The sequence below is a fragment of the Quercus lobata genome, chromosome 8, assembly GCF_001633185.2.
Source record: "Quercus lobata isolate SW786 chromosome 8, ValleyOak3.0 Primary Assembly, whole genome shotgun sequence".
Classification (NCBI taxonomy): domain Eukaryota; kingdom Viridiplantae; phylum Streptophyta; class Magnoliopsida; order Fagales; family Fagaceae; genus Quercus; species Quercus lobata.
The window spans coordinates 26,632,458-26,704,546 of NC_044911.1; the positions used below are offsets into that span (position 1 = coordinate 26,632,458).

The window sequence follows — 72,089 nt, forward strand, 5'->3', positions numbered from 1 at the left end:
CTTTAAAGACATTGTTGAACCTTTAGCAGACACTCGATGAAGTGATGTGTAGATCCTTCCCAACAACTCTCAAAAGAGTTGCTCGAGTTTGGTTCAGCAAGTTAGCAATATCTTTGATCACAAATTTCGAACAATTAGGTGATTCCTTTGTACGACATTTTATTGGTGGCCAAAGACACAAAAGGCTAACTTCGCATCTACTAACAATAAAACAACAAGAAGGGGAAACTTTGAGGGCTTACGTGAAGTGTTTCACCCAAGCAATCTTGGAGATAGACGAAGCTGACGACCAAGTTCAACTAACGGCCTTCCAGGCTAGCTTGATGACCAAGAATTTCATCTTTTTGTTAGCCAAGACCCCAGCAACTTCAATGATTAGCCTTTTGTTCAAAGCCCAGAAGTACATGAACGAAGAGGATGCGTTAACGGCGAAGGGGATAGATGGAAAGCAAAAAATGGAAGAAATTGATGAGCCCTAACACAAAAAGAAGGAGAAGAAGGATCATTCCCCCAATCGAAAGAATGACAGTGAAAGTAAACAAGCCCATACAATATCGTCAAGTATTCCAGAAGAGGAACTTATTACCTTAAATCACTTGACGGCAAACAGTCACCTCATCCATGGAATGTAGAGCACCTTAAGAGGTATTATTTTTAGTTAGATGATATTTTTAATTTTCTTTCATCAAACTGTTTTGTAAGCAAGAATGAATAAGAGGACAATTTCCCCCACATGAATAAATGTTGTTCTCTTGGAAAATCTGAAAGTCTTATTCACTATACAAAAGACAAATTATTTTCAAGAAGAAAGCCCATCATTGAAGTCCAACGAGTGAAACCAAGTAGATGATGAAAATCTCGATAAGAGTAAAATCGTCACATAAGGTTAAATTCAAATGAGTAAAATCATATTGACAACCAAATTATTAAAACGAGAGTAAGTCATATGATTCAATTCACAAGGTTAAAACCAACGAGTACAATCATAATGACGATTAAATTCTCAAAGCGAGAGTAAGTCATATGATTAAATTCATAAGGTTAAAAACTGATGAGTACAATCATAATGATGAATTAAATTCTCAAAGCGAGAGTAAGTCATATGATTAAATTCATAAGGTTAAAAACCGACAAGTACAATCATAATGACGATTAGATTCTCAAAGCAAGAGTAAGTCATATGATTAAATCCATAAGGTTAAAAACTAACGAGTACAATCATAATGACGATTAAATTCTCAAAGCAAGAGTAAGTCATATGATTAAATTCATAAGGTTAAAAACCGACGAGTACAATCATAATGACGAATGAAATTCTCAAAGCGAGAGTAAGTCACATGATTAAATATGCATGGTTAAAAATTGACAAGTACGATCACAATGACGATCAAATTCTCAAAGCAAGAGTAAGTCATATGATTAAACTCACAAGGTTAAAAACCAATAGGTAAAATCATGTTGATGATAAAATTCTCATCACGAAAGTAAAAGCCACGTGAGTAAACCCACAAGGTTAAAATCAATGAGAAAAATCACATCGACAACAAAAAATTCTCAACACGAGAGTAAGTCATGTGATCAAACTCATAAGATTAAAACCTTTGAACAAAATCATATAAACGGCCCAATTCTCAAAATAAGAATAAAGTTGTATGATTAAAGTCACAAGTATAAAAACCGAAGGCATAACCGTTTCAACAAAATTCTTAAAGAAGCAGGCAAGATCAACAATATCAACAAATCAAAAGTTCTACCTAATTATCAAGATTAGCAAGAAATATGTGATATAAATGGCATTCAAAAATAGGAGTCTTCATCAAAATAGGTGTAAACTATCAATATTCCTATAGTCGTCCAAAAGGTCAATGCAAGAATAAGGGGTAACTGGTGAGTACTAAAATTACAAGCTCGTCTATGCAATAGACGAGTATTAAATCTTTATCATCATCATCATTATCTATATATATATATAGTCGAAAGCTCTGATTTTTGGTTGACATTTTCACAATTTTACACATTACCATTTTTTTAAAAAAATTAAATCTGATTTATTTCTTTCTATTAAAATTAATAAACTAATTAAAAAACCTCTCTTTCTTCCCCAAAAGCAAACCCGAGATTTAATCCAAAAAAAAAAAAAAAAGCAAACCCAATCATAAAAATCTAAATCAAACCTCTCTCAAACGCAGACCCAAGCACTACCATGGAGAAATTATAGAGTCCTCTGGTGGACAAGTGACGTGGTCCACCATTCCACTAAAAGACTCCCACTTGTTTAAAATTGCTGAGTCAGTAATCAGTTTCTATTTTAAAAAAATTTCTAACTCAGCAATTTTAAACAGGTGAGAGTCTTTTAGTGAAATAGTGGACCACGTCACTTGTCCACCATGAGGACCTTATAATTTCTCCACTACCATAGGTGCCTCTCTCTCAAACGTAGACCCAAGCTCGACCATGGGTGCCAACGTTTTAAATCTTCAACCCAGCCCCCATATCAGATCATTCTCTCTAGGTATTTCTCAATTAATCTATGACTAATTTCTTTTCCTATTGTCTTCAATTAGGTTTTCTATCAATTTAGGAATTTCAATTCCTAACCCTTTTTTCATCGTTGGAACTACCATCAGTAAAGTTTTTTTTTTCTTCTTTCTTAGATCTAGGTATGAGAAATTTGGTTGGAATGAGTTTTATTTAGGTATTTGGATTACATTAGGTTCTGATTTTGTCTTTCTCAATTTAATTTACAATAAGCCTATTAAATTATATTTGCTTTTGTTATGTTTTATATATTGCTATAATTGAAATTTTTTTTTTTTTTTTTTTTGGGTTTTCATTAAAACACTGATTACAAGTTTCTCAATATAAAAAACTAACCGATTCGGAATTCTAATATGTGACTATTTTTATTCAATATTTTTAGTAATGGGTTTGTTTTGAATTTGTCTTTTGGATTTAAATCTTTCAATTTCTTTCTCTGCAATCTATAGCCTCTAATATCGTTAAAGCAGAGGTAGAGGTATTAATTTCTTTTCCTAATATTCTCTTCATTTATGGTTTGTTGTCAATTTAGGAATTTCGACTCATAACCCTTTTCCTCTCTTATCTATTGAAATCAGGGGAAACACCCACCAAATGAAATCCTACATGTGTTTTAATGTTTAGTAATCCTTTAAACTTAATCATTTCACTTTAATTGTCGAGTTTTGTTTTCCCTCTTACCTGCTATGTTATTTATAAGGGGTATTGAAATTGTTGGATTTTGAAATCTAAAAGTATAATGTTCTTTATACAAAATAAAATGTTCAATGTTAAATATTGTATTTGAAAGTAAAATGCTCTCTAACTCATAGAACCTAACCTCCATCAAAGCTCCGCTGACTGCAATGCTAAATAGAAAACGTTTTTGGATGAAGTACAGTTTGTCTTCTTTTCTTGGTTTGTTTGGAATTAAATTTTTTGTAGTCTTAAGTCTAAGATAACCTAGATTTGTGTGTGTGTGTGTGGGAATTACAAACTTTTTTAGTCAAAGATACATATATTTATTGAAGTTAGTACAATCTCTAGTTACAGCTATAACTCCTATGTTGTTGGTAGTAAACTTTGGACTGTTTTCAATTAACTAATAGAACATTAACAAATACGTTATTTGTGCTGGATGAGATGTATACATATTGATTATGATTTTCATGTTGTAGAATGATTAATAGATTTGAAAAAGACCAAAAAAAAAAAAAAGATGCGTAGGAGCCACTGAATGGAGGGAAAATCCTTAAATTTTCTTCAAATATTGCTGTATTTGGATGATTTAAAAGTTATATAGGCATGGCTTTATGCATAAATTTGTGGTGTTTCTTTTGTTGCTTTTATGTGTTTGACCTTTGAGTTTTTTGAGTAAATGATCTATTGGTTTTTTCTCCTGTGTATGTGTGTTTTTTGATGTGCTATATGTGTGCCGATCTTTGGTATTATTCAATTCTAAGATACAGACGTTGCATTGTGTTAATCCTATAGAAGTCTAACACTAATTATCTTGAATGCCATTTGATTTTCTGGCACATGTTTGTCTATTGGTTTAATATTTTCATATTTAAGCTTCATTGAGAGATGATGTCTTTAGGAATGTCTTAGAAATTCCTATCCAAATGTATCTTTTTTGAGTGAGTTATTTTCTTAAAACGATGCTTGGTCCTAAATCAGTTATATATATATATATATTCATGATTATTGATATGCAGATTATTTACAAATAGAATATGCTTTTAATGGATTTCTTCCTGTTATCTGTTATTATTTTTTCAATATGCCTAGATAGCAAAGAGTAGATGAGAGAATCAAAAGTGTGTCCAACAAAGGTTACTAGAAGATCTAGGAAGTAAAACTCATTCCAAGTTCACTGTATTGGACAAGGGAACTAAAATCTGTTCTAATTTGAAAGAGATTAGTGACTCAAATATATTGGCACCACACCAAATCCAAGATAAGGTTCTAAAGGATGGCTAGAAGAAGAACGAGAAGACTATATCTAGGTAATACTAACCATTATGCTTGCATCTGAATTGGTTATGAATAAATCGAAAATCATATTCTACAAGTTTTGTAAGAAAATATTGTGGATATGAATGAGTTTCGTAGTGGAGATAGTATTGAAGAGCCTCCTAACTCTCAAAATCTGACAACAATCCTACAGGTTTTGCTTTATCTTCAAGTTCTGCTTTATTTTGCTATTTAGATTTTTTTTAGCATATCCAATTTAGCTTAGCTTAGTCATTTGTTTGGCTGAATAATTATTTGGCTACCTAAAATGCCAACCTTCTTTGTCTCCACTCAGGCCCCTTCTTTTTTTTTTTCCAAACCTTCTGCCTCTTCTGTACAAGTTCATGTCTTTTTCATAAATTTTATTCAGTTTTAGTTTCTGTTTCAGTTTTAATTTAATAATTGTTGTCAATTGGGTTTTAGTTTAAGTAATACTGATATCTGAAGTCAATTTGGATTTTAAGAGTGCCATATGCACCCACAAATTTGTAAACTTGATTGCTTTTGTCTTTCTTTTCTCTAATTTAGATATGTCTCTCAACACTGCTAAAGCACTTCTCAAGATCCCTAAAAATCAATTTTTTTTGCCAATTCCTGTGAATTACATTTGGGTCTTAAAAAAAAAGTTTTTATCTTTTTAAGCCTTGGTATTGAATTTGGGTTGTGAGTTTTGTATCATAGTTGTTTTTATGGGTTAGCATGCAAAGCCAAGATTAGCACCATTAAATAGGGATAATGTACCATTGTCGAGGCTTTGCTACTGGATCCTATTCTGCTTTGCAGAGGGTCAGGCATTTGAAGTTGAATTTAATTTAGCGCAAGGGCATAGTGTTTACCCACCAAAAACGTAAACATACTTTCAAACCATTAAATATTGAACCATCACTAGCTTTTATTCTGTTGTTCTGTTGGGAAATTTTAATACATAGAACATTTATAAATATACTAAAAGTTGAACATTTATATGTCTGCAAATTACATTTACAAATATGCAGAGACAGTAAAGTGTGCAACTGAACCAGTTATCCACAGCCTTCACTTGCAATGTTGAGGCTGTATTACTTGAAATAGAGATCAAGTCTATTGATTAAATAAAGAAGTAGAAGCAAAGCAGAAGAAGGCATAGCCATCGGTTTCCATTTTCAAACTTTAAAAAGCTACTTTATTTTTTACTAAAAGAACCCTTACTTTATCTTATTTCTAACATCTTTTTACTAATTCTGCTATATGATTTTTCATGAATAGAAGGCAATAGAACAACTTAATTTGCACTCTTCTCAAAAAAAAAAAAAAATTATATACACAATCTGTTTGATAAAATTCCTGAATGATATTTTGTTTGATTCTAGAATTCTTATATATGGAGAGTTGTCAGTTGGAAGGGAAATAAGGAGGGTGGTCTTGGTAGGAGTAAAGTAATGCTCCCCGATGAAATGCTGATGGAGGTTGAGACATTTCTTACAACTCAGGTACTACCATTTATTTATTTTTTGGATTTTTAATTATGGCCCTTGATTGATGACTGAAGTATTTTGTTTCTTTTAGAAGCACACAAACTCTTCAAGTAATTTTTTAAAACAAAAAATTACGATTTGTTTTTGTATTAATGTTATTATTTTGTGGGAGTGCTTCAGATCTTCTATGTTTGGATTGGTTTTCAAAATTTGAAAATATAGGTTGTCTCAAGAAAAACTTTGACCAATCTCACCATATTTTGATTGATTTTTAGAAAATTGGAAGGCCATAAAAACTTTAACCAATCTCAACTGAATGCATGAGAATGCTTCAGATCTTCCTTATTCTCCTGAAAAGATGATACACATGGACATATATTGACTTTGAAATTGTTGGCCAAGATTCAAGGCCAGATTGTTGGATGAACTAATCACCAATTTTCATGTACATGGTATCAGATAGAGCAATTTGCTCTAACAAATTCAATTATCTCTGTACTCTTAAGAGTGCTAAAGTTAAAGCTTGATGAACAATAAGAGGACAATGGAGTTCTAAGTTGTTTGTAATTATTGTAATGTTAATGAGAAATTCATCTTTTGTGATTGTATGTTTGTTGTTGAGGACTTGAAGCAATCAGATGGGATTATATATTTATGGTTAGGATAGTCCTTATTCATAAGACACTACAATCCTTTGGTTAATATACTCCAAATTAAGTTCCAAACTATGACTAACGTACTTTTGCAGAAATTGGTATAATGTACAAATGTGTTCCTATTTATTATTAATTTATTCACATATATGCCTCAAAGTTGGACATTGATATTAATTTTGCTGCTTCATACAGGTACTCAAAACAGTGTCTACTATGTTGATAACTTTGAAGTTGAGGACAGGATATCAAATGCTCTGATTTAATGTTCAAAGGTCTTTTGAATTTTCACAAGATAATAAATCTTTTTAGTACTTAGAATGCCCTTTAGAGAAGGTAATTCTTTCATTCCTTTGACATAGAGCTTCTATAAAGATGTGGATGATCTTAACACTTTCAATACTATCAAGTTTGCAACACAGTAGTTTACCAAGTAATATTTCTACAATAATTTGATGTTTTTTTAGCTCTTAAGATTTAAATTTTAAGAGTAGACTGGCAAAATCTTTTGAAAACATCATAACTCTTTCACATGTTTCTCTTTTTTATTTTAGTGACTACAGCAGCCAAAATTGGATCAATATTTTAACTTGCTGTCTCCTTTAAGACCTTGGCAAACATAGATCATATGTTAGTGATTTATAATCAATATTTTGGTCTCTTTTGTAGCAAAACCATGATGTCTTCTAGGAATCAATTTCGTTAAATTATTGGTAGGTTATTCTACTAGAGTTCAAATTACCACTCAAAAGGCCTAATTTTTTTTTTTTTAATATACTTTCAGGTTGTTAATGCTGACCTTCACAATAAGGTCTGCTCATGATTTGTATGTTCTAAATTGCAGAGGATGATGAAGCCTTTAATGTACTATACTATATTGCTTTATTTTAGTAAACTGTCAAAACAAAATAACACTTAACTTATATTTCTCTCTCTCTCTTAGCTTTCAAGCCATTGTTGATAAGCAACTTCTATTCCTAACAATGTCACTCTCTCTTTTATGATTCTTGATATTTAAGTTGTCCAAAGCCATGCCTCCCAATTTATGAGATTGCTAATTAAGAGGAAAACAACTCTTTGCATGAGGGTAATATTGGTCAAGTTGTTGGCTATTGAAATTCTTAATAAAAGAAGGCGGCTTGGGATTTGAAAAAGTTTTTCAAATTGGTTTACAGTGAGTGAATAGTTTTGTATTATTGAAATAATTTGATTGTCTATTTAATTGTAGATTTTTTTTCCTGTATGTTTGTTTAATGATCTATATTTTTCCCTTATGTATCATATAATATTATATATTGTGGTACATGTTATATACTCAATAGTTTTCTCGTGCATTGCACGGGTTAGTGATTAGTTAGAATAAGGCTCTTTCATGTTCAATTTTTATGCTACCAAAAATAACTCTATAAAATATTTGAAAGTGACTTAATAAAATGCAAAGTAACGAGTATATAAAAGTAAATTTCATACTTGAAAACCCACGACACAATAATATGGGAAGCACATGCAAAGATTTATTTCAATTTCCTTTTATTTCTTTTAAGCCATTAGTTGTATTTTTATTTTTGAGCAAGACTTAGGTACAGTACTTAGGTGTTGTTCCTTAGGTTCCCCTTTTAAGATTCTGCTATACGGATTTTTTCTCATGGGATAGAAGTGTATTTTTTAGTTAAGTAGCCACATGGCTGAATCTTAAGAGAAGAACTTAAGGAATAACACCTAAGGTACTATACCTAAGTTTTGTCCTTTTATTTTAGCCCTAGTATTTAATAATAGGGTATTTTGTAATAAGTCATTAGAATTTCCTATGAAAGAAAAACTTTACGATGAATATTTGTCAATACTTTAGGACAAAAATCCCTACCCAAATCACATTATAGTAATTTTCAAGATCAAAACATAAGGCGATGGAGCAACACATTAATTGCACCATTTAAAGAAAATAGAATGAATGTTCTAAGCCCACTCCAAAGTAGTCTACCATGGAGCCAACCTCAAAAGATATAATGAAAGTTGTTCAACACTAAAGGTATATTTGGTAACTGTTTTTTCTCCTTATTTTTTGTTTTCAAAAACAATTTTCTATTTTTGAGACTAAAAAACTTGTTTGGTAATCCAAAATGGACAGAAAACAAAAACTATTCTCAAAACTCAATTTGTGAATGAAACTGAAAACATGCAAAAGGCAGTTTTCAGTTTCTAGTTTTTAGTTTCCGTTACATGCTTCCTCTCCCTCATGTGAGGGAGAGGAAGCATGCAACGGAACCAGGGTAGATTTTCTCCTATCATAAAGCCTACAGAACAATCCTTTATACTAATCGAGTAATACTAGGAACACATAAAGTCTCATAACTTTTGCCACAACTCACCAAGTGGTGAGTTGTGAGTGGTGGAGGTGTGGACCCACCATTTTACATCCACCATTCAGAACTTATCACGTGACGAATTTTGGCAAAAGTTATGGGACTTTATGTGTCCATAGCATTTTCCCTCTATACTCAATGTAGGGCAGACTTGACAAGAGAGTAAAACATTATAGGGTGCAAATGACATGAAAATAGCATTTAATGAGTGTACTTCTGATCAGCCCTTTATGGAGCATGAGGTTAGACCATTTAAAGAAGTGGACTAGACTAATACAATGGTGCTTTTTGTAGCTCAAGAAAAGATTGTCTCATTTGCAACCCTAATTCCACACTTTGATTTTGTAATTCTAAATGGATTTAATGATGTGATGGAATACAAGGCTTTTTTTGTTCTAGTGTTCACCAAAGTGATTGAAGAATTGGTGCTAGTATCTTGTATCAGAATTCTAATCTTTACCCACTTCAAAACTCAAGGTCACAATGTCAAGCATTCTCCAACTAAGGGAGAATGATGTAGGAAGGGCAAACAAAGATTTATTTTACCTTTGTCTTATTTCCTTTTAGCCATCAATTGTATTTTTATTCTAGGCCATAGTTTTGAATTTGGCTAATTAGTATTTTCTTTTAAAGTCTAGGGTTTTTTTTTTGGTAATAAGTCATTAGGGTTTCCTTTGACAATTAGAATTAGGGTTTAGTACTGTTGACACCCTATTTTGCAACCCGCATTTAACCTCACATGGAGGGTAAAATAGTAATTTCACCTTAGAAATAGGCATCTTAATTCTATCCATTAGATTCTTAATCTCATTTCATCAAAATGATTTTCATGTTGTAACTATCAAATTGACTGGTCATAAGTCCTAATCGAACCATCAGATTGAAAGTTATCATCAAATCAAGTTTTAATAGCCGAGATGCACTATCACAAATTGAATCTGACTATATGTGATTATGAATAATTGATTCCAATTGGTTATAATTATAATCAATTTGAGATTAATGACGTGTCATAATTTGATTGGCACTACATCTTATGGTAAGGTTGCACACATTTAATTAATTAGATAGTCAAACATTAATTATTTAATGAGAAATCTTACTCATTGAATAGAGTCTAAGTTAATTGGAAACTAATTTGGGATCTATTAATGTTAATTGTGCTAAAATTATTTTCTAGCAAATGACCTCTGCTCACCATTCCAGGGCTTTAATTTGAGCATAAGAACGAGACAATTCCTATCCGAATTGAATAAGATATGATTTTTTGAATTTGTTTCTGCGGGCTGTTACAATAGTTACGAGAAAACCGAATTTTGCTTGCTCTTCACTCCCATCAATCTCTACATTTAATGCACCAATTTTCCCCAAAGTCTAAAATAGGGTCTAGGTTCATGATTCTTTTTGATCATTTGTCAACCCTTATTAAATGATCTTCCATTCATATTTCCTCTCCTCCATTCCAAACACACAAAAAACTCCATCTCTTCTCCTCTCTTGAGTTCTAGTGAAGTAGAGTAATCTTATCATATCTTAGTCTTCCTGAGACTCAAGGTATTGGTGAGACTCACTCTCCCTCTCCTAGTTCTTCTTTTCTACTCCACCCATAGGAGCTCCATCAAGAGTCTCCTCCTCCACCGTGTGAATCTTACATGCAAGTATAATCTCTTTCCCTAACTTTTTTTTTTATATTATTATGATGAGATTAAGATTAAAGCATGCTAGTGTTTATTTAAATTCCTTAAATATGTTTTTCAATCCAAATGCAATGCTTAATAAATTGAATTAGTATGTATCACATGCACACACATCAAATTCAACATGCAAATTGATTGATAACATATTGGATGATATGATATGAATGTCGGCCACCATAGTCTAGAAGACCGGTTTCACCGGGTAAGATGAGTGCCTAACACCTTCCCATCTTCTAACATAGCCTCAGAGTTTAGATCAAGGGTTGATAGATCAATACTTATCCATGTAATTTTCAATTTCTAGATTGTAACGATGAAACAAAGTCATATACTTTATCTTAGATTGAATCTAGGACCAAAGTCATGTAATTTCTTATGATCAATGTAAATTCATTTGTAAATCAATAAAATGAGGAATTTTTCAATTTTGGTTTTCTTATTTATTCCAATAATTAAATAAGTGGCGACTCCATTGTATAACCCTTAATCTAAAGGGAAAATATAGTTGATCAAACTTCTATTTTGAGAGGCAATAACACAACTCACCCCATTCACGTGGGTTTGGCCCAACACCAAAAAATAGGGCCGCGGGCGCAATCTCTCAGAAGTACTCCTATATAAGGCAAATATTGTACTCCTAGTTGGCTCTAAGCATGCCTACTTGCTAATTCCTATATTCTATCTATTTTTTTCCATTAACACTAAAACCCTTCAGGAATCCTGTAAAACTCTATTATAATTTTACCAAACCCTTTAAAGCTCATTTATAGCTTTACCAAACGAACTCTTTAAATGAGACCCAGGCCCACATTAGACCTTATATCTCAAGATATCAAAGAAGGTCCATAATTGTTTATAAACAGAAGAAAGAGTACACTTCTAACGAATGTGGGACTCACAACAAAGACAAGTAAAAATTCTAAATTCCACGAATAGTAGAATTTCATGTGTTTGATTCTTTCCATAAAAATTAAACTTTAATTATTTTATAAGGAAAGAAAAAAACAACATGTGCCATTGCTATGTTGCCATTAGTGGAGCATAGGAAGCAAAAATGTGACAAAATTTTTATTCCTAGACAACTTATTTTTTGGAACACACCAACCAACATTTACTTCATTCTCCACCAAGTAAATAAAGTTTCAATGATGCCCAAAAGGTGGAGTTGAGGTAAACTTTGTTGTAAACTTGTTGTAAAATTGTTATCCCCATAGCACTACTCATTTATTCTCATTTTTTGGTGTCCAATATAATGGTGAGGATAGTCGTTGGCAAGCCACATGTTGGAGAGTAGGTTGTAAAAAGGACCAAAATGACTATAAACTCAAATTAAGAGGTACCAAAAGGTATTTTTGCATTGTTTTTACTTCTTTTCTCTATTTTCCTGGATGAATACTAGTCAGTTTTTCATGTATTAGAGCATTAGCATTGGCTGTGTTAAAACACCCAAAATCATATTTTAGCACCCCAAAGAGCAAAAACACACCTATATCAAGTGTACTAAAACTTTAAAAAAAAAAAAAAAAAAAAATTGTGCTACAGTGACCTGCTCCCTCTCTCTCTCTCTCTCTCTCTCTCTCTCTCTCTCTCTCTCTCTCTCTCTCAGACCTTGCCACCAATGCCTTTGAGGTGGAGATTGGGGTGGATCGTGATGGAGATTGGCGTGCAGTGGTTGTTCAAATTGGCATGCATTTATGGTGGTTATTCATATTGGCATTGAGCTCGGTTGGTGGCAATTTGTTACAATTGGCGTGCAATGGTTGTTAAAATAAGCGTGCGTTTGTGGCATTTGTTGAGATTGGTTGCTAGCGATTTGTTCTAATTTGGGCCACAGTGAATGTTTTTGTCATGGTTGGTTGTTGGGTTTGGGTCGTAGTGGTTTTGGTTGGTGTTGGTTGATCTCACCGTGGGTGGCGGTCGGCTAGCTATTGTTGCTTGTGTTTGGTGTGGGTTTGTTTTGGATTGTGGTTGTGGCGGTGGTTGTTGGGGGTAACTTACTGCTGGTTTTCTTTTTCTTTTTTTTGGTGAAAACTGTTGAAATGATTTACATTATTTTATGGGACCTGTGTTAAAATAGGAAATAGGATGTAGGGTAAATTGTGAATTGTATGCTAAAATAGATAAAATATATTTTTAGGGTGCTAGATTAAATTTTATTTTTAGCACCTCACGTGCAAATGCTCTTAGGGAGGCTAGCTATTTGAGACAGCACTAGGCTAGCAAATGTTCTTAGGGAGGCTAGCCTTTTTTTTTTTTTTTTTTGAGTAAAGAGTAATACTTATTAGAACACACACAAAAATAGTAACATTAGTGTTTTAAACCGGATTTATAATATATTACATTATAATATAGGGAGGCTAGCTATTTGAGAAAGCATTAGGCCACTAGTTGTCTGTGTTGGGAACTTGGGCTAGCTACTACAACACCAATAGGATAAAGAAAAATATGACCTTCAGGCTTCTCCAAAACGTCTTCGGTCCTATTTATTTCTCGCAATTAAGTCTAAAGTCGCAATTATTTTTCATAAAAATTTTGAGGTGGTGATATATCTCACAACTAAATCTAGAGTCACAATTATTTTTCATAAAATTTTTAAGGTGGTGAGGTGTTAATGGTAATTAATAAAATAATGTCAATGATGAATCCAGATAAAAGTTAATAACAACTTGACAACTCGACAGTTGTAAAATTTGTTAGTAAAAAATATTAGGCTAAAATCCAAAACTGGCCCTTTAAGTTTCAAAAATTTTATTTATTTATTTCAGTCCTCTACGTTTTAGTTTTGTCATTTCAGTCCTCTAAATTTCAAATATTGTCAATCTAGTCCTCCGTTAGGCTTCCGTTAATTTTTGCTATTTACTTTGACCAAAACGACGCCATTTGGGGCTCTCTTTTTTCATAATTAAAAAAAATAATAATAAAATAAAAAATAAAACTCTTACTACCAAAAAAAAAAAAAAAAAAAAAAAAAAAAAAAAAAAAAAAACAAAAACAAACAAACAAATAGAAACTAAGGGTACGTTGTTTGTTTTGGCTTCAAACCACTTCCGGAAATGCTTTTCCGTAAACGTGTGTGTTGGTAGTTACTGAAAATTGGATCAAACTGAAATTATTTTCTGCGTTCACCGTAAAATAAGAGCTCCCAGGCGTAAAAGCATTTTCGTTTTTATTTTACCTTTAAATCACTTCCGAAACTCACAGACGTGCAAAGAGAGAAAGAGAGAGAGAAAGGACTCATAGACTCGCAAAACGGCAGAGAGAGAGAGAAAGAAGAGAGAGTAGGGAGAGTGAGCAGCAGCCCAACCCCAGATGCAGTGGCAAGATCGCACCCCAACCCTAGACGCAGCAGCGAGATTGCGCCGTCGAGTTCGTGTCGACGAGTTCGTAGTTCGCGCCGCGATCTCTCTCTTTCTTGATCTCCCTCTCCCTTTTGAACCGGGTCTGATCGTCGCCGATCTGCTTGATCGTCGATCACTCTCTCACCAATCTACTTTCTCGCCAATCACTCTCTCGCTGATCTGCTTGATCTCTTTGATCTATGATTTTTTTTTTTTTTTTTTTTTTTGGTGGTATGGGTGGTGGCGTTTTGGTGGTTTCTGTGTTGTGTGGTGGTGGATTTTATGTGGATAGTGGTGGATTTTCTGTGGGTGGTTGTGGATTTTTTGATATAAAATTTGTTTAGTAGTTGAGAAAATGGCTGAGAAAGTGTGAAAATTTTGTAGGAAAATAGCATTTTCAGAATATTACCAAACACTGAAAATTGTTTTCTAATATAATTTTTAAAATGCAACCAAACATTAGAAAACATATTCCTTTCCCGAAAATATTTTCACCTGAAAATGTTTTACACCCGAAAAATATTTTACACTAAAACAAACACAGCCTTATATTTGGAAATTTTTTGTTATAAAATTTGGTTGGGAGCTGAGAAAATGGCTAGGAAAATGTGAAAACTTTGTAGGAAAATAGCATTATCAGAATGTTACCAAACATCAGAAATTGTTTTCTGGACTATTTTTCATTGTAGAACCAAACACCCGGATTTCATTTTCCTTACAGGATTTCATTTTCCCCTACATTCATTTTACACTCAAAATTTGATTTACATCAAACCAAACGCAACCTAAGGGGAACGACGTCGTTCCCTTGCAACTGAAAACAAAATAAAAAACCCTACCCCCATCGACACCCTAGCCTCACCGATTTCTGAGAAAAAAATTAAGGGGTTGAGGAATTGACTGAGGGAGAAAGAAAGAGGGGGAAAGAGAAAGAAAGTGAGGCTCACTTCACTGCCATCAAGTATGAGGTGAGTCCTCATGAGCGCACCTGTCTCCACCATGCTCAGATCCAAATACAATGTTCGATCCATGCCCATGCAAAAAGACGATGAGGTCCAAGTTGTTTGTGGCACCTTCAAGGGTTGCGAGGGCAAGGTTGTCTAGGTCTACCATCGTAAGTGGTCATCCACATCGAGCGTCGATTAAAATCGGTCCTGGATTCTTCTTTATCGTTTGTACTTCTTGCTTTCCATTTTTGAGTTTAACACTTTACATTCGGATCATATATTATTGGCTTTTTTGACTATCTATCTTTTTGGAGTGACAAAGCAGAAATGATAAATGACCTGTGGTTTAGTTGCAGTGACCGAATATAGTGGCATTGTTTTTGTTTTTGTTACTATGTCTAATAGTTTGCTTAAATTCATAATTTTCACCCACAAAATGAAAATTTTATCATATTTTTTGTTTGGAATGTTCTAGTGAATATTGCTTGATTTATCATTAGTGGCATTATACCCAAATTGTTTTTGGATGCTCAATATTAAGCAAAGGACTTATATGACTCAATTTTCTCCTTCACTCTTTCTCTTTTCCCCTCTTTCTTTTTCCCTTAGTCAATCCCTCAACCCTTTAATTTTTTTTTCTCAAAAATCGATGAGGCTAGGGTATTAATGGGGGTGGGGTTTTTTGTTTTGTTTTTAGTTGCAGGGGAACAACATCGTTCCCCTTAGTTTCTGTGGTGTTTTTTTATTTTTATTTTTTGTTGTAATAACAATTTTTCATTTTTTTTTAATTACGAAAAAAGAGCCCAAAATGGCATCATTTTGGTCAGAGTAAACGATAACAATTAACAGAAGCCTAACGGAGGACTAGATTGACAAAATCTGAAACTTAGAAGACTGAAATGACAAATTTAAAACTTAGAGGACTGAAATGATAAAAGTTGAAACTTAAGAGGGTCAGTTTTGGATTTTAGCCAAAATATTACGTATGCTATGAGTATAAAGCTAGGGGCAAAAGAGTAATCTCAGTGTATACCTATATATATCAATAATATGTTATATGTTAGTGTATACCTATATATATCATCCAGAGTAGTTTCTATTCCTGAGGAAGAGTATCACCGCCTCTTGTCTATGCATTCTAACTCTGCTGGGTTTGGTTCTACAGCTACCTTGGCTCACCAAGGTACTTCCATTGCTTGTCTTGCAACTCAGGAACCTTGGGTCATTGACCCAGGTACTATTGATCATATGACAGTTACCTCAAGTTTACTCTCTAATCTTGAGCACTCTAGTAGTCTTCCCAATGTTACTATGGCAGATGGCTCATCCACTACAGTTTCTGGTTTGGGCATTGCCAATCTCAGTCTTAATCTTTCTCTCTCTTCTTCTTATATATTCCCGATTTTCCTTTTAATCTATTGTTGATTAGTAAGCTTACTAAACTTTTGAATTGCGTTGCCATTTTTTTATCCACTCATTGTATCTTTCAGATCTTAAGACAAGGAAGATTCTTAGTGGAGGGCATGAAGCCGATGGACTTTATTCCTAGATCGGCGTGGTTTTCCAATTTAGTGGCTTCTTACTGTCTATCACCTCTTTAGCATCATTGTCGCATTGGCCATCCATCTCTCAAGAATTTGAAGTTGTTAATCCCGTGGTGTCATTAAATTGAGTCATTACAATGTGAAGCATGTCGTTTGGTTAAACACCATAAGGTGCCATTTGTGTCTAGGTGTGAGAGTCATGTTAGTAGTCCATTTCATTTAGTTCATTATGATATTTGAGGTCCAATAAACACTACCTCATTATTGGAATTTAGATATTTTGTCACTTTTGTTGATTATTCTAGGGTCACCTATCTTTATCTTATGAAAGAAAGGTCTGAATTGTACTCAATTTTCAAATCATTTTTTATGGAAATAAAGACTCAATTTAATGCTTCACTTCATATTTTTCGATCTGATAATGCTCGTGAATAGTTTCATACATCTTGTCTCAATTCTTTGATGACCATGGTATAATTCACTAATCTTCATGCCCCCATACTCCACAACAAAATGGGGTTGCTGAATGCAAAATGCGCCATTTGTTAGAGGTCACTCGTGCCTTATTGTTTCATAAGCATGTTCCCAAATCACATTGGAGTGATGTTGTTCTAATTGCATGCCAACTAATCAATCACATGCCATCCACTATTCTAGGTGGTCAGATCCCTTATATTGTGCTTTCTCCTAATTCACATTTATTTCATCTACCTCCTAAGATCTTTGGTTGTGTGTGCTCTATTCATATCTTAAGTCCAGGGATTGATAAACTTGATCCTAGATCAATTAAATGTGTTTTTCTTAGGTATTCTCGTACTCAGAAGGGATACTAATGTTATTCACCTACTCTTCTTCGTTGTCGTTTCACTAGTGCTGATGTCACATTTGATGAGTCTTAATAGTGGTAGTTCTTTTCTTTGTCTTCCTCGCTTACTGCCTGTATCTCTTGCTGAATCTCCTTCTCAGAAACCACTCCAGGTGTATCATTGTCGACAAAAACCTCCAACAAAGACTTTTCCCTGCCTAGTGACCTGCCTCATGATCCCAACTCTCTTCCAATTGCTTTGCACAAAAATTGTACCTCTCATCTTGTCTCTCAATTTTTCTTTTATGGTCATTTGTCTTCATCTCTCCATGCTTTTACCACGTCCTTGAATTCTATTGTTGTTCCTAAGTCTGTCTAGGAGGCTATGTCCATCCCTAGTAGGAAGTCTGCCATAGAGGCAGAAATGTCTACTCTGTCTGAAAATGTTACTTGGTCTTTAGTTACTCATCCTCCAAGGAAAAACTATTGTTGGCTGTCATTGGGTGTATACTGTGAGTACTTGCCTGATGGTTCTATTGCGTGTTTGAAGGCTCGCTTGGTTGCCAAAAGGTATACCCAGACATATGGTATTGACTATGCAGAGACATTCTCACCTGTTGCTAAAATATCTTTTGTTAGGATTTTGATCTCCTTGACTACTAATTTTGGCTGGCCAATATTTCAGTTAGACGTTAAAAATGTCTTCTTGAATGGTGATTTGAAGGAAGAGGTGTATATTGAGCAACCACTTGGTTTTGTTGCTTAGGGGGAGTCTGGAAAAGTGTGTAGGTTGAATAAGGTCATCTATGGTCTTAAACAGTCTACCAAAGCTTGGTTTGGTAAATTCAATAAAGCAATGTTAAAGTTTGGATTGCAGTGTTGCCATTCTGATCACTCTGTGTTTTCTCATACCTTTAAAAGAAAAATGATTTTATTGATATTATATATTGATGATATTAAAATCAATGGTTGACAAGAAAGGTATTGATGATTTGAAGAGATACCTACTAAACTCCTTTCGAACTAAAGATCTGGAAAACTTCATTATTTCATGGATATTGAGGTAGAACGATCTAAAGAAGGTATTAGTCTATCACAAAGAAAGTATGTGTTGTATATTTTGGATGAAACTGGTTTGTTAGGATCTAAACCAGTGGAGACTCCTATGGATCTAATGTCGAATTGTATGAAGATTAGGGAAAGCTGTAATCTAATCCTGAGAGATATAGTCATTTGGTTGGTAAACTAAACTATCTCACCATTACTTGTCTAGATATATCATTTGCAATCAGTTTTTTAAGCCATTATATGAAAGATCCTCGCTTTCCACATTGGGATGCAGTTATTCAAATTGTGAGGTATCTTAAAGCACATCTAGATCGTGGTCTTTTGTATAAAATTAATGGTCATCTACAGGTAGAAGCCTATATTGATGCTGATTAAGCAGGATCACCATCAAATAGAAAATACACTGCTAGGTATTGCACTTTTCTGGGAGGAAACCTAATTACTTGAAAAAGCAAGAAACAAACTGTTGTTGCCAGATCTAGTGCAGAGGCTGAGTATAAAGCCATGACACACACATCATGTGAGCTTATGTGGATTAAGCATTTACTTGAGGAATTAAAATTTGTTGTGAAGGTGCCTATGACTATGCATTGTGATAGTCAAGCAGCAATTCACATTGCCTCCAATCTTGTGTTTCATGAGAGAACCAAGCATAAAAAAGTAAATTGTCATATTACTAAGGAGAAAGTAGAAGATGGTGTAATTGCTACTCCATATGTTTCAACAAAAGTCCAAATTGATGATATGTTTAAAGCGTTATGTAAAACTCGTTTGGATTTATTATGTAACAAGCTAGGATTGCATGAAAATACTCTCCAGCTTTAGGGGGAGTGTTATGAGTATAAAGCTAGGGGCAAAAAAATAATCTTAGTGTATACTTATATATATCAATAATATGTTATATGTTAGGGTAATTTGAACAAACCCGACATATACGTTTTCTCCAAAACAATGTATATATATATATGAAGCATTACTCTATTTCTCAAGATTGTCTGTCTTTTCCTGTTTCTATATTTGCATTGCTCACCATCTCCAAAAGACAATTCCATTCTCATTTTGCAACTATTTTTTTCACTTGTTGAGATGCTATATCGTGATTGATGTACAACAATAATGTCAATGATATCCATGTGAAATTGATGTTCCACCAATCAGAATTTGCCATCCCAAAAAGTTGTAAAATTTTCCATGTCTCTAGCATTACTTCAGTCCTCATTTTGTTCTCTCCCTCTACTATATTCTTTTTTAAATTTTGGAGGGGGTGAGGGGGAGTTTAAACCTTTCATTTTTGTTATTTTTTCAGATTTATATAATATAAGCCATGCCAACTAGCTAAAATAATTTGTTCCCTGACCATAACATAATTTTTTCTGAATATATAATTTATTTCCACTTATCATTCAACTCACGGGCTGTCTGTAGCTGTTCATCCAACGAGATTTGTGTTTCATCATACATACCTGAAGATTCAATACTAGAAACCATTTCAGGCTGGCTATCCCCTAATGTTGGAACCAACTCTTCACAGGACAGCTTCGAAAATTGGTCCTGCAAACTACTTCCTTGGTTTTCACCTACTTGCCCATTCTTGACTTCTGTTATCCTGTTGTCCAATTCAGCACCATCTTCATTAGTGCCACAGTTTGCATTAGACTTCTTTGCAGACAGAATGATTCCCATCTTAGCACCATCTTTACATTCCTCCAAATTCCCACCCACAAGTCTGATTTCCATTTCAGCACCAACTTCAACTGTGAAGCAGATTTCATCAGATTGTTGTAAAGACACGATCCCCATTTCAGCACCAACTTCTAATTCCTGTAAATTGTTGCCTTCAACAAGTCTGTACTCTGTTTCAGTACCAACTTCGACAGTGCAGCAGGTTGCATTAGATTGTTGTAAAGACTCGATCCCCATTTCGGCACCAACTTTTAATTCCTGCAAATTGTTGCCTTCAACAATTCTATACTCCGTTTCGGCACCAACTTCAATGGTGCAGCAGGTTGCATCAGATTGCTGTACAGACTCAATCTCTGTTTCAGCACCAACTTTTAACTCCTGCAAACTGTCGCCTTCCACAAGTCTGTTCTCTGTTTCAGCACCAACTTCAACAGTGCAGCAGGTTGCATCAGATTGCTGTACAGACACGATTGCTGTTTCAGCACCAACTTTTAATTCCTCCAAATTGTTGCCTTCCACAAATCTGTTCCAGGTTGCATCAGATTGCTGTATAGACTCAATCTCTGTTTCAGCACCAACTTTGAATTCCTGCAAACTGTTGCCTTCGACAAATCTATTCTCCGTTTCAACACCAACTTTGACAGTGCAGCAGGTTGCATCAGATTGCTGTACAGACTCAATCTCTGTTTCAGCACCAACTTTTAAATCCTGCAAATTGTTGCCTTCCACAAGTCTGATTTCAGTTTCAGCACCAACTAGGTTAGCACAAGAGTTTCCCTCAGACTGCTGTACAGACTCCATCATAGGCTCACCTCCAGAATGAATACCAAGTTTAGCTGATTCTTTCATTCCTATTGACGATATATCTACTTGTCCTGTATCACCATCATCGATTGCCATTTTACCATCAGCTTCAAATTCGTGCAAATTCTTTCCATTGGTTATTTCGATTATCAATTTAGCACCAACTTGGTTAGTGCCAGAACTTCCATCAGATTGCTGTAGGAACTCTGCCATGGGCTTTCCTTTGGAACAAGTATCTACTTTTGTTGATTCCTCTGTTCGTAAAGGCGATTTATCACCTGGTCCTTCATCACCCAAGAATTAAATTAAACTCTCAAAAAATTTAAATGCCAACATGAATGAAGTAATACAAAGAGAAGAGGAAACACTCACCAGAATGTCCATCTGCCTTTTGATTTTCGCACAAGGGTTTTTTGAGCAAAACTGTTCCAGGAAAAACCATCAAGTTGATCTTATTCAGACTTTTCTTTTCATTGTCTTCCAATGGTATGAAGCCAAAACCCTCTGTCCATGTGTCCACTAAATTCGGAATGGCAGATATCACAAGCTTTTCCACCTTGAAAGATGCTAGCATCTAGAGAACCATGCCGCCACGGACAAACAATATCACAAAGAAGCAAATAGGAAAACTCGATATGAAGAAAATGTGTGGGAATACTGAACTTTAAATTGATCTCTGATCTACATTCTATACAATGACTGGAGTTTTAGTTCTGAAAGTTTATACCTTGTGCAGAAAACTAAAGATGGTATGTTCTACTCATAGGTTGTAGCAGAATATAGTGGAATCTGGAAATATAAAACTACAAAAGTTCACTCCCATAAGCTATGGAGATCTCTTACCAAGAAAAATAAAAGGGGAAGAAGAAAGAAAGGGGATGAGGGGGTTGGGGAAGAGAGAGAGAGAGAGAGAGAGAGAGAAGGGAGGGGGGAGCAACACAGATGGCCTCAACTTTTTAAATATATTAGGAAACTATGTCTTATTTTTTTTGTCCTTATCTTATTAGGAAACTTTGTAAGGTACTTATAAGACAGTCGAGAAACAAAATGCTGTTTAAAACTTAAAAGGAAGTATTAAAATATCTTCTTCATGGAAAAGAAGAAAAAAGATTCATAACTTAATACCATCAAGAACCATAAAGTTCAAGATCACTTACCAAAAAAAAAAAAAGAGCCACAGTTCAAATAAATATTTGGGATGTGCAAACCTCATCCCAAGTAATATTTGGGCAATCGATAAAAGCCAGTTACTACAAAAACTGTCCAATATATTCACAGTAAAGAACAAATTTTTACCTCTTCAATAGCAGTCACAAGGCGTCGACACATTCCCTGGCGGCGGTATTGACTGCAAGTTGCAATAAGAGGCATCTCTGCAACTGTAGTTCCATGGACCCTGTAAATAGATAAAGGTCAGGAAAAACCAACAGTAAACTGGAAGCAAACAGGCACCCTCCAAAAAACTAAAATTTCAAAAGTTGAAAATTCATAATATAATGGACTTTCACTTAAGGAAGAATTGAAAACAGAAAAGAACATGGGAAGAATTCTAGAATTTCATCTATCTATACATCATGGGAAACTGCAATAGCATATCCTCAAATATCATGTTATCAGGAAGAAAGATAATTCAAAACATTCTTTCAGTAGACAGTCTAGCAGTGAATAATATATTTTTAAAATAAACAGATAGCAAAAGAAATATGTCAGAAGCATTAAACATTAATAACTACTAATCATATCAAAGGGTGTGAATGATAATACATTAAGGGTGTGATTGATGATCGAAGCATATGGAAAGATTCCATTACATCTTTTTTCAAGAATTTTAAAAAAATAAATAAGGACTACTATCAGCTAAACTAAACCAATGTTAATAGTAATAGATGCCATTTACATATAAAATGATTGCTTTCTTTGTAATCTAATAAGTCAATAGCATATTGTTCAGCAAAATAAAATAATAATAAAAGCCAATAGCATATTGTTACTCAGGATCTTCATAGGACATTGTTTACATATAGCAAAATGTCTCAGTTATATGATCTAGAAAATCCACTTACAAGGGCATATATATTCATACTACCTGATGGATGCTACAGAAATTAGCACATCATCTTTCTCTAGGACCACTGAGTAAAATCCATGAAAATTTAGACGTGCAAAATCTGACCTGAAGATCACAGAGAAAAAACAACTATTAAAATACGTTGTTTAAGTCAAAATTATATTCTCTAACACCCGAATTCAATAAATCATGAAACACCTCTTCTGCCCAGCATTCTTGTAGGAGCCTCCTCCGCCCAAAAGCCAGCCAGAGAAGAAAGAAAAATATGATAACAAGTCTGATGAATGATGAAGGAAGATGGCACATGGATGAACCAAAAATAGCAGAGATGGCAGTAACCTATGTTCAGGAGAATTACACTAGTTCGGATTCCAACAAAATAGACAAGTCGGTTGGAGTAGTTAGCGAAGTGGTTACAACAGTCATGAGCACTAGAACTACAATGATTTGAGTATATGAGGTATTTAACTGAGATGGACAGAATCAGAGGGAGGGACCAAATTGACAATGATATCAAACATTAAGATTGACTGTACAAAAATTAAAACGTTAAGGACCGAATTGACAACAACCTCAAACTAAAGGCGATCAAAGTGTAATTTGCCCTAAAATTATTGTATTACCATGCAGAAACCATAACAAGGGCAGAAAGGAGCAGCAGAGAAATGGAAAGAAAAATAAAATAAAATAATAATAATAATAATAATATGAAGAGACAAAAAAACTGAAAATTAGACTATTCAAGTCACTCACCCCCAATTGTACAAAACATGGGGTATCATGTCTATCCCTGTTCTTGGATCCACCATGGAAAGAAAGCATTCCTCCATGATAGAAAGAGCAACAGCTAATCTTGAATTGCATTCTGCCTTAAGTGCAAAACGCTGGGCAGAATGCACCTTCTGATCGTCATGTATGCATCTAAGAAGCATCCATGAAAAACCATCAGCAACATGATTGATGAGCCCAACACGAGACTGAAGACCTGAATAAACCTGCACATACCAGTGAATTCTTAAAAATTTAATATTATTTAGACTAATAAAATGACTAAATTATATGAAATTACTGTTACTGGATGGAAGAAAAGAGATCCATAGGCACAAAGCAATCTCCTAAGTAGATTTACCACAGTAGCCACATAAAATTAAGCAGTCATGCACAGCATTAGTGCATTAACTTATCTCCTTCTAGTGGAAGAAACAACTCATTTCCAAAAGATAGTTATATCTCTTTTGGGTTTGAACACAGCAGGAAACTGAAGTCAAAGATAAGGGCATCTTTCACTAATGCAGGAAAACTCATAGGAAAATTGTCAAACTTCCTCCCTTTCTAAGTCAATAGAGAAGTTCTTTTCTTTCGATGAAAAAAAAAATTGATAGAGAATAAAAGGCACATGGGGCAAGGGCACAAGGAAATATGTAAGAAGAAGGAATTATACTGCTTTCAGGATACTATTAAAGTTTATACACAGTTACCTTTGGGTAAATGTAATAAATATGGTAAAAACGTCACAACTACAACAAGAATTATAAAACACACAAATTGCAAGCAGAAACAAACTAATAAGAATTATCTTTCTGACAATCATAGTCACTCAAATTTTTGCAACTGCTCATTAAAAGTAAACAAAGACACAATAAATCTCCCTAATAAAAGAAGACAACGTCATGCTTCTAGATACTATCTTTGCAACATAGTTCTGTGCTTCTTGGTTCTTTACATGTTTCAATTTCTTTTTCTTTTCTTTTTTTAAATTTTTTATGATAGAACTATTCATTATGGTTTTCTTAGATATAAAGCTTCTTCACTGAGTGCTAATTAGTTCCCAACTGTAGATTCAGAGGTCTCTGATATAAATGGTCATGATGCAGTTCGTGTTGAAGGTATCATGGCTCAAGCCTCTGATAAAGGTTCTGAGTAAGTGGTTCTTGCATCTGTGCTTCTCCATGCCTCTTTTATTCTTACATATGGATTTTTCCTAAACGCCAACTGAAATCATATACTTAATCACTGCATGTTCAGGGTAGAAACATGTGAGAGGCCCGGCTACCTCAAATTAGTCAGAAATATTGTTCTCGGTTTTTTTACTTCTGTTTTTGGATCGGTATGGGTGGATTTCGCAGTTTTTTTATTGAATCAAAGTTGTTTCAGTTGATGGTTGAGGAAGGGGGGAACTTTTTCTCCCTTAAGATTTTCGAAAGGGGGAAGTATTTCATGCAATCAGTTTTTATGGGTAAGAATGCAGCACGTTGGTTATTGCATAGCTTGGAACACACGGTGATTGGGGTTAACCCCAAACACTTCTTCACGTTCAGGGAAGGAGACACTGCCTACACAGTGCAACGGGGTTCTAATTCATTTGGCCAATATTTGTTAGTAACAGAGCTCAAAGTAGGCGGGATGAGAAGATCTATCATTATTCCTGCAAGCAAGGTACTACAAGGTTGGAGGGCCTTTGGGATTGAATTAAGGAGAATGTTGGAACCTTCCCATTATGCGTTAGGTGGTCCAAAAGCTTTACTGTACAAGCCGAAGGTGAGTTCTGAGATTCACCCTTCTCGGTCCTTTGTTGAAACGGTAAAAGATTCTTTGCAAGTAAGGAAGCATACGCAGCAGCCCTCCATTAGAGAGAAGGACAAGTTTCAAGCAGTAGAGAACACAGTGCTGCCTCAGAGAGAAGAACCTTGTAATCAGGTGGTGGCTATTGAAGTTCCGGCTGAAAACACTATTCCGATTGACATGGGTGGTGTGGAGAGGAGAGACTTTGGTATTAATGGGGAGACTAAGATTAAGGAGAAATTTCAGGAACAAAATAAATTCAGATATCCTTGGTATAATTTGAATTTGAAAGACGTTGAGTCTGGAAGGGAGAGTAAAGTTAGGAGGTCTAGCTGGTTGGGGAAAGGTTTGACTGTGGAAGTAAATGAGTTTGGAAAGAGGCGGGTATCTTGGCTACGTTATAGGGGTGATAAGCAAAGTACAAAGTGGGTAGCACGTGGGGCCAATTCTGCCCAGGATGATATTAAAGGAGTGGACCTTTGGCCTTCAGAAGCCCATGTACCTAGGCTGGGTAGTACTAAGAGTTGCTCAGGCCCACTGTTGACAAGCCCGTTTACTTTTGAGGCAGGGGATTGTTCCAAGCAACCCCAAAAGAATCCCAGCCCAGTTATTACGGGCCCAAAGGTCGCGGAAGGCAATATTGTGTCACAGTCCTCTGGCCCGAGCTCAAATTTGAGTGGCACGAACTCTACGGTGCACCCTGTGAGTTCTGCGACTGCTTTCCTACCACCAAGGAGGATGGCGAGTCCTCCGATGGTCACTTTGGGCTCAAGGTCTGCCGTACCGGTACCGGAAGTCTCAAGAGGGAGTGGGTTTAGCGATCCGGTGAGTCCGAGCTGGCTTACCCAGCCTCACACCTTGCCGATATTGACAGAGGAACTGGCCCAGGCTGCATGCGAGCTGGGTTCGTCATCCTCAGCACCGATATGTGCTTCTTTGGAGCCGGCGGAGGCGGTGGTGCTGTCGTTTGGGGACACGACAGAAAATCTGGTGGTGAATCAGTCATCTCTGGCTGAGACGAAGGATGAGGATAAGGAATCTTTGGGTCCGGAGGAAAGGGTGACAGTACAAGAGTCTGATGATGTTAAGGGGGTATTTCATTCTTGTCCCACTATTAGGGAATTGGTAGGTGATTTGGATAAATCATGGGGTAACTCAAAAGAGTGGATGCTTAGATTGCGTGATGGTCGGCAAATAGTGCTTCCTCTGTCTCTATATCGATCTCCAGAGAGTATGTCGGACTGCTCAGCCACAGATATAGAGACTGTAACAGGTAATGATTCTTTTATCAATGAAGGTCAGATAGTTAGCTGGGCAGAGGAGTGTGATGGGTTAGTAGATTCTTTGTCTATTGTTACTGGGTCAGAGGATGAGAGGTGGGAACTTGATGAGAGGTCGATGACTTGGGAGTGTAGTGGCAAGCCTTTAGTTGTGGTACCTCTGGCCACAGAAGTTCCCTTGGAGTTGGAGTATTGTTCTGAGCTGGGGGTTGGGTGTAAGGAGTCGAAGATGGTAGATAGTAGTCATTTATTATAATGGGTATCCAATCGGATTAAGGCTTTTAGGAAATCAGTGGGCACTTCTTTGGAAGGTTTTGAGGAGCAAATTACGGGATTGTTGTTAGCTATAGAGGCCAGGAAAAAGAATAGAAAGCTTCATGCAATAGATGATCAAATGAAGCAGGGCAAGTCGGGGCAGAAAGGTCAGCGAGAGTTGAAAAATTTATTGACCTCTTTGAATGTTGAGGCTGGTTCAACGAAGTCTAGGACTGTAAGTAAGGAGAGGGCTGTGGTGGTTCATCAATGAATTTGAAGATTATTTCTTGGAATGTTAGAGGGCTGAATGATAGGGATAAAAGGTTACGGGTTCGAAATTTGGTTAGGAAATGGGGGCCAGATGTTATTTGCCTTCAAGAAACTAAAATGGAGTTAATAACTAGAGCCGTGATTTGCAGTTTGTGGGGTGGTCAACATGTGGATTGGTCTTATCTAGGCTCTTGTGGAGCTTCTGGAGGGGTGCTTCTGATGTGGGATACAAGGGTGGTGAATAAAGTGGAGGAAGCAGTGGGGCGATTTTCGGTTTCTTGTAAATTTACAAGTGTGTGTGACCAGTTTGTATGGGCGTTTACCGGCGTATATGGTCCTAATTCTTCAAGAGACAGAAGGTTTTTATGGGAGGAATTATTTGGTTTGAGCAGTTGGTGGAATGTTCCATGGTGTGTGGGTGGTGACTTTAATGTGGTAAGATTCCCTTCTGAGCGCTCTGGTTCTACCTCTTTTACTGCTGCTATGCAGGACTTCTCCCATTTTATTTCTGAGAAAGGCCTCATTGATATTCCGCTTCAAGGGGGAGACTTCACTTGGGCTAATTCTCGTGAAGTTGCTTCGAAGGCTAGGCTGGACAGATTTTTATTTTCTGCAGATTGGGAGGATAAGTTTCCATCTGTCTCTCAACGACGCATGCCTAGGCTGTTATCTGATCACTTCCCGATTGCTCTTGAAGGTGGTTCTTTTCAAAGAGGTAGGAGGCCATTTAGATTTGAGAATATGTGGCTTAAAGATGAGGGTTTTGTGGAGAAGGTGCGATCTTGGTGGGATTCTTATAATGTCCTAGGAGTTCCGAGTTTTGTTTTGGCCAATAAACTGAAAATCTTGAAAAATGATTTGAAAAAATGGAATGTGGAGGTTTTTGGACATGTTGAGGATCGGGTGAGAAAATTGTGGAAAGATCTTAGTGATTTAGAGATGATTGAGGAAAGTCGTATTTTATTGGAGGAGGAAAGGCTGCAATTGGAGAGAGTTCGAGGTGATTTAGAAAAAGTGATTTTGATGGAGGAAATCTGTTGGAGGCAGAAGTCTAGAGTCCTGTGTATTAGAGAAGGAGACAGGAATACCAAGTTCTTTCATCGTATAGCTAATTCTCATAGGAGGGTTAATTCTATTGATAGGCTTATGGTGGATGGGGAGTTATCTTCGGACCCGGTAGCTATAGCAAACTGTATCTCTCAGTTCTATAGGCAGCTTTATATTGAGGATGTGGCTCATAGACCTGTCCTAGATGAAGTGGACTTTTCTAGTATCTCAGTGGAAGATGCAAGTTGGCTAGATCGGCCTTTTGAGGAGGAAGAGGTGTTTGGGGTGATTAATGATTTTAATGGTGATAAGGCACCTGGCCCAGATGGCTTTTCTATGGCATTCTTTCAATCTTGTTGGTATGTTTTGAAAACAGAAATTATGGCTGTATTCCACAACTTTCATACTCAGGCAGTGTTTGAGAAGAGTCTTAATGCATCGTTTCTTGCCCTTATTCCCAAGAAAGTGGATGCTGTGGAGGTTAAGGACTTTCGGCCTATTAGCTTAGTTGGGGGGGTTTATAAGATTATTTCTAAGGTGTTGGCTAATCGGCTTCGTAGGGTGGCGCATGGGGTTATTTCAAATTCACAAAATGCTTTTGTGAAGGGCAGACAGATTTTGGACTCCATATTGATTGCTTCTGAATGTATTGATAGCAGATTGAAGTCAGGAGTTCCAGGTGTGTTGTGCAAATTGGATGTGGAGAAGGCGTATGATCATGTGAGTTGGGATTTTTTAATGTATATGCTTCAGCGTTGTGGTTTCTCAGAAAGATGGAGAAAATGGATTAGGTATTGCATTTCAACTGTAAAGTTTTCCATTCTGATCAATGGTAGTCCATCTGATTTCTTTGGAAGTTCTAGGGGGCTTCGACAAGGGGATCCATTATCTCCATTGTTGTTTGATATTGTGATGGAGGCATTAAGTCGTATGTTGGATGTGGCTGCCTCCGCTGGGCAATTCTCAGGCTTCTCTGTGGGTAGTACGGCTGGTCCATCAGTGTTGGTGTCTCATCTTTTATTTGCAGATGACACGTTGATTTTTTGTGATGCTGATCTTTCCCAGATTGCTAATTTGAGGGCGATTCTTGCTAGATTTGAGGAAGTATCAGGGCTTCGCATTAATTTGGGAAAATCTGAGTTAGCACCTGTTGGTGGGGTGCTTAATTTGGAGGCTTTGGTTGGTCTGTTGGGGTGTGGGCAGTCTTCTCTGCCCTTGAAATATTTGGGCCTTCCATTAGGTGCAAAGTTTAAGGATTTATCTGTTTGGAATCCTATCCTAGAGAGAATGGAGAGGAGATTAGCGGGTTGGAAGAGAATGTATTTATCTAAAGGGGGTAAGGTGACACTCATTAAAAGCTCACTCTCGTCTTTACCTACTTACTTTCTTTCCCTTCTTCCTCTACCGGGTAAGGTGGCAAAGCGTATGGAGAAATTACAAAGAGATTTTCTGTGGAATGGGATTGATGGTGAACCTAAAATACACTTAGTTAATTGGGCAAAGGTCTGTAAGCCTTTGCAGGTTGGAGGGTTGGGTATTAGAAGGTTGGGAAGCTTTAATTCTGCCTTGCTAGGAAAATGGTTGTGGAGATATGGCATGGAGACTGATGCTTTATGGAGGAGGGTTATAGAGGCAAAATATGGGAATATTTGGGGTGGTTGGTGTACGAAAAAGGTGACAAGTCCTTATGGGGTCAGCCTATGGAAATACATTAGAAGTGGCTGGTTGAATTTCTCTAAACTCCTTGTATATGATGTGGGGGATGGTACTAGAGTGAAATTTTGGAAGCATGTGTGGTGTGGGAATTGTACTCTCCAAGAGGCCTTTCCGGAACTTTATAGTATTAGTAGGTCAAAGGATTCCTCGGTGGCTGAAGTTATGGGTTGGTCTGCTGGGAGGTTTCACTGGAATGTGCAATTTCGTCGTCCACCACAAGATTGGGAAGAAGAAGCCTTTGATCGGTTTATGGGGTTGGTCTATTCTTCGACAGTGCGGGGGTTTGGCCCGGATAAGGTTTGTTGGAAGCTTGCAAGGAATAGAGGTTTTGAGGTTAGAGGATATTATAACTCCTTCTACCCTACTAATCTTGTTGCCTTTCCATGGAGAATGATATGGCACTCGAAGGTTCCTCCAAGGGTGGCATTCTTTTCTTGGTCTGCTTCCTTAGGTAAGATCTTAACAACAGACAATCTTCGTAAAAGACGTGTGATAGTGCTTGACTGGTGCTATATGTGTAAGAGTTGTGGGGAGTCGGTGGATCATCTTCTACTTCATTGCGCCATTGCTTAGGAGTTATGGTCCTTGGTTTTCTGCCTGTTTGGTATTCAATGGGTTATGCCTCATACAGTTCTTGAGTTGTTTGAGGCTTGGCAAGGAAAGTTCAAGAGACATCGTCACAGTGATGTTTGGAAATTAGCGCCTCATTGCTTATTTTGGTGTATTTGGCGTGAAAGGAATGCTAGAAGCTTTGAGGGTTGTGAGCGTTCCTTGTTAGAGATTAAGTCTTCGTTCTTGCACACTCTCTTTGAATGGAGTGTGGTCTTTTCTCATTTTTCTTGTTCTTCATTTCCTATTTTTCTTGACCGTTGTACTTTTGTTTCCTGATTTGTGCCCCCATAGTACATCCCCAATGTACTCGGTTTGGCACATTTCCTATTATTAATAATATTCTTACGTTACTTATCAAAAAAAAAAGATACTATTAAATAAGAGAATCAATATTTTCAAATGTTTGCCTACCTAGCATTAAAAAAAATTAATAATAATTTCAGGATGATGATTCAACCAGTCACAATAGGAGGATTGGACATAAAAGTATGAACAAGTATGAACATACGTTTTATGAGGAAAAGAATAACTGTAACTCATAGCCAATCCTTACCTCACCAGCAACACTAACATACCAGTGAAGATAATTAATTCTTTCATTTGTTAAATTCGACAGATCATTTAGAAGGAAAAATTTAGAGTCTAGAAAACATAGTAAGGTACCTCTTGACAGCTTCCACCACAAAACCAAATATCCGATACTGCTCCTTCATATATACCTTTTCTTTTCATGCATGCCTCATGATCTGTTCACCAAATTATGCTGATCAGTAAACTAGACATCAAAATCACTGCAAAGCATCATGAACAAAACATATTCTATGTGTAAAAGTAGCAACTGATTATCTATATATAAAAAGTATAATTATTAGGTATCTTAGAAACCATATTCCCAAGAAGCACCATGGATAAAACATTGTCTGAATGTAAAAGTGCAACTCATTGTCTATCTATGAAAACTATGTTTATCACATATATTACGCAAACATATATCCAGGAAAAGCAATATGGATAAAGCATGACTGAAAGGCTAAAACTGCAACCACTCTACAGGATCCTTAATATAAAACTGAGATAGCAGAGGCAAGTTCCTAGTGGTTTTAATTATATCACAAACACTTGCTTACTTCAAGGACAATGCACAAACTTATCTACCTTCACCCCATGGAAGCAAATTGAACTTCATTACATGCAGATGACACTAGAAAAAATGTGTATTTGTTAGTTCACTAGCAATGAATATATTAAAACCATATTAAAATATTCTAGTAGTATATTGTCTAGAACAATGCATATATTAAAACCAAATTAAAAACATCATAGTACCTATATTGTCCAGAACAATGCATGTATTAAAACCAAATTAAAAATTTAAAAAAAAAAAAAAATCTAGTACCTAAATTGTCTAGAATGGAAATTATATTAGCATCTGAATTTGCTGCTTCACAGACAAGCAAAGGTTGATATGTTGATAGTTGTCAGTTGTTTTTATTTCCCCCTATTTTAAAGACATAATATTTATTAAAAAAAACTACCCAATATGCCAATCCAGATGTTTAAGTAAATATGTGAAATAGAGGTCATATTATGAGTTATTTACCCATATAAAAAATTCAAACCATCCACATAATTTGAAACATCTTTCTTCATAAAATAAAATAAAAAATTTCTCGAGCTACTAACAGTTTTGGAACAGTTTTAGCTACAAGGAGAGTAACTGATCTAGAACTGGGGTGAGGGGGAATTACATTTATGCTCGCACTGTGAACATTTTAATGCATCAGAAGAACTTGAAGCCTCTTTATCATTAACCAATTCCCCACATATCCGACAGGTGCAATTCGGGCAGTACCAGCTGCCTTCAGGCAGCTCCTGAAGTACAAAGGCAAAATTAGGTCATTCACTTAGTGAAAGTATGGAGAAAAACCTACAACTCTTAAAGAATCATATTCAATACAAATCTTTATAAAAGGGAAAACTGTAAGGCAACTATAGAAACAAGACGCCTTATTTTTGGAACCAAAAGAAAAGGAAAACATTCAGAAAGAATAGAGTGAATAAATAGATATCATCAGCTTTCTCCGAATGCAAGAAAATAATCTGATACTAGCCAAATGCATAATGTAAAGATATCATGCGTTCCAGAGAAACACAAATAAACAGTGCCAAAATGCACGTTGGCGGAAAATAAATTCTTTCCCAAGATAAGTAACAGGAATTCAAGTTTATATGCACTAAAAAAGGAACAGAAAAATCTGTATGCTAAAGAGGGGAAAAAAGTTTTATATATATACATATATATATCACACTAATTTATTTTGATAAGCAAATGTTATATATGTAAGGACCAAATAGGATCCATCAATTGGAGATCATAATAAGGATAATGGCCAAAATCTGTCTGTATGGATCAATGTTTCAAAGTTCAATTACTCAATTAGACACATATCATTGTCATGAAGAACAGCCTTTTAGCAAAAATGATAGAGACCAATCCAAAATAAAAATCACCACAAAAGTAGAGTTCTTTTTTATTCCATAGTACTAAACACACAACAATGTTCAGATACACAATACGTAAGACTTTAAACTCTTGGACCATATAAATACAAAAATCACCTAGAGGTAATAATGAAAATTGATCTACAAACTTACCCCAGGGGGAGGAAAGGAAAATGAATAATAAGCACCTCAAAAACAATAAGTCTGCACAAAAAGAGTGCAGAAATAGAAATTACAACATCATATAACATATCTTAGTGATCCAAATGGTCCCAATGCACATGGAGGAGTAGCCTTCCAAATACTAGTCCCTAAAACGATGAAACTTTCCATTGCCAACACTCCCGTAATAGAATAAAAAATTTTGGCATGACACGTACAGGATACAGAACTAATCAATAAATTTAATAAGAGAAAATTTGCATGCCTTATTCAATTATAAACCCAAAAACAAAACAAAACTTTCATATTAGAACTTCCTAGTTTGATGAACTGATGCTATTATCTACCAGATAGTCAAATAATAAGATCATTCCTTTTCAGTTCTGATTAATAAGAGCATTCACATTGGTGGAAAGCTATTTTAGCACCCAAAACACTAAAAAGCATGCTACATTGATGGTACTAAAGTTAAAATTTTTAGCACCCAAGCTACAGGAAACTGCCATCAATACCAGTTCACAGTAGCTACAAGGTAACTATTTTTTATTCCTTCTCCTTCTCTCTCTGTTTACAGTTTACACCGACTCTCGCCTCTCTCTTTCATTCTCTCACTTCTCCCTCTCTCTGTCATCTTCTCCTTCTCTCTCTCAACCGGACTTAGCCAAGACCCATGGCCGAAGCTCTCGTCCTTCTCTATCTCTTTATTATTATTTTTGATTTATTTTGTTTTATCTATGGCTGAAAATCTCTCTTTCCTATTGTTTGTTTGGTTACTGGTTGATTTTGTTAGGGTTTGGAGATTTGGGTTTGGGTTTGAAAGGTGGGATTTTGTGGTGGTGTTTGGTTTTATTTTGGCTTGTGGCCATGGTGGTGGTTAGGTTGCTGTTTTTAGGTTGAGTTGATTTTGGTGTTGGGTGGGTTTCAGTTTGCGTGGTGGCTGGTGGGTGGATATCCATTTGATGATCAGACGAAGTGAGAGAGAGAGAGAGAGAGAGAAAAGAATAAATAAATGAATAGTGTTTAACTTAGATATAAAAATAAGAGATGGGATGTTGAGTGAGTTGTGAAATGGTGAATTAAAATAGATAAAGTAGCTAATTTGGGTGCTAAAAGCTAAATTTTTTAGTATCACCGATGTGAATGCTCTAATATTTTAATGGTTTTTCAATTGTCATTGCAGCTTGAATTATAGAATATGCCATTACTTACAAAGAAATCTTATATTTTTAAAGAATTATAGAATATGCCACTACTTACAAAGATATCTTATATTTTTTAAGGGTGAGAAAATTAGTCAAGAAAATAAAATATCTGAGGTTATGTTTAGTAACAGTTTTTGTTTTCTATTTTCAAAAACTTGTTTTTGGAAATATAAAGAAAAAAAAAATTCTTGTATTTTTGAAATCAAAAACATGTTTGGTTAGTTGAAATTAAATAATAAAAAAAAGTTTTTTGAAGAAAAAAAAAATACTAAAATATGTTGTTACTAGAATTTAATCTCTAATGCTAACTCATTTAAATGAGACAGATTCATTAAATTAAATATGTGTTTTCATTAACTTTTGAAAATTAGAAACTAAAAATAGCATTTTTCATGTTTTCAGTTTCCTTCACAAATTAAGTTTTGAAAACATTTTTTGTTTTCTGTCCATTTTGGGTTGCCAAACATGTTTTTTTAGTCTTAAAAATAGAAAATTGTTTTTGGTAACAGAAAATAAGGGGAAAAAACAGTTACCAAACATACCCTAAAATTTTATACTTGGTTTAGATTTTTCATAATAAATTATTTTATTTGGATCAAGTTGGTAGAACCAAGGAGGTCTAAGAAGCATATATATTTGCATGAAAGAGGAGAGGAACAGAACAAGAAGCAGATGGATAAAAGCAAACCAGCATAAACCTACAATTCTAGCAAAAGACAAACCTGTGTAGACAGACAAGCCTGATGAAAAGTAGAGGGACAGTTATCACAGCATATCAACTCGCCACCATCACCACACAGCCCACATGAATCATCATTTTGATCGTCCGGATCAACTTGTACCAGCCGGATCCCACTTTTTCTGATCTTGTATTCGGCAGACCAGGCTTGAAGATGGCATAATGTGAAGGGCTTGCCAGACTCCATGAAAAGATTCAAGCAGGGCCGGTTCAGTTTGAACCCTGCATGGATCTTGAACTCAGAAATTGTAAGCACCTTACTGCAACACTTACAAATAATGCCATCCCTGGAAACCAGACCATCTTTAATAACACCATCGTCCTTGGGGTTACGATACTGGATCACATCATTCAGAGATATGACTCCAGCATCAATCAACCATGATAACACTGTTCTTACTCCTGCAGAATACCATTTTCCATCCTTAAAGTGCTTCCCCCCACTACCCAGGCTTCTTGGAAGCAACTTGCAATGACCCTGTTGGCTTTTAAGCTTTCTCAGAGCTCTTGATTTGTAGGCTTTCATTTTAGAACGTTGAGCAGTACTTGGGCTGAAATCTTTGTTTTTTATAAAGGCTGAAACCAAGAGGTCATCATCGTCAATTTGGCATCTACTTGATTTCTTTTTTCCAGTTTTAGAACCATTATAATCATGATGTACTTTCTTCAACCTTGAGCATCTTTTCTCAATTTGATCCTGAGTAGAGCTTAAAGATAAGGAGTTCTTGTGATTTCCTTGATTTCTTGCATTTGGACTGAGGTACTCCTGGACCTCTTTCAAACCTGACAAATATCCATGTGCTTTGATATCGGGCAAGTCAGCCTTATCAGTAGAAGTTGTGCATTGCATGTCACTTCGGTATAATGTACTCAATTTGATTTCTGAAATCTTTCTAGACTTCCTGCGGAACTTCCGTTTCAAAACATCCACTGCAGAAAATTTATTAACCATTTTGAACTTAGAAGTTTCAGAGTACTGCCCACCCTCTTGCTCACCACATTCAAACTGCTGAACTGCCTCTGAATCCTGAGAATGATCCAGACCATAACTTGTGCAGTTTGGATGGTTAACCAATGATCCCTGAAGATGACTTTCCACCTTATTGATAACTTTGCCTTCTTGCAATTTATCTTTCTTCTCCAAAGAGTCCATTGATACATCTTCTGCAACTTCCTTAGGTATTATCACATTATGGTCAGAACTCTGTTTATCAGAGCTTGGTGAATTTGTATTACTATCCTGATGAGGGGAAACAGCTTCAGACCCTCCAAGCATGCTGTTGGAATTTCTGGAATTAACAAGAACATCATAGACACAACTACCCGACTTAAAAAATGTGCTATGCGACCCACAACTGCTTATTTTGTTCCCAGAGATTCCACTACACTGATTTCCCATCCCATTGACAGTATCCACCAAACACATATTGTCAGCCTTACAATTAAATACACCTGTCAGAGATTCCACTGCCCCATTATTTTCCTGTCCGCCATGTTTTGAGACTTGTTCACTGCTGGCATGGTAGTTACCCTCAAACTCTGTCAATGCATGTTCAGCAGATGAATGTCTCAGAGGAAACTTCCGTTTGACACTGTTTGTCAAGGCCAAAACAGCCTTACTTTTCTTGTTCTTATCAATAACAAAACTTCGAGTTGCTTTAACCACCTCTCCCTTTCTCAATGTGCCAATCTTTCTATCAATAAACACAGCAGTCACGAATGGATCTAAAAGCCTCCAACAATGAGCCAATGTGCTAGCAGTTTCTGAATGATACATCTCCTCAATATTTATTAATGTATTAGATAGATCTGAATAGAACTGACTAAAATTAGACCATTCCTTACCCTCGTCCTTCTGCGGAAAAATATACCCATCTTCAAATAAAACTTCACCACATAACCTCCAAACTTTAGGGAATTCACAAATTGACCTTCCCTTTGGTGTTATATAGACCGACTCCATATAACTCCTACTAGGTCTTTTATACTTCTCAATACACCATCCCGCTGCCTCAAGTAAGCGAATGATATGGTACTGGAGAAGAGGACGAGGATCTTTCATAGGGTCGGTCTTCAGAGACATTTTAGATAGATCCATTTTATGAGTTTCTAATAGCCTTGGTCTCTCCTCAGCTTGTAGAGGAGACCCAGACCTCTCTGCAACAGCAATAGAAGGACTTGCAATCAATAACCTGGTTGCAAAGCTCTCTTGGGAAGCAGGTGAAGCGATGGCTTTACTTACAATTACTTCTTTTCCATCATTCCCATCCAAGCCCGGCAATCTACACTTTAGAACATCTTGTTCATCCAAAAAGCCTGGTCTGTCCATTTTCACATGTTGCTTCAACAGATAGCAACTAGATGTAACACCCTGACTTGATGATTCAACTAAATGGAAGGTCACCTTTTCACAAACAGGGTCTCTAGCTGGACACAACATGCCAGAAACAATTTCTTCTGGAACCACTGAGGAACTCAAAATCTTTCCTGAACCAGGTGTGGTATTAGGCAGTTCATCAACAGAAAACCTCATTCGCTTAACACTCACATCAGCATCATTCATCTCAACCAAAGTGAATCTGTTAGGAGAACACCCTGGTGCAGAAGTTTCTCCACAATCCATGGGTACATTATAAACATTCTCTAAATGTATATCTTTAGAGGAAGAATGACTTGTTACAACTGAGTTTTCGCTGTTAGAACAGAGTGATGTATCTACGTTTCTACCGGACTCGCATTCAAAGTTAATTACTCCAGTAACAAGACACCTCTTACTAGCACGATCAATATCATTACCAAAGAATACCTCTCTGAAAATATGGTGCTCATCATTTGATCCCTCAAACCCATCATCACACAAGTCCTCAATTTCTTTTCCAAGCAACATCTATTCCAATTGATTGCAGTTTCAACTCATCTAGGGTCTATTTCCTCTGCTCTACATATAATTAATATCACAAAAGGCAAAGTCTACCACATTGCAAATTGATGTGGTGAAGAATTACAGGATTTCTCCATTCATTAAATCAAGCACACAATAGAAACTAAAGATCTTCCTCTTGATCAATGATCAACCCGCCATTCAATCCATATGAAATCATTTTAATTGGCCCTTGGCTTGCTGAGAAGTGGTTAAATACCATCCAGTAATTGCTACGAAACCTACACAGAAAGAAAGCAGTTTAACTAAATGCATAAGATCTATAAGCTTGCAATAAGTACACAACTTATATATAACAGCAACCAGAAATCGTTACAAAATCTGCAAGATCAATAACTTATAAATTATCAGAAAACATGCATGGCACAGTCAAACTATTTCGTAACTTTATAGCATTAACTTTACAGCTACAGACAGAACAAGAGCATAAGCTGTTCCTGAAAATCACATAAGAACTCTTTACATCATGCCTGCAAAATTTAGAGATCAAAAGCACACAATGTGAGTCCCCCAAAACTTTCAAACTCTGAATTACATGCAACCCAAGAGTCCAAAATATCAGGCTAAAAGACCACAAAACAAAGAATCCGGGCAACCCAGTAACAATTAGTCTCCCACAACTGAAAATGGGATAGCACCTGGATTAGGGCTTCAATTTAACTTCTAATGACAGAATTTCCAACACTTTAATTGAGGCCAAAAAGCACTTTAAGATATGAAGAAATTTATGAACCTCCAGGTCCTCCACCAAGAAAAGAAAAAAAGTAGGGTGTCAAAATGAAAAGATATCACACAGAAAACTCTTTTTTCATTGGTTGGTCAAAAAGTCAAACAGAAAAATGAAACCATCTGATCTTTGACAAACAAGAAATTAAAAATTAAACAACTCAAACATCTAACACTTGGCTGACCAAATGGGGACAACCAGCCAACCAGTTTAATTCTCTCAACACAACTACAGCCAACTAGCTATTGAGAGAAGGAAGAGATTCTTCAAGCTTTAAAATGTCCCAATGGGGGGGACACTAATTTTTGGGACCGGATGGCTTCTTAATTGCTTTTTTCCAAGCCTGTTGGAGTGTGGTGACATAAAGATATAATGAAATTTTACCTCCACTTACATGATAAAGGTATGTTTGAAAAGAGTTTAAATGCTACTTGCATTGCTCTTATCTCTAAAATGATACAAGTAGACCTTATAGGAAGTGTGTACAAAATTCTTGCAATGGTCCTTTCAAATAGATTAAAGAATGTGATGGGAGAACTTCCATCCAAACACTCAAAATGCATTTCTCCATGGACATAAGGGAGAGATTGGAAAAGGTATATAACCATATTAATGGGGTGTTCTCTTGTATATGCTGAGGAGGTGTGGCTTTAGAGAAGGGTGGAGGAAGTGATTGCATTTTGCATTTCCACAGTCCAGTTCTCAATGGTGGTGAATGGCACTCCTAGTGGCTTTTCGGCAAGCACAAAGGGTATACATTAGGTAGACACATTATCCCCACTTCTTTTCATCTTTGTGATGAAAGCGAGTAGATTGATTTCTAATGCAATGGATGGCGTTTTCAATCAAGTTTCACAGTGAATTTGGTAAACAATGATCTCCTCAACAGTTCCCATTTGATTTTTTCAGATGATACACTCATTTTTTTTTGTCTTTGTGATGGAGGCCTTGAGTAGATTGATTTCTAATGCAGTGGATGGGGTTTTTAATCAAGTTGCACAGTGAATTTGGTAAACAAAGATCTCAACATTTCCCATTCAATCTTTGCAGATGATGCACTCATCTGACTGTGACACTATGCCAAACCAACTAAGGTATTTACAATTGATATTGTCGTGATTTGAAATTTTTTTTGATAAGTAAAGGACTTCGTTGAAAGAAAAAACTAGTACAACAGGGCCAGAGCACACAGGACATGTATTAAGATAGTTATAAGCAGAAAACAAAAATAAGAAGGAAACAAAGTACATCTATCAAGCAAAACCGCAAATGAAGAAAAAGATAAAACACCCAAAGCATTAGTCCACCCAAACAAAGTCTGGAAGAAAGACCTATTCATCTCCTGAATGAGACTTTCATTTCCTTCAAAAGTTTGAGCATTTCTCTCCCTCCAAATACCCCACATCAAACAATGGGGAACCATGATCCAAATTGCCCCATTTCTATGCTTCCTGAATTTGCCTGGCCAGCAAGCTAGTAAATCCACTACATCCTTGGGCATAACACAAAAAACCCCCCAAAAAGCACAAACACCATACTCCACAACTCACTAGCTATCAGGCAATGCAAGAGAAATCCATTTGGGCAAATCAAAGTGTCCCCATAGGAGTGCCCAGGCACCTTGAAAGAGTTGTTGGCATTCTTGGTTGTAAGGAGCCTTTTACCATTAAAATACTTGGGATTACCTATAGGAGCTCGTTTTGAAACTACAGCTATTTGGGATGGAATTTTAGAAACAATGGAAAAAAGGATAGCAACAACAACAACAAGCCTTAATCCTAAATTTCTGGGGTCGACTATGAATCCTCAACAGATTAAATAGGATCGGCCACATGTATTCTTTTTCTTTATTCTATCCCATTTGAAGTCATATTCTCTTGCCCATCCTTAATTGATAAGTCATTTTTCTATTACTTCTACTAATGTTTTTTTGGGTCTTCCTCTACTTTTTTTAATTCCCTTAATTTGGATCAACTCACTCTTTCTTATCAGTGCAAGCTAGAAGAAAATATATTGACTCTCTTTCTAGTTGCTCTAAAACAATTTCAAGATTCATCAAAGGGCGGACAAATCGCTTTACCAAAGAGTATGCATCCTAGTCTTTCTACAAATTTTATGTCATTATTTCCTCTTCTTGTTAGAGTATCAAATATAATGGAAAAAAATTCAAAGGGATTTCTTTGGAGTGAAATGGGGTTGAGTCAAAATTTCAATTACTTAATTGGAACTCAGTTTGCATCCTATTCATTTGGGAGGACTAGGGATTAAAAAGTTATCAGCAACCAAGCCCTATAAAATAAAGGCAAAAATACCATTTTAGTCCTTACATTTTAGGGTCAAGTTGACAGTGACCCCAAAATGTGGGGACCAAAATGGTATTTTCACCTTAAATAAATGGTTGTGGTGTGTTAAGCTGGAGAGGGATTCCATCCAATGAGGAGTGGGAGAAATTAAATATGGGATGAAGTTGTAAGGGGTCCATATGGCATAAGCCTATGGAAATATACAGGCCAAGGTTGCATTATTTTGAAAGTTTTATAAGTTACATGAGGGGGATAGGTACTAGAATTCATTATTGGTATGATCGCTGTTGTAGGGATGATAGCTTCAAGAACCAGTACCCAGAGCTCTTCCAAATTGTTAAAAACAGAGGCAATAGGGGCTGATTATTTGGATGTGTCAAATGGCAGTACTCAGTGGGGTCCTTTTTTTCCGGCAGTTCAAGATTGGGAGCTACAATCCATGGATTCTTTCTTGGAGGATCTATATGCTGCTAAGGTGCACTAAGTTCAAGAGGATAAGATGATCTGAAGTCTTTCTAAATCTAAAAACCATGGCTTAAAAGTAAATACTTACCATAAGTTGTTAACAATGGGGGGTAACCAGCACTTTCCTTGTAGACATATTTGGCATGTTAGACCTCCAACTCACATTGATTTTTTGTTTGGATGCAAGTGAGGTGTAAAATTTAAACATCTGATAATTTGAGGAAGAGGAATATTTTAATTACGGAGCGATATTAGGAGGCCATAGACTCTTTTGACATTGTGGGGTACCTAGAGATTTATGGGACTTTGTATTGTGCTTATTAGTAGTGAGTTGGGTGATGCCAAAAAGGGTGCTGGATTTATTTGACTTGTTGGAAGGTTAATTTGGAAAAAAGGCACAATCAGAAATTTAGGGGCTATTTACTTCGATTTTGATGTGAACCATACAAAGAGAAAGGAATGTGTACTTTCAAAGGCAAAGAACGTTCAATAATCCAGTTGAAGTCTCAGTTATTAGTAACACTTTATGAGTGAGAGTAAGCTGCCAGGCCATCTTCTGCTTCAGATTTTGTAGCTCTTATGGACAGACTGTACTTTAGATGATCTTCCTCGTTGCTCGTCTTTATCAGGTTATCCTATTGTATATTCCCTGTGTGCTTGGGTTTACACACCTCTATTATTATTTTATTATAAAATTTAGGGAAAAAACTGCAAATAAGCAGAGCCTAGATCAAAATAATGTCATTCTTCATTCTAGCAACAACGTCAGCCCCAAAGGGGCAGACAATGATTTCTGTGGTGTGTTGGGTGATACTGTGATCCACAATCTCCCACCTTCACTAAGGCATCCAAGATAAGCAATCTGTCTAAATTGGTTTGGAAAGAGCATAACCATTAACCACATGATCTATGAAGGGTTTTTTTTTTGATAGGTAAGAAAAATATATTCAAAAAACTGCTAGATGCCAAAAAAAAAAAACCAGCAAAACAAAGTACAAAAATGAAAAGAAACAAAAAGAAAAACAAAAAAGCATTAATTACAGAGAAAAAGAGAGCTAAGGAAAAAAGGAATAGAGTCACTAGAAGTGAGTCCCCAAGCCCTAGCCCAATCAAAAAGGGAACCAGCGAAGAGAGCAAGCAGCTGGTCTTCAGATCTATCCAGATCCTCAAACGTCCGCCGATTGCGTTCCCTCCAAATGCACCACATCAAACAAAGCGGAACTAGATTCCAAATGTTAGATGAATGCTTTCCCAACCAATTCCACCAACTAAACAGACAATCTTGCACCGTACGCGAGGGAACCCAAGAAATACCAAAAGTCCTAAAGACAAAACACCATAGCCGATAAGCCTTTCCACAATGTAACAACAAATGATCCACTGTCTCACCGCAACAACGACACATAATGCACCAGTCAACAAAATCAAAGCCCCTGAGACTTAAGATATCTCCTGTGAGGATCCTATTCCAAGCAGCTGTCCAAACAAAGAAAGAGACACGCCGAGGAGCCTTTACCTTCCAAATACCTTTCCAAGGAAAAGCAATGGAAGAAGAGCCATGTAACTTATGATAATATGAGCGGCTAGTGAAATCTCCATTTTTTGTCAAGATCCATCTCAAACGATCACCATTAGTCACAGAAGGAACATAGGAAGCCAAGAATCGAAAGAAATCATCCACCACATCTACCTCCCAATCATTAGGATCCCGAATGAAACGAACATCCCAAGTTCTCCTATCCCCTGCTCCTTGACATATCAGAGATGATTCTACGGATGCCTCTTTGTTTGCAGCAAAGTTGTACAAGGTTGGAAAAGCCGAAAGGAGAGGGAGATCTCCGCACCACCTATCTGACCAAAATTTCACTCTATCCCCCACCCCCACCTTATACTGGACATATTTGTTAAAAACTTCCCAACCCATCCGGATACTTCTCCACAAACCACACCCATGAACACCCCTTCCCAACTTAGAGGTCCACCCCGCCCATTCTTCCCCAAATTTCAAAGCTACCACCCTCCTCCAAAGCCTATTCTCCTCAATCCCAAAACGCCAAAGCCACTTTCCTAGTAAGGCTTTATTGAAAGTGGTCAGTTTCCTAATACCCAAACCACCATTAGCAATAGGCAAACAAACCTTATCCCAACTCAATAAATGAATCTTAGAATCACCCCACAGGAAGTCCCTTTGAAGCTTCTCGATTTTGTTGGCCACATGTGTAGGAATGGTGAACAAAGATAAGAAATAGGTGGGAAGACTAGAAAGCGTACTTTTAAGCAGTGTCAACCTACCACCTTTAGATAAATACAACTTCTTCCACCCTGTCAGCTTCCGTTTAATTTTCTCCAAAATAGGGTTCCAAATAGAAGGGGATTTATGGGACGCTCCCAACGGCATACCAAGATACGTCATTGGCAAGGCCCCAATCCTGCAACCCAAAAACTCTGCCAAAGCCTGCATATTATTTACCTCCCCTATAGGAACAATCTCACTTTTAGCTACGTTAACCTTCAAACCAGTCACAGCCTGAAAACCAAGAAGCAGCAGCCGAACATGAAGGATTTGCTCCACCTCTGCATCGCAAAACAAGATAGTATCATCCGCAAATAGCAAGTGGGAAACGCATTCCCCTCTACCCCTCCTACCATCTGCCTTAAAACCACTAAGTAAACCTGCCCCCTCCATTCTTTTCACCATCCTACTAAACAACTCCATCACAACTAAAAATAACAAGGGAGACAGTGGATCACCCTGTCTCAATCCTCTAGAACTGCCAAAGAAATCAGCTGGAGACCCATTTACCAAAACAGAGAACTGCACTGTCGAGATACAAGTACGAATCCAGCTACACCATTTCTCCCCAAAGCCCATTTTCTTCAACAACTTCAGAAGCGCCTCCCAATTCACATTATCATAAGCTTTCTCAATATCTAACTTACAAATCACCCCCGGAATCTTACTCTTCAATCTGCTATCAACACACTCATTGGCAATAAGAACTGAATCAAGGATTTGCCTACCTCCCACAAAACTATTTTGAGATTCAGATATCAATTGATCTAACACCATTTTCAATCTATTAGCCAAGACCTTGGCCAAAATTTTATATAAACTCCCCACCAAACTAATAGGTCTGAAATCACGAATGTTGGAGCTGCATTGGTCAAAGCGAAATAATAGGTTTGCACAGTCTGTCATTACATGGGTGCAAATAGCGCTGTCTTATTTTGTAGCTTTTTTATGCTAGGTTTTGGGAGATATAAGCTACAAGTTATGCTTGCTTTAGGTTTGTTTACATTCCATCTACTTGGATATGACCTCACCCCTGATTTAACAATTAACAACAATAATAGGCTTTAATCCCAAATTTCAACAACAATAATAGGCCTTAATTCCAAATTGTCGGGGTTGGCCCAGATCCTTATCAAATTAGTTAGGGTTGGTCACATATATTCTTTTCCTCCATTTTATTCTATCTGAAATCATACTCTCTATTAGTCCCTTTCAAGTCCTTTTTTATCACTTCTACTAATGTTATTTTGGTTCTTCCTCTTATCTTTTTTCGTTCCCTCAACTTGGATCAACTCACTCTTTCTTACCGATACAATACTCACTCTCCTCTGAACATAACGAAATCATCTCAATCGACTCTCCCTCATCTGTTCATAAATAGGGGCTACCCCTATTGATGTAGGACAAGACAACCTAGTCTTCCCACCTAGATTAGTCCCACGGTAAACCTTATGCTTCACCACCTAAGGTTGTTTGGATTCACCACCAAACACAATGCAAATTTTGCACGAATAATCTCTGAATAATATTAATAATTGTAAGAATACAAAATAAACCATCTAAAGCTTTATATACAGTTTCTAGGAATCGCAAGAGATAAAGATAAACATCCCTAAAACAAATCCTAATCGAACTCAAATACTAATCCAATACTAGTCCAAATACTAAACTAATCCTTATATAAGAACATGAAATTCAATCCCTATCACAACTCAAACTAAACAAATAAAAACATTAAAATCCAAAATTATCCAATGAAAATTCAAAATAAAATATTGAAATTTTTTTTGGTAATGCTCCTGCATCACCTATCATTAAGTGGATTTCCTCATTTCGAATCCTATCTTTCCATGTATTTCTACTTATCTATCTTAACATTTTCATTTCAGCAATACTCACTCTATGAATATGTTGCTTCTTAACAACCCAATCTTCAACAACCCAACCTTTGGTTCTAAAGTGGATCCATTCATAATAGAGTGAGTAAATTTTAAGCTGGCAATCAACCTACCGCAACCCTCCTTTTCTCAGGGTTGGGACTAACTGTGAACAAATATATGACACTAAGCACAAACACAGGCTGAGTTCCCTGAATTAACAATCAATCTTCTTCAAATCAATTCCAAACAAGATATAAGGGAGTTGAACTCACCTGAGTAAACAATTTTCGGGTCATCAAGATAGGATATTTGGGGGTACATCTAAGAATGCCACTTTCCCACTTTACAACCGCTAGAGTTTCATTCATCAGCTAGCATAGAAAACCAGACCATCAAAAAGCATGGTAGGCATGCCTTTGGCTCCGTCACTGACAAATAGGAAAGAGGCAAAGAATCAAGCATTAGGCATGCATACAATACTCTAAATTCTCTGGATAACAAATATTACAACTCTGTTTCCAACTTGTAATAAAAAACAAGCAAATAAAACAACAGCTCTCTATATTCTCTCCCCATGCCACCAGCCATGTCCATATCTTAGTTCTTGTGAGATGAGACCCCTTTTCAATGTTTTACAAAACAAAACTAATTAGACGGGTTTGAATGGCGGTTCTTTTGAACAGAAAGGCATGTTATATATTAACTGCATCAGAAGGTTATTATTAATCTACATTTTTCTTTTCCTTTAATATACAAGTGTATCCCATTACTCAATGTGGCTTGACACAAGCTTTTCTCTTTCTTTTCCTTTTTGAACAAGAAGTACCAACTGATTGGACAAGTCGAAGATATAAATGTCATTTTGCTAAATAGGAAGTATAAGATATATACAGGCGTATCCCATTACTCAATGTGGAATGACACAAGCTTTTCTCTTTCCTCTTCCTTTTTGAACAAGACATACCAACTGATTGGACAAGTCAGAGATACAAATTTCATTCAGCTAAATAGGAAGTATAAGATTCTTGAATGCCTCATAGATATTTCTCCTTCTGGCAAAAAAGAGAGATTTACTACATAGTAGCAATCCCATTGCTTGACTCATCATGAGTTCAGCAAAAATTACCAACCTACTGTCTAAAGTGAGAAACTTGCATTAAATCAATATCATTACCAAATAAAAGACATCAATCATATCTATTAATTTTTGTCCACTAACGTTTGACTCATAAATGTGTCACAGAATCATAGAAAATAATGTTATTACATAACATTTGGTTTGTGTGAGTTACTGGAATGCAGCAAAACTGCATTTAAGGAAATTGAGCACTACAATATGCATCGTATGACTCTTGGTTCTAAATCATACCGTAAATAGCTACAGAATTACACCTACTGCTTTGCATTCATTATACTTAAAGCAATTTGTGCTTCATCAATCTCATTAAATGTTTCAACTTAATTACAAGGCTTTTTCAATGACTTCCAAGAGCTTTCATTTAAGTAACACATTCTCACAACTTTACAGTCAGAAAAAAATGTGTGTTTCGCATGAGAGTGTAATATACTTATCAACATATTTTACTAAATTGGAAACTTAATAAAGGTGAAATAGCATTCCATAAAACTGAGGCAGACTTTTTTCCTCCTGAGTTTCAAGTAAACAAAATGGGAGACAAAACTTCCACATTATATTTGAGCAACTTCATTTACCCTATATCATGACAAAAAAAGTACCTATATCCATCATGGAGGGAAATTCCATTTACAAAATATAAGTTAATACATTCAAGACACGCCAAAAGTGTCAAGTCAGAATTACTATACTATTGCTAATTACATTGAAACACCAATACAAATAATGTAGATATTTAATACTAAACATAAGGACCTCCCAGGCTTACATTAAGTGCGAAACCCTGTCTAGGTTCCTGAATTCTCCAACAAAGTCATATATGATCAGTACATTCCATCGATTACATTGCATGCTAAATTAACACTGAACAATACAAGAATTCCACATCCAAAAATGCATGGTAAATTAAGAGCCACAATCACCATATACCACATACCCTACCTGCTTTGCAGATCAAACCACCAAATCAATCACTAAATTAAATAGTTCAAATACCAATTGATACCAAAATCTACATTCAACAATTCTACTTACAAATAAAAATAATAATAACCCAAAAGGCCCACATTTGCACCCATGTTCTGATCAACGTGCAAAGACAACAAGGGTAGACATTTAATAAGAGTTTAAAGCGTTCAAGCTTAATAGATTTTGCTGATGTATGTGTGTGTGTGTGTGTGTGTATATGTAAGAGAGAGAGAGAACAGAGAAGTTTTTCAACAGCCTCATCCCTTCACAATTGGCCAAACCCCTCCTGTAAAGAGGCCCAGAGGGATGCAAAACTTTAGAGAAGGAAGAGAGAGAGGGAGAGAAGAGAGTAAAGCTGTGGAAAACATAGATAGGCTTGCTCCTAAGTACAACAGCAGTAGTTTGATTCTCTAGAACCCTCTTCCCTTTTTCTACTTCTCTCTAGCACTCTTAATCTGTGTATGACATCCAGACTGTACTCTGTTCCCTCTCTCTCTTATTATTTTTCCAACCCTTTCATATAGTATGCTTAACCCCAAAAGATGGCGTTTGTAAAATATAATTTGATATAATACTTAAGGCATCGCACTATAAAATTCTAACCAATCTACATCTAACCAAAGTGTCACAACAACAGAAAATTACTTGGGGGGGGGGGGGGGGGTTTGACCCGCCCGCCTACCAATCAAAGAGGCTGAGAGTAAACATAGGCTCTTTTCCTTGACTTGTATAGTATGTAGTAATAATAGCTCTTAGTTACCTTAGCTCATTTAGATGCTATCATCTTCTATTCTATTACATAACTAGACTGGTATATGTTGTTAATGGCCCTCATTTGAGCTATGCAGAAAGCTACAAGTAGTGATACATAATGACTTCTTAGAGTAATATATATAGGTTGGCTTAAGCTTCTTCTTTTTTTCTTTTTTTTTTTGGGAGGGACGGGGGTAAGAGGAAGAGTGAGATTGCAAACAAAAAATGTTAGCAAGAGTGGCACTCGGCTTTCATTGGGCAACAATATGTGATGCAACACCTATTGTCCGAGAAGAAAGATGCCACCAAATTCTTAGTTTTAATGGTATTTTTGAAAATCATGAGATGTGTAAATGTGTATCTTCTGTCAATATTCTCTCGCTCTTTTTAATGATTTTTTTTTTTTTTTTTTTTGTGGATAAGTACCATTTTTAATGAATTTTATGTTACTTATATATATAATTAAAAAATAAAAAAGGAAGTTAGTAAGTAAGTGTGCATGGCTTCTACTGTTTCCTCCTCGACTATCAAGTATAATTGGAAAGAAATAGCGGAATAAAGAGTAATATGACATGTTTATTTCATTTTCACGATTGGCATGCCATGGCAACCATTTATTATGCATGCAATCCAAATCTATGAATTAGTTATAAGAGAACAACTATGAAAAATCTACTCTCTATGACATTTTACATTTAAATGAACTAAACATTAGGGTATCAACCAAGCAGGGAAACTGGAAGGGGGGAAGAGTAGGCCAGTCCCCCTTTACAAATGATCGACTTCTCCAGGTACATTTTAACCATACTTGTTCATACACCCTTTTATCTACTCCCCCCCACATTGTAATTTAGTTTGGCCTTATTAGAAATGATGGAGAAAATGTGCAGGCAGATAAAGGCATGTACCAATAATTAAGAATACCCACCACCTTTCACCGACATGCAAAAGCATATATTATTCTAATGAAAACTTTAACATGATATTTAATTTGGCACATTCTAATAGTGCTGCATTCCCTATTTAAACCCACTGGTAAGAGAGATGCAGGAAAGCTGGACAGTGCTCCCAAGTACAAGAGCAATTTGGTCTCTTTCTTTAGAACCTCCTCCTTTATCTACATCCTTCTAGCTCCCTGTACATGTTTACATGCCATTTAATTAACTTTCATCCTCTTTCCCTATCTCCACTTAGTTCTCTCTCTTTGTGTCTTTTCCACTCTTTCATTCAAAGAACATAACATCCTATAAGATTCACTATATTTTGTATGGATGGATGATGCATGTATATAGTATAATTTTAGGGGTTCTTTTATTGTCCTTGGATAGTTTGTAGTAAACAAAAAATCAAAGTCACCACGGCTAGTTTTAGATGACCATTATATCTAGATTGCTCTGTACATTAAAGGCTCTCATATGCACCGTGTATACAAACAATGAGTAACAGTTAATGCTATCTTTTTATGTATGCGCACATGGGCGTGTATGTTCAGTTCTTCATTCTTTTTATTTTGGGTTGGGCCGGGGGGAGTGGGGACTGAAATGAGAATGCAATATGGTAACAACAAAGACAGTTGGTTTCATTTAGTTGTGGCAACAACAACCCCAATGAATAATACCAACAAATTCTTGGTTTTAACTGTATTATTGCAAGATGCAAGACACGTCAATCTATTTATAGTTTCTACTGGTTCCTTTTTCAACAAGCACGTGTAACAGGATTGTTTAAAAGGGAACAGATACTTTTTGGGAGAAGCTTTTAGGCTTTCCAATTAGGTAAGCTACTATAAAAACTCCAACAAATATGAAAAGATTAGAAGGAACCAATATCATAATTTATTCTCTATGACATCTCACATTTAAACCCACTCAATCCTAACTAAAGTAAACCTAGCAGAGAACATAAACAGGAGAGAGAAAAAAGTGCGCAGATCCCTTTTCAAATAGTTCAATTCTCTAATATATGTTTTAGCCCATGCTTCCCATACAACCCTTGTCTCATCTTCTGGTGTTGTAAGTTAGCTTAGCTTTACCAAAATAATGGATCATAAATAAGTATTGAAACATAGAAATTTAATAAAGGCATGCAGCCAGCAAGTACAAAAATACCTTCAGTGTTCATAGTCATGCAAAAGCAAATATTAACTCTTGAAATTAAAATTTGGGGAAAAAAAATATGATTCATTCTACTCTTGCGACATTCCACATTTAAAAATAATACTAATAATGCAGATGTATTATGAGGAGAAAGGAATTTTCATAGGTTTGCATGATTGCAATTCCTGTGGATGTTTTCATTGTGAACAAGTCCAAGTTTACCTTCAAAACATAACATACCCCTCCAGTGTAGCCCTCAGGAAAAACAAGAGTTAAATACATACAAATCCCCAGAATGGAAAAACCAAGCAATGGTTGAGCTAAGGTCAGAGAATCAGTGAGCACAAGAGATCAAATTGAAAAGATCCCAACCTTTAAGAACAATATAGAAACGTGTGTGTATACTAGAAAGAGAGAGAAACCTGAACATTTCACCACAATCAAAAGAGCAGAAGCCATTCATGCATTCAATCAAAAGAGCATGAAACCCAACCAAAAAAAAACAAACAAGCAGAAATCCCATGAACATTTCACCACAATCTTTTAAACCCATAAGCAGAAATGAATAAAAAATCAACAATCAAAACCAAAAAGGGCCAAAGATGTTACCTTTTTTAGAATATCAAAAGCAAAAAATTAACCCCAACAAATCACATTCAACAATTCCACACTAAGTAAAAAATAAAAAACTAAAAACTGATAAATAGCCAAGAAGAAGCTCACCTGTGCAATGCATTTTCCAGAGAGAGAGAGAGAGAGAGAGAGCAACATGCAATGAAAGATCTTAGTCTTAGGGTTGAAAGATTGAAGAAGCAGCAAAGCTTAGGGAGTATTGTTGTTGTTGTTGTTGCTGCTGTTGAGAGAGATGAGAGAATGTTTGGAGGAAGCAGAAAAAGGGGTTTCCTTTGGCTTTGGCTTTGGATTTGGCCTCATCATCTCAGCTCAGCCAAACAGTAACAGGAAAGAGGGCTTTGGGAAACCCGAATAGTGTTCTCCCAGTCCCATGCCAGCATCTCTCTCTCCCCATGTGAATGTTACGTCATTATTTCTGCTTTTCCCTAAACCACTTTGCGTTGTCTACTTGTGCCGGTGGCTTTTTTTTTAAATAAAAAAAATTTTAATATCCATCACGTTAATATACACGAATTGATTTTCAATGTAAGCACCACTACAAATCTGAATTTTGGTCCCATCACAATTAATTTTACATTTTGTTAAGAGGGTTCAATCTATGGCATTCTTTTTGTAGAAAGGATAATAAGTGCTACTAAGATATTGGTTAATAATTAATTTAAAGAAAGTTTTTATGGGAAATGAAGAAAAAAAAAGTAATTAATTGTGGACTACTTTTTTGTTGTCCTAGGGAAACTATTTACGTACTTCTTGGGAAACTTTTTGTAATCCTACATCGAAGATAACTCCCCTCACTTACTGTCTTATAAGTTATAAAGCTGAAGAAGTAGTGTACCATTACTTACTGTCTTATAAGCTGTGAAGCTAAAGAAATAGTGTACCATCAGTTACGCAAATAGTTTCCCTAGGACAACAAAAAATAGTCCACATTAATATTTTGACAATTTTTTTCATTTTCCATTATCAAACTAAAATATTAATCGATTTTTGATGTAAGTGAAAATTAAACTCGATATTTCTTATTTAATCGTTAAAAACTTTACAAATTAAACTAACTGAAACCACTTAATTTTATCTATTGAATTAATTATAACTCACAATTATTATCATGGTTCTTATTATGGATAGTGTACTTGATTTGTTTTTGCCGTTTTTGAATAGTTCGTGCTGAAAACATTAATAGCTGCAAAGAATTTTGCTAGTACATCATGCTATGTTATCATTTTTTGGATAGATTGGTTTTTTTTTTTTTTTTTTTTGGCAAAAGATGCCCTCGTACGGGCAAATCGAGTAAAGAGATAAGGTTTTATCTGTACGTTGTCTCACTTGATTTGATTTGCATTTAGTACATTTTCGATTTTGCATTTAGTACATGTCAACGTTTCTATAGCTTTAATTGGTTTTTTATTTTTCAATCTCACAAATATCTTTAATTTTACTGAGTTTCGATTTTTTTTTTTTTTTTTTTTTTGAAGAATCCACGGAGTTTCGACTTGTACACGTTATGTGAAACAAACAAAATAATAGTCCTACCTGGGAGAAATACTGAAAAAAAAAATGGCTTTTTTTTCTTTTTTGGCTGAGTATATGTTATAGTGTATTTGATCAACAAGAGTGTTTGGGCAGAGCTCTGGCGGTTGTTATGACATAATTATTCCATTTTCATCTTCATCATCATTTAAGGTCTAATAATTGTTGTTATCGTAGTAGTATGACGCTTTTCTAACTGGTACCAGTGCTAGTGTACTACATCAGCCAATGTTATACCTAGGTCCTCAAATAAGGAAAATTATATCTATTTCATTGCAAGATCCTAGATATCTTTGGTAAAATTATAAAATATTTCAGGAATATCATAAATGCGTACTTCTCCTTTTACATAAACTGTGAGTTTTATTATGAATTTAACTAACATGTAACTCATGCTTACGTATAGAAACATTCAACAATTGTGATAATGAGATATTCATCTCGGTTTCCATACTGAGGATTATGAATAGAGGTCACTTGGTACCAAAATTAAAAAAATTAAATTGGACACATAGCACAAAATTATACTACAAGTGAGAATTAATTTTGATTCGATTTGAATTCTAAAATTGTACTCCAACTTAGTGTGCATTTGGGAAGCGCAAACACGTTTTGCGTTTCAGCAGTTTTTTTTTTTTTTTTTTTTCTTTTTGAGCCGAAATGTTTGACTTTTCCTGTGAACAGTGCACACACGCACATTTTGCATTTCAGCAGTTTTTTTTTTTTCTTTTTAGCCGAAATGTTTGACTTTTCCTATGAACAGTGCACGGTGTGCACTATTCACGAACCCACAAATTTCACTTTTCAGCAATTTTTTCATTAAAAATAGGTCTCACGGTACTATTCACACATTTAAAAATTATTTTGCTTCAGTATTTTTCAGTTTTCAGCTTTTAGTTGTATCCAAACGAACCCTTAATATTATATACATGATTATATTTTTTCCACTTTTAAAAAATTAACAAAATCTTAATCCAAACACACTGAAAAGTGAACTATTGAAAAACAAGATTCAAAGAAATCTTGGTCTATTTTTCTTATTTTGTAGATTTTTTTTTCTATATTTTTTGTAATTTGAGATGTTACAATAAGCTACAGTTTAGAGAATGCACTATTTGTTTCCAAATACAGTAGTAGCTGTAAAACTTATACATAAGATTTATTTGTGGTTTGAATTGTTGTTGTTTGTATTTACCACTTGCTCATCATAAGTACCACATCAACACCACCATCTAAAAAAGCTTACCAAATGATAACATGTTAAAATTTAAAATAAAAAATTTAAAAAAAAACAATTAAAAAAAACTTAAAATCCAATATGAGTGAATAAAAGACTATTTGGAAACCCACAAAACTGAGTTATATCACTCAGTTTTCATAACTCATGGTCCAAAACTCGTGGGTCCCACCGAAAAAATCTTGTTTGGCTTGGTTTTTGAGTGATGTTTACATCACTCAAAACTCAAAAATTTGAGTGAGGATGATGAAAATAGAAAACAGAAAATGGGAGTTTCCAAAAGTTCAAACTCAGTTTTCAGTGGCATATTGGTAAATAGAGTGACTAGGTCATAACATGCATAAAGGGTACTTAGGTCATAAGAGTCTAGAAGACTAGACTCTGTCTGGGTGGAATGGGTGGCTAACACCTTCCCATTCCGTAACCTAGCCTCCAAATTTAGGTCTTTGGATAAGTGGATCTAAGCCTTATCTTTATTTTTATTTTTGGGTAAAATGTAAATAGGACAAAAAGTCATGTAATTTTTTGGTAGATTGTAACTAGGACCCAAAGTCATGTAATTTTCAATTTTTCAATTATGTAATTTTTTTATTTAATCAATGAAAGGAAACAATTCATTCATGTATTTTATATTTAGTTTTTCTTATTTTTTGTATAAGAAAATAAGTGACGACTCCACACCACTTACCCAAAAAAAGAGGTGCCCTAAAAAGCACTCCAAAAATCTCTCTTTTTTGAGGGGCCTAATTTTCCCCGGTTTCTCACACCTAGATTCAAGGATTTGAGAGAATTATGAAATTAACATATTTTTCATATTTTGGATATAAATTTAAGATCAAAGCTATACATGAACATATGAACAATATTCAAACATATTTAAGGAATTTAAATAATCAACTAGCATGATTTAATCTTAAATTAACATTATAGGAAAAATGAAAAACAAGGTAGGGAAATGGATAATACCTATATGTAAGATCCACATGGTGGAGGTCCTAAGGGAGGAGTAGAAAAGAAGACCTAGGAGAGGGAGAGTGAGACTCACTCAATGTCTTAAGTCGTAGGAAGACCAAGATATGACAAAACTAACTTTACTTCACTAGAACTTGAGAAGGGGGGGGGGAGAAAGGATATTTCTGTCACTTTTTTGGAATGAAGGGGAGGGAGGTTTATATACTAGTGGTGGAAAAAATATGAATGGAATGACATTCAATGAGGGTTGACAAAGGATTAGAGAAAATCATAAACCTAGACACAATTTCAGAGTTTAGGGAAGGCTGGTGCATTAAATTCAGAGGTTAGTGGGAGTGGTGAGCAAGCAAAATGACTAAAATTTGGGTTTTTCCCATAACTCTTGTAATAGCCCTCAGAACCAATTTTGAAAACTCATGGAAGGTTCATCTTCAGCAGTTACTGATACCATTAAACCCCCCTTTGACCTTTCCCTTTGTAAATCCACTGCAAATAGATTTGACTACCTATATGAAATATCTCATGTACCAGAAGATAGTAAAATCCCTATTACTGACTTCTCTATTGTAAATCCCTATACTGTATTTGATAAACCCCAAACTTCATTCAAAAAAACCATTAAAAAAAATTTTACTGGTCCGTCTAACCCTTCTACTATAAAAGAATATGTCCAAGCCTCTAAGTTTGACCAATTCAATATTCCAACAAGTGAAAATGAAAATTTCATCACCCTTGCTCTTCCCAAAGAGTTTGTAATTCAATGGCAAAAACAAGGGTATACACATCTTCATTTTAGTGCAATAAGATTGGCACTAACTTTCCATGGAAGAAAGAGACTCCCTGTCACCTCTATGATTTCACTCCTTGACTCCAGATTCTTAGAATATACCAAAATGCAATCATAGGAACTATTCAAACAACACTAAATGCAAGAATAGTTTTTGTCACACTTTTTCCAAACTCCAATATGTCCCTTAAAGATCCTCATCTTTATGATACTCTCAAGGTGTAAGTCCAAATTACAGGAGCCTCTCAAGTACAAGATACATTTGCTACTACAATTCATTATCAACTTGCTTATAGGCTTCAAAATCATGCCTTTGACATGGCAGTTCCAGACATGGCCCAATCTAATGATGCTTTGTCTCGAGACAACTCACCAGGGACCAGATGACTTCTCTCTTTCCAGAATCATGGATTATGAAATATGAAACGCTCCATCAAGCAACTAGGCCAGCCCAATTGAACAACCCTTTCTTTATCAAGAAAGAAAATGGCAAAGTAGAGACAAGATTCTTGGTAACTCCACCAAAAAAGAAAGATGTAACAGTCTTTCCAACTCAAATGGCTATGCTTCAACTAGTATCATTTGTTTGTGAAGATGGCCTCAAGATCAATGCATTCTGTGAAGATGGAAAGCTTGCTGTGAAGGCAAATCACCTTCTGGCCACATATGGTAGGATATTTGTGATTATGCTGATTGCAAAGAAGAAGAAAGTTTTGAAGAAGATTATTCAAGAAGAAGGAAGAAAAAATCCACCCAGCTAATCCTCAAAGAAAGATATGAAGCAAGTGATCTAGAAGTTGATTCCTTGAAGAACCATCTAGGAAATTTGATTATTATGTTCTTTACCCTAGAACCAGAAAACAAAAAATCTCCTCCTCCATGAAAGGAAGATCATGATCAAAACCTTAAACCCCTATTAATCCTATACTATTAGAAAGTCCTTCCCCAATTACCAAGATGTCAACCTTTTCCTACTAGTCAAACCCATTTGCAGAAACCCTTACCTTGCTACATGTTTGACCATGCTTCACCTACTTATTCACAAGATTTCCCTCCTCTTGAAATTTTTGAACATCCTCAAACCAACACAAAGCATGTTTGGAAAATCAAAAATCTTGTTGGAACCAACCCAGATGGAACCATGAGACAAGTTTCTTTGGCTGAAGCGGCTCTGAATTGGCAAGCAAAAAATGCTATGGCACAAAACCAAGCTCTTTCAAAAATCCTTGATAACCAACAGAAGCTAGCTGAGGTAGTTACTCATACCTTCTCATCCTCAAGTTCTCTTATTGAAAATTTGAAGAAAAAAATTAAGATGGTTGAACAAGAGCTTGCAACAATTGCTTCCACAGTTAAGGATATGTCTGTTTCTTTCCCTCTCATAGGGCAGAAAGAAAAAGAAAGAAAACAGCTATTGGCATAGCTTCAATCCATAGAAGGATCACAGAAGGAAGCTACTCAACCTTCCCCAATGCTTGTTTATACGCCTTACCAACCTCGACAGTCATTGTATAAAGACCTGTCCGTGCCTTTAACTTCTCCATTTATATCAATTCCTCCTAGCCAAAACTTCCAACCATTAGCCATGACACATCTTGAACATAACCCTTTCAAGCCAAGTGGAATTCTTTCAAGCAAAACATATTCAACTCCACTTAAAGTAGAACCTCAAGCTAAGCCACAGAATGAACCTTCTTTTAAGAAAAAGGACAAAGAACCGTTATACCAACACCTAGATTCAACAATTGGTGCTCCTTCAAAACCTCCAGACATGAACATATTAGCTGTAGACCCTGACCCTCCAAATCCAATTTCATCATTCCTGAAAAACCCTACCCTTGAAAATCCAAGAGAACCATTTGTGCTTCTGGTAATTGATGTCACTGATTTAGACTTGTCTAATCTTGGTCTAGAAGAAGTGCTCATGGCGAATAACCAACCAACTGTAGAAGAAGATGATGTTCTCCGCCCTAAACCACCTTCGCCTCCACCACCAATTTTCCCTCCACCACCTTTTGTTCCTGACACCCAAAAACGCTTAACCCACCTATCAACCACAAATTCAAAACATTTGTTTACCATTGACAATGCCCCTCCTTCTAAATGGCACGATGAAATTTTTAACATGTATTCACGGTGCACAACTGAACTTTAGGCCCCAAATTCTACTGTTGCTTAGGTCATTACCAAGTTTGTTGCAAGAATCACAAAAAGACGAAGAGAATGGTGGATTAATCTAGGGAAATTTCGGCTGAGACAAGCAGCTCAATGCAAAACACTAGAAGATTTTTTCATGGTCATCCATAATGAATTTCCTGGTTCACCGACCCATCATACAGAAGTAGCACAAGAAGAATTCTTGGTGATGAAGTGTTGCTCATTTGAAAGGAAAGATTTGGAAAAGCATTTTGACAGGATGTCTAAACGATTCTATGTTTTCAATGGCATGGATAATGTCAATTTCAAGCATACCTTTCTCAACTCCCTCTTGGAACTATTGGGAGATGAAACTCTCCGAATGATGAACCTCCAAAAAATAACTCTGTACCAGGCCTCCTTGGGAGAAATTTATCAGCATGTGCTCATTACTCTTGAAAAGCTCTGCAACCAGGGAGAATTTCTTTCAGAGATTGACAAAGTTCACTGTAGGCTTAAAGATAGTTTCAATAGAAAAGATTTTTAGACAAAGTGCTACGAGAAAAATTGCAATTGTCCAACAAAAAGAAGAGATCATTTCAAGAAATACTCGTTTAAAAGGAGACACCATGCAAGACCAAGGAAGAAATTTTTTAGAAACAAAAAATGGAAGTTCCTTAGAAGAAAGCAATTCAAAGGAAATTTTCAAAAGTTTGTTTTGTGTGTAGAAGACTAGGCCACTTTGCAAAGAATTATCCAAAAAAGGAGAAAGCAACAAAGCTTCTTGAACAAGCACAGATTCATGCAGATGACACTCCTTTCTTTGATGTAGAATCACTATTTTTCGCTTAATGATGAATATTCTCCTCAAGCTTTAGCAGTCATGGCCTATTCCACATCAGAAGAAGATTCAGATTTGGAGAATGATGATACCTCAAATCTAGAAATCCAAACCATTTATACATCTCAGCCATTATAGCCCTTTTAACCAACCCTACTCCTATAGCCCAAGTACATATTCTCTTAGAAACTTACTCCAGACCCATTCCAATCATAGCCCTTTTTGATATTGGAGCTGTAGCAACAATTTTCCATCCTAAGATTTTGCCTGCAGAATTCTGGCTGCCCCATAACCAGATGTTTCGTACAGTAAATGGAGAGACATTTTTAATCACCTAGAAGAGTAAACCTATTTTTATCAGAATTTTTCCAACCCTCACCATAAAACACCAAGTCCTTGGATCCCCTCTTACAGGTAGAGACCTTCTTATAGGATTTGATCTCTTTCACCAAATACCCAATCTTAAATGGTCTTCAAAAGGACTTTTGCATAAACAGAACCTTCTCACCTAGACCTAAGTCCCTCATCTATTTACAGTTGACCCCTTTGACTCTTTGAGAGATCATCAATGATTGTTGTGCAAATAGCCATTCGGAATTCCTCCTTAAAAATCCAAACCCCTTGTGGAAGAACCCAAATTTTTTCATACACCTTCCCTTAAAAAAGAATGAAGATGTAAACCCTACAAAAGCCAGTCATCGAGGGATGAACCCAGAACATTTAGCCTTAGCTAAATAAGAGTTATCTACCTTCCTATCTGAAGGCCTCAAAGAACCTACAACCTCCCCGTGGGTGTGTGAAACTTTTTATGTTAACAAGCCAAAGAACCTACAACCTCCCCGTGGGCGTGTGAAACTTTTTATGTTAACAAGCATGCTGAACAAGTCAGAGGAAAACTCAGATTGGTCATTAATTATCAGGATCTTAATCATTTTCTTGTAGATGACAAGTTCCCTTTGCCAAACAAAAGCACTCTCTTCCAGCATCTTTCAAATGCAAAAGTATTCTCAAAATTTGACCTTAAAGAAGGATTTTGGCAATTAGGAATCCATCCAAAAGAAAGTTACAAGATAGCATTTTGCATTCCAAATCATCATTATCAATGGATTGTCATGCCCTTTGGCCTCAAAAATGCACCTTCCCAATTTCAAAAAGTAATGGTAATGTTGTTCCAGCCACTTTTAGCCAATGCATTAATTTATGTAGATGATATCCTCCTATTCTCAAAAGATGTAGAATCCTATGAAAAATTGCTCACTGAATTTTACAATTTAGTGAAATCCCAAGGAATAATGCTTTCGAAGAAAAAAAAAAGTCAGTGGACAATCTTCTATAGATTTTTTAGGAGTAAGCAGTTCAGGTGGTAAATACACGTTGTAGCCTCACATAGCTATCTCTCTTGGTGAATTTCTAGAAAAGCTCACAAGTATCAAGCAGATACAACAGTTTCTTGGAATTGTTAATTACATGTCTGACTTCATTCCCAAGGTTTCCAGATATAGGAATTGTTTAGCTTAACTCTTGAAGAAGACCCCTCCAAAATGGAATTCTATTCACACAGAAGCAGTTCAACAATTAAAAAGATTAGCAGAAAAGCTTCCCCCACTACAGATTCCAAGAATAGGCAAATGAAATTTTGTAGACAGATGCAAGTGATGAATATTGGGTAGCAACTCTTTTTGAAAAAGTTGATGGAAAAATAAACATTTGTGGATATAAAAGTGGTGCATTCAAGCCTTCAGAACTTCATTACCACTCTACTTTCAAGGAAATTCTTGCAGTAAAACATGGAATTGAAAATTTCCAGTTCCACCTTCTTGGGCATAATTTCCTAGTTGAGATGGACATGTCCTCCTTTCCAAAAATGTTTTAGTTCAAAAGGAAAATGCTTCCACATCCTCAATTACTCAGATGGTCAAATTGATTTTCACAATGGACTTTTCAAGTAAAGCACATAAATGGAAAAGATAACCTTATCACTGATTATCTGTCTAGAAAGCCTCCAACTATAAACATCACAATTGTTCCTCCACCCCTTTGCATATATCCTATTACTGATCCATCCTCATCTTCAGGATCTTACTCTGCAGCCCCTAATGGTATCTTTAATATGATAGAAAACCTTCCCCCAGATATAAAAGACCAAATAAAGACCTTGACCCTTGAAGCCAGATCCAAAAGAATCATTAGAGTCCTCCATAATTACCTTAAAGAGCACCAAAGCCACTTCCTTGCCATTTATCCTTACATAGACCAACCATGGAAAACCCCTTTTGCTTTTTGGGTAACCAATTGGACGATCATCCATTATCTCTACATGTGGTATTTACTCAATGAGTATTATTTGTGTCTTCATTTTGAACCAGAGTTTTACAATTTTATTTTCCATTGTGAAAATAAATATTTCCAAAAATTCTTGTTTGAAATTCTGAAAAATGATGCTCATAATGGAGATTGGAGAAAGTATCCCATCACAGTACATCCAAGATTTGGTCACAAGATTACTAAAGGGTGCTTAATTGCTAAACTCAATTCCAAAAATAATATCTAAGCAGAAGGAATCTTTCACCCATCAGAGATGCATTGGGTCACTAACCCAGATGGCACACTCCATTCACATATAGACACTTCTTGGGTATCCTGTTACCAAGCTCTTACAAAAGCAAAATCCCTTAATAAGGGAATCTTATCCGAAATAGTACCAACTGATCCAGAAGTTTGTAGACAACAGTGGCCTCATGAAGATCATTGGGAAATGTCCAATCCTCTTATTGGTTGTGATCAGCCCTACTACCATAACCATGATCCAGATGTTGATGATGATGTGGACGAAGTATGGTTCCAAGGAATAGATGGATGGACTAAACAGCTATAACACTTAAAAAAAAAAAAAAAAAAGTCCTAGAAACGTCCTGATGCATGTGAACCTTATCCTAACATGCACAATTATTGCCCTTGTAGAAGTCTGTCCAGAAGAAGATAAGTCTCCAACTAGGCCCCTTCCCCCTTTTCCACTTGTCAATCCATGACTCAGGCCCCTACTATCTTCTGAAATGTATAATGTACATTATCTCTAATCTCCGTGGATTATAAATGGAGCCCTTGTAACTTTGAAGAGGCAGGAGAGAAAAGAGAGAGCCTCTATCAGAATGTCTATCAGAATATCTTATGTTTATCAGAGTGTCTTATGTCTATTGTAAAACCCCTGTTTAATATAATAATATCAGTTAGTTTGTTGTACCTTGTTCTGATACCACTAAACCCACCTGTTTAATATAATAATATTAGTTAGCTTTGGCTATTAATATATATATATATATATATATTAATAGTCAAAGCTAAGAGAAAATCCAATTAGAGTCTAATTTTTGTGTCATGTGTTTCATCTAATCTTTTTTTTTTTTTTTTTTGGTGCCAAGTGATATATATATAAATATATATATATATATATATATATTTATATATAAACCAAAGCTTGGAGAAATTTTGATTTTGCCTTTGTTAGCTTTTCATATAAATTAAATTGTTTAGATTTATACAGTTAATTTTTTTATTATATTTTTTATATTGTTTATATTTAGATATTTTGTATGGGAATATCTTGGATGTAATAAACTGTAATTGAGCTAAACAATCTCATGCACCTATCTCCATTCAATTTAAGAGATACTATTAAACCAATTTATTCTTTATTTTGTGTTGTATATAGTAGAATTTCACGGACAGTGATAGTGAATTGATATTGTATATGTAGTGTCCAATAATGATTTTCAAAATTATATATACAACAACAATTTAATGAGAAACTTGGTGTAACCAATATCATTAAAATTGCAAGGAAAAATCATTTAGTACCTCCAAATATCCTAGTCGAATTAATGTCCTATATATTTAATAACTCAAACTAAAATCATTAGCACCACTACAATTCATCATTCTTGTGAGCACGGGCTACATAGTAGGTAATCAAGTGTGTGTAACCTTACTATAAATTGTAGTCCTAACCAATTGAATTATGACATGTCATTAATTTCAAATTGATTATAATTAAACCAATAAGAATTAATTGTTCATAATTACATATAGTCAAACATCATTTGTGAGAGTGCATTTCGACTATAAAAACTTGATTCGATGATAACTTTCAATCCGATGGTCCAATTATGGCTTATGATTAGTCAATTTGATCGTTACAACATCATGATCACTTCGATGAAATGAAATTAAGGATCTAATGGCCACAATTAAGATGTTTATCTCTAAGGTAAAAATAGTCTTTTACCCTCCTTGTGAGATTAAATGTGGGTTGCAAAATGGAGTGTCAACAACAGTTTATATTATCCAAAACATGTGATTACAAGGTAAAACATCCAAGAGCATGATGAAACCTAATTCTAAGCATGGATAGATTGGATATTTGAAAGAGAGAGTGAATATGTGTGTGATGTGTTACAAACCATAATTTAAGAGCATATGGATATTTATAGAAATTGAAAAACTCTAATTCATGCAAAGGTTATGAACATCCTAGATCTAACATGCGAACATATAAGAACATGTGAAAAACCTAGAAACTAAACATGCTTACATCTAAAAAGTTAGGGCAAAAAAATAGAGAGAATGTTTAGAAACCTTACTTGAATGCATAGCACTCCGAGCTAGATAGCACTTCTAGAGGGGTTTGTAAGCAAGAAGTTAGTAGCTTGATGTAAACACCTCATTTTGTACCCCTTATGACTTGAGCCCTCGTTCCCCAATAACGATATCACTAAAAGGACCCATGACTGGTCTAGGGCCTAGCTAAGGAAACTCTTTAACTTGAAAGGCATTTTGGAAAAGAAAAACCTTGCATAAACCCTAGCTATGTGATCACGAGTACATCACCTGTGTGCACAGGCACTAATCATATGCACATGCCCTCAAGCACGTGCGCACATGTAGGGTTTGCAGAAGTCATGTAAATAAAGTTTTTGACAAAAACACGTGCAGAACTAATTTCACATTGCATGTGAAGAGCCCTACACCCAGTGGATTCATTTTCAATCCCTAATGGATTCCTTGCATAAACCCTAACCATGCGTGCGCGAGTACATCACCTCCACGTGCAAGCACTGATCATGTGCACGCACCCTCGAGCACGCGCACATGTAGGGTTTGTAAAAGCTATGTGAGGAAAGTTTTCGATGGAAACACGTGCAAAACTAATTCCACATCACTTAAGAAGAGCCCAGCGCCCACTGGATTCCTTTTCAATCACCAGTGGATTCCTTTTCAAAATTTACAAATCCGCTATGGATCCCCTCTTCAAAATTAGGCACCTAAGTGGATTGCCTTCTCAAAGTTAAAAGTTCCCATAAAGAATATCTTGTAGGATCCCTAGAAGATCATACTTCGTAAATGACTCAGTGTTAGACTCCGTATCTTCGATATTCCTCCAAGGGTTGTTTAGTAACCCTAATATCTAAGGGTTGTTTAGTAACCTTTAATTTCAATAAATCCTTCCAAGGGTTGTTTGGTAACCCTAACTCTCAAGGGTTGTTTAGTAACCCTTACTCTAAAAAAAAAATTCTCTTAAAGGTTCTGTAACCCTTTCTTTTAATGGATTCTTCCAAGGGTTATTTAGTAACCCTAACATCCAAGGGTTGTCCAGTAACCCTTTCTTTCAAAAAGTTCTCTCGCTTAAGGGTTGTTCAGTAACCCTTACTCTCAATAAATTCTCTTCTTAAGGGTTGATTAGTAAGCCTAATATCTAAAGGTTGTTCATCAACCTCCTCTTCTAGAGGTTATTAAGTAACCTTTATCCTTGAGGTTGTTCAGTAACCTCTTACTTTAAAGGTTGTTCAGTAACCTTTTCCTAAAGGTTATTCAATAACCTTTTTTTCACTCAATTCTTTTAAAAGCTATTCAGTAACTCTTTCACTAAGTTTTTGAAAATTGTTCAGTAACTCTTCACAAAGCAAAAAGTTTTTTCAAAACATGTTGTTGCATGAAGTACACCTGGACCTAATCCCCATAAGGCAAGGTACATAGGCAGTTTTCCATAAAGATTTGGTTCGCCCTTCCAAAGCATCGTAACTATTATCTGCATTAGTCAAATGGATGTCGCAAAATCTTGTGTCTTATTTTACATTGACATTTGTTTTCCCAAGCTTCGAAGCATTTCAAGCTCTATCAATAAAGGGCCTTCTATAGACTCCCCATTTTGTGACTCCTATTTAACCTCACTTGCATTGCATTGCACACCATCACCATCTCATGTCTCCAAGGCAAGGCTGTAAATTTGATCGCTCAATCTTCAAATACTTTTCATAAAACAAATTTTGAGGTCATAACGATCAAAATGATAGTTCATGAGTATTAATCGAACTACTAGATTAAAATATATCAAAGAAACGAGTTTCAACGATAAAGTGCACTTGCATGAAACCGGTCCCGATCATATGAGATTATAATCTCTTAATTCTAATTGGTCTATTTTAGTCCAACTTAAATTAAATGATGTGTCATATCCCTATTGGCTAAGGATAGGATTTATGGTGTGGTTGCGTGCATCTACTTTAATCCAAGTCAAAATGTTTACTAATTCTTGACAAAACATGCAAAAATTGATTAATTAGACAAGTAATTAATTAGTTAGACCTATTTGGAATTAACTTGTTGACCTTGAAGAACAAGAAAATTAGAAAATGAAGTCAAAATTTGAGTAAATTAGGTCCAAATTGAAAACAAAAACAGATGGAATGAAAAAGGAAAAAATCTGGAGGATCTGGAACCTCAGCACTTAGGTTAGAACTTCTAGATTTTCTTCATTTTTCAGTTCAGCTTACTCCCCACACAAGTTGACCTTGATTCCTACTTTTTTTTGCTCAGACTAATTTTCTTAAGTCCTACATTGCTTAAAGACATAACCCTAGCTCCCTCACTCCTAATATAACTACCCACTTCCACCATCAGTTCAAAAACACATCAAGTCTCTCGAAAACTCTAGAAATTTCAGATTTATTCATCTCTCTTTAGGTGTTGCTTAGCTCGGAGTGTTGTACATATAGGTAAGGTTTCTAAACCTCCTATTTATTTTTATGCCTTAACTTTTCAGATTCAAGCATGTTTAGTTTTTCACATATTTTTCTTTGTTAGCATGGTAAATCTAGGATGTTCATAGCCTTGCATGAATAATGGTTTTTCAATTTCAATAACGTATTCACATGCATTTAGAATTAGGGTTTTTCAATTTCAATGTCATGTTCACTTGCTCTTAGAATTAGAGTTTGTCAATCTAAATAATATTTTCATATGTTATTAGATTAGAGTTTGCCATACATCACACACATATCTACCATGCTTATCAATGCTTAATTCAATCCTTGTAATCACATATTTTTGGATGATATAAACTTTTGAATGATGTGATATGATCACTAGCCACCACAGTCTAGAAGACTAGTTGCGCTAAGTAGGCTGGGTGCCTAACACCTTCTCAATCCTGTAACCTAGTCTTCGAACTTAGATCAAAGGTTAGTAGATTAGACTTATCCTTGTAATTTTCTCTTTTATAGGATGTAATTAGGAATCAAAGCATTGCACTTTTGTTATAGATTTTATCTAGAACCAAAGCGATGTAATTTTTAGTTATTATCAAAGAGATGTACAACTTCAATTCATCAATAAGAATAATGCCCTTTTCAATTCGGTTCTCTTATTTTTCCAATTAAATAAGTGGTGACTCCATTGTAAAACCCTTGACCTAGGAGTAATGATAACAACAGTATAACCTCTCCACTATCTCTTAAGAGGAAACCAATACAACTCCACCCCATTCACTTGGGACAAGTGCCAAAAGGCCACATTGAAAAGGGTTTGGGTCGAAGGCGCAATCTCTCATAGGTCTTTACAGTACCAACATCACATATGACTGTATCATTGTCAAATTTGGTGGTTCCATTTTTATTTTATTTTTTTATACTTAAATTGGATGGTTTCAATATCACATTGGGAAATACCAATGTCATATATGAATATTTTATTGTCACATTCGGTGGATTCCTAATTTTTTTTACTCACATTGAATGTTTCTAACTTCTAACATCTCACAGGTGTCTACTATACCAACATCACATATTATCACACTATTATCAAATTTGGTGGTTTTTTTTTTTTTTTTTAATACTCAAATTGAATGGTTACATCGTCACATTGGGTAATATCAACATCACATATGACCGTTCTATTGTCACATTAGGTGGTTCTCTATTTTTTTTTTACTCACATTAGATGGTTCGAAAGTCTTATTAGGCAGTACCAACATCATTTATAATCGTACTATTGTCAAATTCGGTGGTTCCCATACTTTTTACTCACATTTGATTGTTCCAATGTCACATTAGATAGAACCAATATCATAGTTGTTAAAGATATCTTCCAATTAAAATTTTGTTTAAAATATCTTATAATAAAAGTTTAATTATTTATTTTTAGTAATTTATATATATTTTTACTCTTTATTAATTAACTTGTTTATTATGTGCCATTACTTTTAAAAAGCAATGAAATTTGGTATTTACCCACGAGGCCTACTGTTGATACCAAATTTTATCCACTCTCATTTTGCATGCAAAATACCTATTTTACTAAAAAAAAAAAAAAAAAAAATCAAAATCCACATTTTTCACATTAAGACTATGAGAATGATGAAAGTGGTCTCAATTATCCCAATTGGGTGACCAAATGCTCAATTTTGCAGTCTCGGTGTAAAATGATCAAAATACCCTTTCGAGACCAAATAAATTGAGTTTTCCAAAAGCCAAGCAAAGTCTCAATTTTTACCAAATCTTATCATTTTCCATCAATATTCATATATATATATATATATATATGCAACGCCAGAAATTAGAACACATTGATTCCGCTTGTTCCCATCCTTCGCTTCAAGGCCTGTCTCTTAGTGTGATCAGTACTTCATACTGTTGGATAGCAAAGCTTACACTTGTTCACTAATTATGATGGTTTGCCAGGGCGAGAAGAAAGAAAAAATAGTTAGTCTTTTCCGTCTACTAGTGATACATTATGCATTTTGATTCTAGTTTTTTATTTTTTATTTTTTTTTAATGTTTTTCGTTCCATTATGTTTGCAATCACATTATGTAGTTAAATGATAATATAAGTTGCCATTAATTTCTAGAAAATCGATCTGGTGAGATAGATGCTTAACACCTTTCAAATTTTTTTTTTTTTTTTTTTTTTGAGGAAAATTCAATTTTATAAATTAACCTCCAAATAACTCACTAATAGGTAGTAATATTGCTTCCCATGAGTAAAACCCCATTATTTGGACATACCAAGATAACAACCGAAATAGAGGTGTGACATATTGACATGCATAATCAGGTCCATCCATATAGCATTTTCCATGTATGGATTTCCACTACCTTCATTTAAAAAACTCACTTATAGTTATAGGGGTGATAAGTAATGACCCTCCTTCCTCTCAAAAAAAAAAAAAAAATAAAATAAAAAATAAAAAAAAGTAATGACCCTCCTTATGAGTGAAAGTCCATATTTTGGATCATGTCAAGATGTCGAGACTCGAGAGTATGTCAAGTAATATATTTTGAAATAATTGAATTGAATTTTGTCATGTAATCAACAATTAAATAAATGTTGATTATTATTATTTTGGTATTTATTTAGAGCCCTGTTAATGAATGATCTTAGTGTAATTGTTAATAAACAATTTTAGGAAAGTTTTGACACTACTTTTATGAGAAATATAAAAAATATTTAAAAATTAATTATTTTTTTTAATAAAAATTTTCTTAAAATATTTTCTAAACCAATGTCCTTAAATTACAAAATTATTGATAACATAACAAAACCTAATTTCAAAATTGGATGTATAGAAAATTCAATCATAGAGTGAAAAATGGATGTATACCATATTACCATGTGATGGGGGGCTTCCAAAAAAAAAAAAAACCTTACAAAACACACGTGAAACATCAACATACCATGTGAGGCTCAAATTTTTAGGATACGAAGGAAAAAATAAAAATGGTGACCAAAGAGGGTGTAGAAGAAGTAAATGGGTGGCATCAGATTAATATATCCAAAATTTTGAGATGGCAAAATGTAAGGGGATATTTGCCATATAGCAAAATTTCAAAGAATATTTCATTAGTAAGCATGTTTTTGAAACTATTTAAGAAACTAGTATCTCGAGTCTTTGAGACTCGAATTCGGTGAAAATTTTGAGCATTTAAGACTTGAATTCTAATGTTGAGGTGGAACAATTTATCCACTTGGAACTCGAGTATCTTAGACTCGCATTCTATAGAAGAAGAAGAAGAAGAACAGAGCATAATCTAGAGAATGATTTGGAGAAGAAACAATCTGGGGAAGAAGAAGAACAGAGGAAGAAGAAAAATAAATGCAGATATGAAAAATGGTGGAACTCGAGTTCCATGTGGATTTTTTTCCATGTTAGATTACTACTACTTGCAACTCGAGTTTTAGAAAATTGAGTTCCATCTTTGAACTTGAGGTTTAGATACTCGAGATGCTAGAGGGAATTTGCAGACTAGCATAGTGAGGAGAAAGAATATCATAAGTTAACATGCGGTTGAAAGAAAATTGCAAACTAGCATCTTGAGTTTCATAGACTCGATTTCAGTCTAAAACTCAAGGATTAAAGACTCGATTCCCACTTGGTGAGGTGGAAATATGATGCCAGATAGATTTTGAGTCTTATAGACTTGAGTTCTAAAAAGCAAAACTAAGTCTCTGAGACTTGATTTTGGTACTTAAAGAACAACAGACCTGAAGAAGAACAGGAAGAACGATCTAACGAAGAACAGAGACAAAGAACAGAGGAAGAATAGATCTGAAAGAGGAACGATAAATAGACGAAGAACGAAGAACGAAGAACACTAGAGCTTTGATTGGACGATTGAACGTAGACTTGAAGAAGAACAGGAAGAACCAAGGACGGACCTATAGTAGGGCAGCCCCCCCCCCCCCTAAAAAAAGGTAGTATATTAAATTTCATCCTAATAGCCGCCCAATTAAAAAAAAAAAAAAAAAAACCGACAAACTAAAAACTACAAAATAAAAAATAAATATGGATTGAAAACCTAAATTACAATTCTCAAATTTTTACCCTAACCTCACTCTTCCTCCACTCAACCTCATCAAGCATCATCGCCTCAAAAAAAAAAAAAAAAAAAAAAAAACCTCATCAAGCATCGACGCCTTCTCCATCACTCTGTTGCTGCTGTTATTTTCCTCAGATTAGATTCAGAATGTTGCTACTGTTGCTCCTCCGCTCCTCAAATCTTTAATCACAGTCACACATGGTAAATCTAAGAAATTTCTCTCCTCTCTCAAGTTCATATTTTTGTTCTTTTGTCTTTGCTATATTGCTCTGCCCCTCTGCGTTTTTTTATGAACTGTGGTGGCTGTTGTATTTGTGAGTTGTGGCTTTTTATGGACTGATGTGTTGTGTTATGTGTGGATCATAGACTAGTGTAGCTTTGTATTGACTACTGTGTAATTGTTTGTGGCTTTTTGTGATTGTGTGGATCGGTTTAATTGTATTGACTACTATGTAATTGTTTGTGGCTTTTTGTGATTGTATTGACTATTGTGTAATTGTTTGTAACTTTTTTTGTTTTTTTTTTTTTGTTTTGGTTTTATCTATAAAAAAATATAGTGGGACTAGGACAATAGGATGTGAGTACTGAATTGTAATAGTGAATTTGTGAGAGTAGTTTTTGGTAGTCACTGTTTTGTCATTTGTGAGTACTGTTAATTGTGAAGACTAGTCTTTGGTAAGTCATAACTGACTTTTTTGTGAGACCAATTGACTAAGAAACACCTATTTTATATGTAGTATATTGTTGAATATGAAATAGGTGTTAATTTTTATCTTCATTAAAAAAAAAAAAAAAATTGTTTTAAGCTTTGGCCCCCCTTTAGGTTCAAATCCTGGTTCCATCCTTGGGAAGAACGATCTAACGAAGAATAGAGACGAAGAACAGAGGAAGAACAGATTTGAAGAGGAACGATGAACAGAGGAAGAACGAAGAACCCTGGAGCTCCGATTGGACGATTGAATGCCGGGTGGGCGATTGGACGACCTGGTTTTCAGATCTGCATGAAGAAGAACACTGGGTTAGAAGAACGTGAGGAAGAAGAAGGAAAATAAAATGTTGAAACTCTAGTTTCACATGGATTTTTTTCCACGTCATATGCCACCACTTACAAATCGAAACTTAGAAACTCGAGTTTCATCTTGGAACTTAAGTTTTAGACACTCGAGATGCAAGTTTCCCGCATTATTTTGAAACGTGACAACTAACTAAATTCTTTGATATTTAAAGTTATTTGGGAAAGAAATTATGAGATGTTAGTTTGTTAACTAGTTTCGCAAACTTGACATATAATGGCATAATAAGGAGGCAAATGGGTGAGTACCGAGAAAGAATGGAACATCGACCGTAATTTATATCCGCCATATATCCACGCACAACGGTACTAGCTCCTCAATTCAGAGAGCAGAAGAAGCCTCTAGACTAGAGAGTAGAGAGTAGAGAGTAGAGTGTAGAGTGTAGAGTTTTATTTTTATTTTTTTAATTTAAAAAAAAAAAGGAAAAGAAAATGGCATTACTACTACGAATACCATTAATAGTACCACCACGTCAGTTGGGGATAATTCCTTCTCGCATAACAACACTACGCTTAGCACCCCGCAATAGTAATACAATCCCTTCTTCTTCTTCTTCTCTCCACAACAATCGCTTATTCGTCTCCGTTTCCCAGACCATGGCTTCCATTGCTCAAAAAGTAAAAAACACATTTCAAACAAAGCATATTCTCAATTAATTTGTTGTTGTTGATTCAGTTTTTTTTGTTTGTTTGTTTGTTTGTTTATAGGTTCTGGTTCCAATTGCGAATGGCACTGAACCTATGGAGGCGGTGATTACCATTGACGTTCTGCGACGAGCTGGAGCTGATGTTACTGTGGGTTCAGTGGAGAATCAACCACGCGTCGATGCTGCCCACGCTGTCAACATCCTCGCCGATGCTTTGGTTT

The 72,089-nt window shown here is 35.5% G+C and overlaps 2 protein-coding genes and 1 long non-coding RNA gene across 7 annotated transcripts in view; 2 read left to right on the forward strand and 1 right to left on the reverse strand.

The window, feature by feature from the left end:
- Nucleotides 1-2,343: 2,343 nt before the first annotated feature.
- LOC115958386 lies at nucleotides 2,344-7,702 on the forward strand. Of its 2 annotated transcripts, none has more exons than XR_004084517.1 (5): nucleotides 2,344-2,512; nucleotides 4,309-4,687; nucleotides 5,883-6,002; nucleotides 6,836-6,976; nucleotides 7,425-7,702. It is a non-coding gene; the product is annotated as an uncharacterized LOC115958386 (long non-coding RNA). The 2 variants fall into 2 exon arrangements; XR_004084516.1 differs by having other exon boundaries at nucleotides 2,350-2,512; nucleotides 4,309-4,526.
- Nucleotides 7,703-19,734: 12,032 nt separating this feature from the next.
- On the reverse strand, nucleotides 19,735-51,944 carry LOC115955720 (increased DNA methylation 1). Of its 3 annotated transcripts, XM_031073993.1 has the most exons (11): nucleotides 51,590-51,944; nucleotides 46,186-46,341; nucleotides 35,288-38,466; nucleotides 32,448-32,571; nucleotides 31,363-31,445; nucleotides 23,711-23,952; nucleotides 22,976-23,062; nucleotides 22,186-22,285; nucleotides 21,262-21,463; nucleotides 20,781-21,173; nucleotides 19,735-20,450 (listed from the first exon to the last, which is right to left on the reverse strand). In XM_031073993.1, exons 3-11 carry the CDS (start codon nucleotides 38,189-38,191, stop codon nucleotides 19,789-19,791), a joined length of 4,797 nt encoding a protein of 1,598 aa, XP_030929853.1. In that variant the 5' UTR covers nucleotides 38,192-38,466; nucleotides 46,186-46,341; nucleotides 51,590-51,944; the 3' UTR covers nucleotides 19,735-19,788. The 3 variants fall into 3 exon arrangements, with proteins under 3 accessions (XP_030929853.1, XP_030929851.1, XP_030929852.1); XM_031073991.1 differs by having other exon boundaries at nucleotides 19,735-21,173; nucleotides 51,590-51,942; XM_031073992.1 differs by lacking the exon at nucleotides 46,186-46,341 and having other exon boundaries at nucleotides 19,735-21,173; nucleotides 51,590-51,942.
- A 19,542-nt stretch (nucleotides 51,945-71,486) lies between these two features.
- The window catches only part of LOC115955940 (protein DJ-1 homolog B), an 8,221-nt gene continuing 7,618 nt past the window's right edge, over nucleotides 71,487-72,089 (forward strand). For both annotated transcript variants that reach the window (XR_004084226.1, XM_031074355.1), the window contains exons 1-2: nucleotides 71,487-71,839; nucleotides 71,930-72,089. The exon at nucleotides 71,930-72,089 is cut by the window's right edge and continues 41 nt beyond it. Coding sequence is in view for 1 of the 2 variants with exons in the window: in XM_031074355.1 (XP_030930215.1) it covers nucleotides 71,654-71,839; nucleotides 71,930-72,089 (346 nt within the window). In the remaining variant the exon portion in view is untranslated. The remainder of the gene's footprint in view (nucleotides 71,840-71,929) is intronic.

Bases quoted from the DNA above. Each gene is read 5' to 3' on its own strand.
- LOC115955720 (XM_031073992.1), bottom strand. From the start codon at position 38,191: ATGTTGCTTGGAAAAGAAATTGAGGACTTGTGTGATGATGGGTTTGAG. The intron at 23,953-31,362 runs GTACCTTACTAT...TGGTATGTGCAG, and splicing joins GTGGTGGAAGCTGTCAAGAG to GTTTATTCAGGTCTTCAGTC. The intron at 22,286-22,975 runs GTAGTATGAATA...ATCTATTTACAG, and splicing joins ATTTCTGTAGCATCCATCAG to GGTCCATGGAACTACAGTTG.